Source organism: Apodemus sylvaticus, chromosome 7 (assembly GCF_947179515.1).
Source record: "Apodemus sylvaticus chromosome 7, mApoSyl1.1, whole genome shotgun sequence".
Taxonomy (NCBI): Eukaryota; Metazoa; Chordata; class Mammalia; order Rodentia; family Muridae; genus Apodemus; species Apodemus sylvaticus.
The window spans coordinates 76,986,378-77,047,325 of record NC_067478.1 but is presented as its reverse complement, the minus strand read 5'-3'; the positions used below and the strand labels follow the sequence as shown (position 1 = coordinate 77,047,325).

At 41.0% G+C, this 60,948-nt stretch overlaps 1 protein-coding gene across 3 annotated transcripts; it reads right to left on the bottom strand.

The window, feature by feature from the left end:
* Nucleotides 1–299: 299 nt before the first annotated feature.
* Nucleotides 300–58,408, bottom strand: Zc3h12c (zinc finger CCCH-type containing 12C). Of its 3 annotated transcripts, none has more exons than XM_052188341.1 (6): nucleotides 58,182–58,408; nucleotides 28,374–29,119; nucleotides 12,742–12,881; nucleotides 5,914–6,148; nucleotides 2,454–2,560; nucleotides 300–1,907 (listed from the first exon to the last, which is right to left on the bottom strand). In XM_052188341.1, exons 2-6 carry the CDS (start codon nucleotides 29,045–29,047, stop codon nucleotides 511–513), a joined length of 2,553 nt encoding a protein of 850 aa, XP_052044301.1. In that variant the 5' UTR covers nucleotides 29,048–29,119; nucleotides 58,182–58,408; the 3' UTR covers nucleotides 300–510. The 3 variants fall into 3 exon arrangements, with proteins under 3 accessions (XP_052044301.1, XP_052044300.1, XP_052044303.1); XM_052188340.1 differs by lacking the exon at nucleotides 58,182–58,408 and adding an exon at nucleotides 54,306–54,657; XM_052188343.1 differs by lacking the exon at nucleotides 58,182–58,408 and adding an exon at nucleotides 53,841–53,921.
* Nucleotides 58,409–60,948: the final 2,540 nt, after the last annotated feature.

Here is a 60,948-nt window from a genome sequence, read left to right as displayed (position 1 = left end):
AGCACAAAGAAGCCCACTTTCCCCAAATAAAAACAACTTAAAAAGCTGTGGAGGATTCTAGTTAAGCCTGGCTTGAGGGAATGGTTTGTCACATCTAGTCCACTACCTCCACATTCTGAAGGTCCTGCAATCGCTTGCAGTTGACAAACACCAAGTTAATAAGACAGGAAACAAGGATAAAAAGTGCTGCATATAAACCCCTGATGCACCAAAGAGGAATATCAAATATCACAGATACATCTATTAAATCAAACTGGAAAAATTTCCAGCCAAGTGTATAGCTTTAAAAACGAAATGTTAAAAAAAAAAAAAAGTTTGAATGTAAAGCAATCCCGTGATAGGTCCACCAGGTGGGGTTCCATACAGATTCCATGATACAGTATTTCACATAAATGGATACTATATAACCTCCCTGCTGAGAAGGAGATCACATGTGCTATTGTAGCAAACCTCCCTCAGCAACTGAGCTGAACAAAACACTACTCAACACCACAAAGATGCATCATCCTTTCAATAGCCCAGCTGCGATTTCTCCACTAAGATGGCTGCAGCGAGCTGCTGGGCATCCGTCATGTGAGGATTCCTTTTCATGACGAGCCTCACAAGGTCAGGGGGGAAGATGTTGCACAAATTGATATAAATCTTCTCTCGGTTGTCCTGGTACCTCGGAGGATCATGTGGCATTCCACAGTAGGGGATTCTCCAGGTAGGTTCCTGCTGCTCGGGCAGGCTCTGGAAGGTGATCGGCTCATAGCACGGGGGTGTGGAGTTATCTGGTAAGGAGTAAGTCTGCCGATAGCCATATGCATCCACCCCATAGCTTGGCCTATCCCAGCTTCCAAGGCCTTCCTGGCGAGAATAAGGCTTTCTTTGTCTTGAAGGAGAACTATCATAGAGTCGAGAGTCAGAGATGCTGTCTATTCTGGTGGCCACTAAGGACCTTCCTAGGTGTGGTGCCTTAGAGTGTGCCGTGCTTGGTGGAGAGGGGTACTCACCAGGGCAGCTGGAGCGGGCCCCCACGGCAGGGTGCTGCAGATGCATAGCCAAGTGTGGAAGAGGACGCTTGTGATGGAACTTTGGTTCTTCATGACTGTAACTCTGAACTCTGGTTAAGGGATCGTGGAAATTCTGCAGGAAGGGCTGGGAGTTAAGGCGGCCGTGAGGGTGCATGTGCTGACACTTGAGACTCTCTTCCAGCTGTGGGTCAGGAGAGCTGACATAGGAGCGGTCATTGTACCCCACATAGGAGTCGCTGCTCCCACAGCTCATGCTCCCTTCACTGCTGCAGTCTGAAGCTACAGAGTTTACTCTATAATCAGTGTCTAATGAGAAACGCCTTTCAGGACTTCGGGGGCCTGAGATACTCAGATTAGAATATGCATTCAACATGGAATAATATCCAACGTCCACAGGGGAGTCACATTTTGGATACTGTTCATAAGGCATTGGCGCGCCATGATTTTTGGTTGCCATCATCATTGGAGGGTACTGTCCCTGTGGTCTTTGATCCTGAGGTGGGAAATGAACTCCAGATGGAAGGCCATTGCTTAAAGATGTAGTGCTTTGGGGTTTTGCAGTAGAAGTGGCTGGGATACTAACTAAGGAAGGTACAGACCTGGTTTCCAACTTGTTTTTGGTGGGAAGCGTCTCCTCTATGTCTTGGTAGGCGTGAGTCCTTATGCTTGGGTCTGACTGCCTCTTTGGAGCACCTCGTTTAACATCTGAAGTGCTGTCAGCCTTGGTGCTGCAAGGAACACTGTTGCTTTTTACCAGTCCCCCTTCATTTGTAGTTTTGGCTGCTGTGTTTCTAGACATGGCACGAAGTTCATCAGCCACTGACCGCTGAGGCTGACTCCCTCTCTCTGGGTGGTAATATTTGCACTTGTGTCCGTACGTACACTTCTTTCCTATGAAGATAAAATCAGTTAGGCAAAAAAGCACACCATGAGATCCTGCCTAGTCAGCAAAGCAGATCTATCTGAGCTGTGTACCAAAGGCAGAAATGGGAGCTGGGCTGTGCCTTAGTGTGCTCCTCGCTCTTGGGTCTTCTTGCTTACTAGGAGGAGCACTGAGGAAGCTCTCGGCTGGGCTGACCTCTCAGATCATACCTGCCTCTTCTCTTCCAGGGCTTAACGCCTGGGTGGGAAAGTCTGCTATGAAGAGCAACTGTCCTGCTGTAACACAACAAAGCCACACTTATCTGATTCATGCCTTCATATAAGAATTCCTAACTTTCATTCCCATAAAAAGTAACTTCAAACAGAATTAGCACTATTTTCACTCTGAGAAATCTTATATTGAACTCAAATAGGTAAAAAACAATTATTTAAGGCTAGCATACGTCCTTAAATTTACTTATCAAAAGAAGCACACTGTACAGCATATGAAGTTCTCAGTGTTTATCAATGACTGGACTCTAGAGGCACAAGTCAAGTCTCCATAAGGACAGTTACCATAGGGGCAGGGCTGCTTTTTGTGCTCAGGAACAATGGGTTTCTTCCTCAGAAAATTATCCAGACTTGGGCCATGTCTGCCAAGAGGGTCATCTGGGGGCATGAATCTGTCATGGAGATAACGAAAAAGAATGACACACAAAAAGAAGGTTAATTTATTCTTAAGGATGTAGATACTCATTTATTTTATTTTCTTTTGAAATTTTATTCCATGTGATTTGACTAATATTTATAATATTAGAAAAACCCAAACCTTAAACCATGTTCTCCTACAATGTTCAGTCTTCACCTCATCTTGTATCTGTTTTAATTTAAATAACTTATGTGACAGCATGTCCTACCATTTTTCTGTCTTCCTCTCAGTTTTGGGATGCTTGTATAGATTAGCGTACTGATTACCAGGGCATCTTAAGAGAGCTCTGTCAACAGAAGTCGGCAAGGGAATGCAGGGCAAGTGGAGCTGGGAGGGACAGCAATGAGGACAGACACCACTATGTACCAGATGTGTCTCACACACCACTGCATTTCCAAGTACACGCTCCATTTATAGACCAATAAATAATTCTAATTCAGGTTCAGATGAATTAAGTTACTTTGTATCTACCATTCAACTCTGAAGTCAAGATTCAATTGTACATGACTCTGAAGTCTGCTTGCTTCCCATTGTAGCAATGGCTTCTCAGCAGAGTCAGAAAAAAGCTTTGGAGGTAGAGCCGGCCTGTGATCCCAGCTGCCCGAGCCAGGGGAGGAGGGCAGGGCTCTTAGACTTGGCAGAGGAGAGGAGGTTAAGGCAGGAGAATTGCACATCCAGGCTTCCTAGACTACTGAATGAGTTCAAGGCCAGTCTGAATGAGTTAATAGACTCTGTCTCAAAAAGACTAAGAAACAAAAACATTGCAGCTGTAATTGAGTGTGGCAGCACACTTGTCTAGCGTGCACATGTGAGGTCTTAACTTCCATCTCTACTAAGAAGCAACTAAGGATATAGGCATATCATTGGACTATCAAATGGAGGGGAGAAGAGTTCATACATCATGCACAGGAGTAAATTTGAATACTTGTTATATCTTAGTTCTCACTTGAAATAAGCCCATGTTTACCTGCAAAATGAGAATGCGAGCAATATGAAAACTCAGAGAGGAACAATCAAAATGGCTGAAGAAAGCACTTAATAAATATTGTTACTATGACAAAAAAAAATTCAGTAAAAGAAAAAACTAGCATTAGAGCTGTAAGCCAGGGGGACAGCACATGTAAGCTGAGGTTACATAAAATACTCCATGTTTCCTCATGTTCCCATGACTCTCTTTCCCTTTGAGAGTCTCACTATGTAGCCCAGGTGGTCTGGAACTTGTGACTCTCCTGCCTCAGCCTATTCAGGGCTGAGAGCACAGGTGTGTGCCAACTCTCAGTTTGCACATTTCTCGGGAGTCTTCATAACAGAGCGAGCAGTGGTAAGCGGAGCAGCACTGCAGCGTGGTGGGCCTCTACACTGGGCTGAGTCAGTCGCCTTAGGATGCCTGTAACTCTAAATGTAGAAATTAGCTTATTTGGTTTTGTTTTTTCCTCATTTATATATTCTAAGAAATAACTCTAAGGCTGAGAGTGTGAAGATATTTTTGACGCTTTTGCTAAATTATCCAACAGGTTTTCATGCATTTAAATGTTTAAGCTTACTTATCTTTCTGTGTATGGTGTTGGCCTGCAGGTGTCTTACTTTCTGTGTATGGTGTTGGCCTGCAGGTATCTGACCTTTCTGTGTATGGTGTTGGCCTGCAGGTGTCTTACTTTCTGTGTATGGTGTTGGCCTGCAGGTATCTGACCTTTCTGTGTATGGTGTTGGCCTGCAGATGTCTTACTTTCTGTGTGTGCTGTTGGCCTGCAGGTATCTGACCTTTCTGTGTATGGTGTTGGCCTACAGGTATCTGACCTTTCTGTGTATGGTGTTGGCCTGCATGTGTGTCTTACTTTTGTGTATGGTGTTGGCCTGCAGGTGTCTTACTTTCTGTGTATGGTGTTGGCCTGCAGGTGTCTGACCTGTGTTTAGTGTTGGCCTGCAGGTGTCTGACCTTTCTGTGTGTACTGTTGGACTGCAGGTGTGTCTTACTTTCTGTGTATGGTGTTGGCCTGCAGGTGTCTGACCTTTCTGTGTGTGCTGTTGGCCTGCAGGTGTGTCTTACTTTCTGTGTATGGTGTTGGCCTGCAGGTGTCTGACCTTTCTGTGTATGGTGTTGGCCTGCAGGTGTGTCTTACTTTCTGTGTATGGTGTTGGCCTGCAGGTGTGTCTTACTTTCTGTGTATGGTGTTGGCCTGCAGGTGTCTGACCTTTCTGTGTGTGCTGTTGGCCTGCAGGTGTGTCTTACTTTCTGTGTATGGTGTTGGCCTGCAGGTGTCTGACCTTTCTGTGTATGGTGTTGGCCTGCAGGTGTCTTAGGTGTCTTACTTTCTGTGTATGGTGTTGGCCTACAGGTGTCTGACCTGTGTATGGTGTCGACCTGCAGGTGTCTGATCTTTCTGTGTATGGTGTTGGCCTGCAGGTGTGTCTTACTTTCTGTGTATGGTGTTGGCCTGCAGGTGTTTTATCTTCTGTGTATGGTATTGGTTACTTTCTGTGTATGGTGTTGGCCTGCAGGTGTCTGACCTTTCTGTGTATGGTATTGGCCTGCAGGTGTCTTACTTTCTGTGTATGGTGTTGGCCTGCAGGTGTCTTACTTTCTGTGTATGGTGTTGGCCTGCAGGTGTGTCTTACTTTCTGTGTATGGTGTTGGCCTGCAGGTGTCTCGCAGCATGTGTATGAGTGCTCAAAGAGGTCAGAGGAAGTGTTGGATCCCCTGGAATTGGAGTTACAGATGGTTGTGGACTGCCATGTGTGTGCTGAGAATTCAACCTAGGTCCTCAAGAAAAGTGAACAGTTCTTAACTGCTAAGTCATCTCTCCAGCCCTAGTTTTGGTGTATCGTTAATAGAACAATTGTTTGTATTTCTGTGAATTAATCAGATGAAAAAAATAAACTCATGTTGGGTTTAAATTAACAATAGGTGAATGTCTTCAACATGTTTGTAAGTATATTTACTTCTTGTAACGTGTGCCTGTTTATGTCAGTGGCCCTTTTACTAACTTGAAGTCTGCAATCATGACCACAGTCTTCCTTCGTAAAAGACCTTTTAAATGTGTGTGTCTAGTAAACTATCATGCTTTAAGTGGACTTGACAGGCATTTTGGGGGGATCAGAGGATAGATGTTTCTGTCAGACAGGTCCTTGAGACACAGTACAGAGTCTAAGAAGCCTCAGGGCAGGGCACAGAGCACACACTGGTCCGTCTATAGTACAAGTATTCAGGTTTTGGCTCCCATCAGGATTAGTAGGAAACTGGTGGTCAAAAGACACCTGTCTCAGATCCAGTCAGTGGCCAAATGGGAAGGATATTCCTGCATCTGCTGGGGACAGTCGGCTACTTACTTGTCATTGACAAAAGAATACATCAATAGCCGTTCATCTATGAATTTCTTCCATTCTGGTTTTTCATTTGCCAAATCTCTGTAGTTATCATTGGACACAATTATACCATCAGACTCAAAAGCCAGCTTCACGATGAACCTGTCGTCATAGCACACCACTCGCCTGCCTTGGACACGCCGTGATGGTGTGAATACCAGGATTTTTTCCTTCTCTAGTTTACGTAAAATTTCCTGATCTGCAATAAGAAAAGGGTGGAATTTCAGGAGTAAATACATAATTAGATACATGATGACTTTCATATGAGAGGTTTTCTTTTCAATTAAATATTTATTTTATGTATATGAATGTTTTTCTTGATGTATGACTGTGCACTGTGTGTGTCTGGATTCCACAGAGGTCACAAGAGGTTGTTAGATCCAATGGAACTGTGTTAGACATGGTTCTAAGTACCATCTAGGTGCTGGGAATCAATCCCAAGTTCTTTGCAAGAACAAGTGCTCTTAAGTACTGATCTATCTCTCTAGTTTCCTGCTGAGGGCTTTTTTAAAAATAGGAACTGAAGTGTATAGATTATGACTTTCAGTTGTCAGATGTAGCATAATCTGTAACTCTCAACAATAAAATTTTTTTGGGGGGGATATTTTCTTTATGTAGCTGGAGCCACTGTACTTCTCGCTTGGCGGTTTAGTCCCTGGGAGCTCTGCAGGGTCTGGTTGGTTGATATTGTTGTTCTTCCTAGTCTATTATTGAAATTTTATAAGAGCTTTAGTGCTAAAGCTACAAGCACTTGGGTGACAACGCAGCCTCTCAAGCACTGCGCCAAATGGACAGTCGCACTAAGCTTATCTAGTCCAGTTTTGAGCACGGACACATTCCTCTCATCTGTGGGTGGGTTTTGTAGGTTTTTTCCTAAGATGGTGAGAGAATCTGACATGTAGTAATGAAGGAAGCAAAGGAAACACTTCAGAGTGCAGGTTCACAGGAAGGAAGGCAGTGGGTCAGAAGTGCTGCTATAGTCATGGTCGCCACATATTCTGCATCCTGTCCTCTGAAATGGGGTATTAATTGCCAATTAATAATTTTCAAAAAACCCACATCTTCAGCAGTTAGTTACTGTTGAAAGCCTGTTACCTTGTGGTATTTGTGAGTGTTGAGTGGCTACTAAAGTTAAGGAGAGATTAGTGGAGAAGTGTGGATGTCAGAATAAGGAAATCATTCATAAAACTCAAGTTCTGTTACTGTCCACAGCAAAATCTCACTGAACCTGCCTCTCTGTTTCTGAAATGCAGTGGGTAGGCTGTAAGCAGTAAATGAGTTAACACATGCAAAGATGGTGGGAAGCTCTACCCCTCCCCACCGCACCCCAGAGACTATGTTCTTCAACCTAACTTGAATGTATTTCAATCATATGTTATTGCTGATCTCTTTAAAATTCACAGAAAGCCTTAAAGCCCAGATTCAATAATAGAACCCAACATATTATAATTACTCTATGTGTTATCTTGAACAACATTTGGAGGGCAGCACGGTACCCTGCCCCATGGTCTTTCCATCAGCGCCCAGCCCATGGAGCACATTAAAGATCCTTGGTGAATGTCTATGGGCGGGATGAATAAAGGGAACACTAAAGGATGCATACTCTGATGTGATCCCTGGGTCATGCTCCCGAGTGACTCATGGCCCTTTATTACCTACAAGATGTTTACTGATGGATGGATGGTGCCTGGAGCCTCTCTGATGGGTGGATGGTGTGTCTGGAGCCTCTCTGATGGGTGGATGGTGTGTCTGGAGCCTCACTGATGGGTGGATGGTGTGTCTGGAGCCTCACTGATGGGTGGATGGATGGTGTGTCTGGAGCCTCACTGATGGGTGGATGGATGGTGTGTCTGGAGCCTCTCTGATGGGTGGATGGTGTGTCTGGAGCCTCTCTGATGGGTGGATGGATGTTGTGTCTGGAGCCTCACTGATGGGTGGATGGATGGTGTGTCTGGAGCCTCTCTGATGGGTGGATGGATGGTGTGTCTGGAGCCTCTCTGATGGGTGGATGGATGGTGTGTCTGGAGCCTCACTGATGGGTGGATGGTGTGTCTGGAGCCTCTCTGATGGGTGGATGGTGTGTCTGGAGCCTCACTGATGGGTGGATGGATGGTGTGTCTGGAGCCTCTCTGATGGGTGGATGGATGGTGTGTCTGGAGCCTCACTGATGGGTGGATGGTGTGTCTGGAGCCTCTCTGATGGGTGGATGGTGTGTCTGGAGCCTCTCTGATGGGTGGATGGTGTGTCTGGAGCCTCACTGATGAGTGGATGGTGCCTGGAGCCTCACTGATGGGTGGATGGTGTGTCTGGAGCCTCTCTGATGGGTGGATGGTGTGTCTGGAGCCTCACTGATGGGTGGATGGTGTGTCTGGAGCCTCACTGATGGGTGGATGGATGGTGTGTCTGGAGCCTCACTGATGGGTGGATGGATGGTGTGTCTGGAGCCTCTCTGATGGGTGGATGGTGTGTCTGGAGCCTCTCTGATGGGTGGATGGATGTTGTGTCTGGAGCCTCACTGATGGGTGGATGGATGGTGTGTCTGGAGCCTCTCTGATGGGTGGATGGATGGTGTGTCTGGAGCCTCTCTGATGGGTGGATGGATGGTGTGTCTGGAGCCTCACTGATGGGTGGATGGTGTGTCTGGAGCCTCTCTGATGGGTGGATGGTGTGTCTGGAGCCTCACTGATGGGTGGATGGATGGTGTGTCTGGAGCCTCTCTGATGGGTGGATGGATGGTGTGTCTGGAGCCTCACTGATGGGTGGATGGTGTGTCTGGAGCCTCTCTGATGGGTGGATGGTGTGTCTGGAGCCTCTCTGATGGGTGGATGGTGTGTCTGGAGCCTCACTGATGAGTGGATGGTGCCTGGAGCCTCACTGATGGGTGGATGGTGTGTCTGGAGCCTCTCTGATGGGTGGATGGTGTGTCTGGAGCCTCTCTGATGGGTGGATGGTGTGTCTGGAGCCTCACTGATGGGTGGATGGTGTGCCTGGAGCCTCACTGATGGGCGGATGGTGTGTCTGGAGCCTCACTGATGGGTGGATGGATGGTGTGTCTGGAGCCTCACTGATGGGTGGATGGTGTGTCTGGAGCCTCTCTGATGGGTGGATGGTGTGTCTGGAGCCTCTCTGATGGGTGGATGTTGTGTCTGGAGCCTCTCTGATGGGTGGATGGATGGTGTGTCTGGAGCCTCACTGATGGGTGGATGGTGTGTCTGGAGCCTCTCTGATGGGTGGATGTTGTGTCTGGAGCCTCACTGAAGAACTCTGCAGAGTAACTGCAAGCAGCCTGACAGTCACCACCATTGCTTTATTCCCATTTATGAAACAGGTTGAGAAAAACAGCTAATTCCATTTTGAAAAAATACAGGTTTTATAGATAGCTAGTTAAGTTAACACAGTTAGTGCATGTTAAGTATTTGTTAAGTGGATATTAGATTAGCAAAAGTGGGAGTCTGACTCCATGACTGAAAATGGCAATATATGACTTACTTATTTACACCTAGTGAAAGAGAACTGAACTATTCCATTCACCAGAGATTATGTGGCTGAGGGTTTAGTCAAGAAAAGTATTACTTTGGGAAGGGAGCCCTTAAAAGCCTCTATCATTCCATCATTTTACAATGTAAGCTGTATCCTGAAGTCATCCAGGGGCCTGGCATGCTGGGATTTCTGCCCTGGACTCAGTCATGCCCTACTGGTTTGTTATTTTTCCCTTCTTGATCTTGGATGTACAGGAAGGTCACGTGTGTACACCGCAGCATCACTTCCCTTTCCTCTGTTTTCCAGACATGGTCTTGCTGAGGACCAGGTAACATGACATGCTGTCTCAGCCTCCCAAAGTCTGGAACTGCAGACTTGTGTCCCCAGACCCAGTTGTGGCCTGTCCATTTTAATTTAATTCATCATACCCTATCTACTGTTTATCAAAGTTTTTTAAGGTATTTATGAAAAAATTTAAAAAGAAATATAAAGAAATAGGGAGAAATGAACATCCCATATAAAACATAAAAACACAACTTAGAGGGTATTTAACATTTTCCATATTTCCTTTAAGTCATTTTCTGTGAATTTTTCTACTGTTGATACATGTATACACACACATACACACATTCTATAAATTTATACACATACATACATAATAAAAGTCATGAGTTTTAATATAATACTATATTCTCTAAAAAAAAAAAATTATGTCTATGGGCTGGGGATATGGTTAAGTGGGTAAAGTTCTTGGTGTACAAACATGAGGACCTGAGTTCAAATCTCCAGAAATTAATATCCCTGGAACCCAGGTCCCAGTGCTGGGGAAATACAGACAGATAGAACGCAGTAGCTCACTGCCAGCCAATCTAGCCTCTAGACAATATATAAGGCAGAAAACAATAGAGGACACCCAGTGTTGACCCCTGGTCACTGGATGTGCATGCAGGGGTGGAAACACTTACACAGACACATACACTCACACACAGACATAATGTTGCCTAAACACTGGATCACTGAAAAATGTTCTAATTTATTGAACTATTCTTCTAGTGAGTATACAATTGTTTTTTTCTTTTTTCTTTTCTATTGAAAATAGTTGTACACTGAAATTTTGGTTCTAGACTTTCACTTACATCCCTTGCTTATTTTCTTGGGATTCATTCCTTAAGGAGAACTTGAAAATTTAAAAGCATAGTAATTCCTCCCCCTTATTCATTGGGAAGAACTACAAGATAGCCCATCACAGCTACAAGTGGAGACACAGGCAGTACGGAATATATATGTGCGTGTGTGTGTGTGTGTGTGTGTGTGTGTGTGTGTGTATAGAGGCAGGCGGATTTCGTGAGTTCAAGGCCAGCCTGGTCTACAGAGTGAGTTCCAGGACAGCCAGGGCTACACAGAGAAACCATGTCTCAAAAAAATAAAATAAAATAGAATAGAATAAAATAAAATAAAATAAAATAAAAAGGTTGAAACTGAAATTCTGCTTTAATTACATCAATATTTCCTTCATATTACTTTAAAATTTCTGAATTTAGAAAGGCTGTTCCCTCCCTCCAACTCCAATATAACTTTTGATGATTTAATTCTGACAACTAACTCTTAAAGTATGTAAAAATTATTGTGATATAGGGCATAAGATAAGAATCTAAGCAAGTGTTTTTTTTTCTAGAGTGATTTCAACATTTTGGTCCTCTGGGCTGGATCACACAGGTATTCCACTCTGTAGCTTACCTAGCTACTTGGAGCCTGTACAAAGTGAGGACATGACCACTCCAATGCACGGCTGAAGGGAAGATTACACTTGTAAATATGAGGGACAGTAGAGCAAGAGGCATCTGGAAAAGTCCAGAGCGGGGAGGAAAAGGAGTAGGCTGAACAGGGCCATGTTGGGGGGTGAGAGGGTGAGCGAGGAAGAGAAAAAGAGACCACAAAACAGAGAGGGCAAAGAGGGATGACCACGAGAGCTCACGGTGGCAGCTGTATGGTTCCGTAGGTATGAGGGGCTGGGGGAAGGAAAGCCTATGAGCTGGAAAAGTTTAGAGTAGGGGTGAGGTGAGAAGAACTGAGAGGAGTGGCAGGAACTCTGTGTGTGTGTGTGTGTGTGTGTGTGTGTGTGTGTGTGTGTGTGTGTGTGCAGCATGTGCTTTTGGTATGCTAATAAATACCACACACAGCCATTTGTCCCCAGTTCCTTTTGGACCTGACAGATCCCACGGTTTAGCCTCAAGCAATACTTGCCTACTCACCAAATCCTATTTAAACAATGTCTTAATGGTATTAGATAAAAAAAATAATCTTTCTCAATGGAAGCATGGTGGTCTGCAGTCTGTCTCAGTTTCCTTCATTCCCTCCATCCCTCCTTCCCTCTCTAAAAGGTTCTGTAGTTCTGTTCGCATAGATCCTTCATTCTTCTGTTGATACTGGAGGGAAGAGGAGGATTGGATGCTGCCTGTGAGTCTCTATAACTGAATCAAATGTTCAATAACCGTTAACAGTTAAGAAGGGCATGTTTGTTCCAAACTCATTCATTTAAAAGTGACAAAATAATTCAATGTATGTATATGTATATATGTATATATATATATGTGTGTGTGTGTGTGTGTATGTATATGTATGTATGTATGTATATATAAAACTAGAATCTGGTAATTTCTTCCTTTTTGGCTGGATCACATATCCCAGGATCCTAATAGGCCTTTTATGTGCTGTGGCCATTAGATCTTGATAGCTGCCTAGGCTAATTTCATAGAGTAAGACAAAAGTGGTTTCTGAGACCTTCAGTACATTTTTCCAAATACTATAGAGCAAATGTCAAAGCTAGACTAAATCTACTAAGTACACCTTAGAAAGTCAGAATTATGTAAAATTTGATGTTAAAGTTTCCATATAAATGAAAATATCCAGCATACAGCTGTGGTGGTTTAAATGAGAGTGACCCCTATAAGCTCATATGTCTGAATTACTTTCCTCAGTTGGTGGAACTGTGTGGGAAGGATTAGGAGGTGTGGCTTTGCTGAAGGAAGTGCCACTGGAAGAGGGCCTTGAGGTTTCAACGCCTCATGCCATCATGCCTGCTGAGCTCTCAGCTGTTCCTGCTGCTACCCTCTTCCCAGCCTTATGTGTTACCATAGCAACAGAAACGTATCTAATACATATAGCATTTAATTAATACATTATCTTCAAACTGGCAAAGAATATTGCAACTAAGACAGTGGCAGTCACATAGATTGGGTAAACAGAAACAAATCAAGCATCCCTAGAGTGCCAAGCACCTGCAGGGCACCAGCAGCTGTGTGAGGAGCTCACCTGTGATAAGGGCGTCAGGTCGGGACTGCTCTTTTCTCCAAGCAGGAACAAAGACCGTGATATCTTTGTGGCCTCTTTCCAAAAACCAATCCACTGCCAATTTTATTCCTCGACATGAGAATACTTCTTTGTTTCCATGGCTGAAAAATTTATAGTTTAGAATACTTAAGCACAATGAAACCTACATTCAAGTTTATAAACAGAAATAGTTACATAATTATAATAGTAAGAAAGTTGAAATTTAATTAACTTCAATTAACTTAATTAAAAATCAGAATCTATGTGGAAAAAAGAAAGTGGAAATACTGTGGACAATAAAGAAAGGTGGGGTTTAAATGTTAACTACAAAGGTTAACTAATCTAAAAGATGCAACTTTCTTTTTGTTGGTGATAGGGTAAATAGAAAGTGTTGAACAGGAAAGTTTTCACTAAAAGTAGAGAACCGTCACACACAGACACATAAATATACACTGACACACACACACACACACACACACACTCACATGCTCAAGCACTACATGCCCTACCCTGAGCTCTGCTCCACACACTGTGCTGGACAAGGAGCATGCTGACTGCAGGGCACTCAGACTGGACCAGCGCTGTCAGCCCACCCACTGTTAGCGTTTACCAGGGGCCAGCTCGTCTTATACCCTTCATCCCAGCAATTAACAAGACACATTCTAATATTTTTAAAGGAAAAGCTTCCTGCTTTGGATGCACTCTATTTGCTGCCTTTTATAGTACGAACAGTGAAGGTTTCATTTCTTATATATATTTTTCTTGGAACAAAGGAAGGCAGAATAAAATAGGGAAATGCTTTGCTAACTTTAAGCATATATTAGCTATTAGGCATGTTAATACACTGTCCTAGCTAGAAGCACTAGAACCTTCTAATGTATGAAAATCAGCTTAGAATAAATTAGAAATAAAATCCACTTGCTTTGAAGACGAAGGCTATGTTGAAGTACAACTGTAGACTGCACATTGTCCACAGCCCCTGTTAATAGTCCAGGACGAGCCTAGAGGAGACACATGTACTGAAATGTTTAGAGGATGAAGTAAAGCCGAGTCTGAGGCCACATTTTCTAGGTAACTAGTACAACAGCACCGTGTACAATGTGATGTTAGGTTTCATGGGAAATACTGACTGAAGTTTCATCATTCTTCTAAAAAATAATCTAGAAAAATCCCGTTATCTCTGGAGAGAATAAATACAGCAAGTATTGCTAAATCCACCCACTTGCTATACCTTACCTACACTGTTACCTTGATTGAATGGTTTGAGATCTACTGTATTATGCTTTGCCTATAATCTGTATTATCTGGCAATCTGAGAATCAACAACGTAATCGCCCCATGAAGTTCTTAAGGCCGGCCTGCCTAAGCTTTTTCTTTCTGGTGCTTCATTTGGCAACAATTGTCACTCACTCAAGAAAGTAAAATTACTAATAAAGAACTTAATAAAATGCATATAGGTGGTAGTTTTTTTACTGTCATAGGACACAAATGCTAAAGGTGCCAGGAGACTAGCCCCAAACACAGCTGGACTGATAAAGACTATCTGTCTCATTATCTTCTGCTCCCCATCCACAAGTTTCTTAGGGAGAAACAGACAAGAGGATGACGGTTAGCCAAATCAAGGGTGGGCAGTTATGGAGTCTGCACTTCTGAGCATGAACCCACGTCTATGCCTAATCTTCTTCTCTGAGAAAAAAATCATTCTTCACTTGTTTATGTAATTACATGAAGTTGTCTGCTACTTGCACTTGAACACAATATCCTTAACCTCTCTAGGCATACTATAAACCAAAGAAAGTTGGCGTCACACTATTACTTCTAGGAGAAAGTATAACTTGTAGGCAAAACATTATTAGGGACTTAAAAGCTATTGCAAAGAAGAACATACATAGGAAACTTCAGTCATTATGGATTCTGTCTCTAGATTAGTAAGACAGAACAATACAGGATTACTAGAAGAAATGAGCAAATCCACATTCATATTAATTGACACTTAAAGACGGAAGAAAGGAACATTCATCTGAATCCTGATCTGACGGGACACATATAATCTTGTAATGGTTGAAAGAGGACATCTTTCCAAGAGCACACAGGAGCTACATCAACAGTCACTTTACCAAAGAAGCAACACAAATGACCAATACACATGAAATGCTCAATAGCAAAAATGTAAATTAAAGCCAAAATGAGACACCACTTCATACCCATTGGATGGGTAAAAATAAAATCTGCAAACACCAGATGTTGCCAAGAATGTGTGAAAATAGGAACTCATACATTACAGGTGGGAATGTAAATTGATGTAACTATTTGGGAGAACAATTTGGCAATAGTATAAAGTTGAAATCGTACTTTCTTTAAAACATAGTAATTCTATATCCAGGTACACTAAAACCCTACAGTAACCTAAAACTGAATATAATGCAGTTGGCCATTGGCTTCTATCCTCTGATCAGTCTTTACAAGGGGTATAAAAAATAAAAGGCAGCCGGGCAGTGGTGGCTCACGCCTTTAATCCCAGCACTTGGGAGCAGAGGCAGGCAGGTTTCTGAGTTAGAGGCCAGCCTGGTCTACAGAGTGAGTTCCAGGACAGCCAGGGCTATACAGAGAAACCCTGACTTGAAAAACAAAAAAACAAAAAAACCAACCAAACAAAAAAAAGGCAAATGGGATTGTGCAGGTTAAGTCCCTGAATGTCCAAGATCTTCTGATCTAATCAGGTCAAAATGAATGTCGTTAGTGGAGTGTTGAGATGCAACATGGCACCTAAACCCCCCTCCATCCTAAGAATTAGGGACCACTGTAGAATATGGGGAGAAAAGACTGAAATAGCTAGAGGGCTGGGGAGGACCAAACAAAACGGTGTCTTCTGACCATGACAGGATTCATGGACTCATTGCAGCAGCGCAGTGTTTGTCTTCACAAGAGCGAGCCAGTCAACATTCTAGCAAGGAGGAAAGGAAAGGGCTCCTGAGTTTCCACCCCTGAGCAGCTGATGGTTCCTTTTTTTTCCCTTTTCTTGAGACAGGGTTTCTCTGTGTGGCCCTGGCTGTCCTGGAACTCACTCTGTAGACCAGGCTGACCTCGAACTCAGAAATCCACCTGCCTCTGCCTCCCAAGTGCTGGGATTATAGGTGTGCGCTACCACTGCCCGGCTGTTGATGGTTTCTTGAGGGGAGGAAGAGTCAGTTTCCTTTAAGTGTGGCTCTGGTAGGTCAACCATGCTCCAGTGGATGGTTCCACACTCCTCGGTATATGAGAAGCACAAACTGGACTCACTGGGTCATCAGAAACAAAACAAAACAAAACAAAACAAAAGAACAAGAAACTGGGAGGAGGAAGAAGATGGGGCTGGGCCTCAGAGGAGGGAACAGGGAAAGCCCTGAGTGAGGGAATATGTGCTGCTGACACGGCACAGATGTCAAGGACCTGTGGGATGTAGCTCAGACCCATGGGAAATGGTTGTTGTTGGTGGTGTATCTGAGTATTTGATACTAACAGTGTGTGCAGAAAATGTCTACAATAGCTCCCTTACCCCATATTTACAGCCTGAAGACTGATCCTCTACAGAGACTGCTCCTACTGAGGTAAGCTAAACCTGTCTCCCTGATCCAGCTGTATGCCATGAACTCGGCCTCCTTGTTTATCTGTATGTATTAACTGCACCTCCTTATTGCCTCGCTGTTCAACTCTAGAACAATCATGCTGTGCTCTGGGCTAATATACTTTCTCCATCAGAGAGCCTAGGCTACCCAAATCTAGTTTTTTTGTGTCTGTCTTTTCTTCAGTCTCTTGTAGCCTCTGATTAAGTCCATCCCTGGAGCAGTGCTTGATATGGCAAAAATATATTGTATGAAACTAAACAAAGAATTAAGAAAAATGTAATATTAAAGGCGAATGATCACTAAAGAGTCCACAATGCCTTTAGGTAGAAGCCTCCATCAGCATCCAAGTCTTAGAATCATCTAGTAACAGACAGCCACCAGGCGGCTCCAAATTGCAGATGGAACTCGGAGATGAGGAGAGTGTTGGGAGATGAACTGAGTTTCTTTACTGAGACATGTGGCAAGATATGACAACTCACAGGTAATAGAAAGATCAGCTGAAGGGTTGCTGATGGAGAATAAAATAGAGTAATTCTGACAAAACATTACAAAAAGCAGGATCTAAGCGTGTACTGTAGCCACAGATACAAATCAACTGCTTGCTGATTTCTAAAAAAAGCACTACATTTCTAACTCTACATGCAAAGAACAGAAAATTTACTATAGCTTTACTAAGCATTTATGAACTCAATGTGTGCAGTGTCTTCCCACTCAATTACAAAAAGCTGATCCTATATTTATAATTTAAATATTCTTTATATATCAATTTCCTTTTATTTTAATGCCTCAGTACTAAGTATGGTTGACATTTCTTATGATGTGACCCTTATATTACGTGAATATTTTGGAAGATTTGTAATTATCTTGGATTAAGTAGGACCATGAACTAAGAGTACCTCTCCCCAACTATTTTGGTTTAGTGGGATTGGATTTTCATGGAAAATTCCAAACCCCCACTGCAAATACTGAGTTTCTGTGGTGCAAAATGGGCAAGAGCTTAAGGTCTCACTGGACTTACACTTGGTGGCTCGTATGAAAGCCCAGATGTCACTCTTACAAACAGAAGGCTCGTTTATTGTTCTGTTTGGAGCTTTAGACTTAAGAGAACCCTACTTTGCAGTGGCCAGAGCTCATTTGAAATAAACAAAAGTAATATATTTATAGAGATTCTTAGATAAACTCCATCCAAAATGAAAATAATTGTTTGAATCTCTGGAAATTATTGTACTTCTCAGAGAAAAGAAAGAATGATCTAGAGACTGGGTAAGGCAAGCAGGAAGACGTTCAGGTTTCTGGCCTGCTTGCCTGTTGATTCTCCTGATTCTACCCCTTAGTCTCTCTGTTTGCCTCCTAATAAGCCCTAAAAAGAGTGGGGGGGGGGATAGACAGACACCCAGGAACAAAGCTTTTTCTAGGGCCACTATCAAGAAGAGACTTTTATATAAAAAGTCAATAGGCCAAGACGGCTTGAAGCCGGGGTACTGATAAAAGGAATGCCAGGAGGACACAGGGTGCAGCTCAACCCTGAGGCCCGGCTGCCTTCAGATGACTCACCCTTTAGGAAGGCAGAGCGCATCTGGTAAATGAACAAAGCAACAACATAGGTAGAGTGGCGGACCCTCAGAGTTGGAAAGGAAACCACCTCATGCCTGCTTGTGCTTTCTGCCTTCATCTGTCTCTGTGAATACTGAAGGCAGAAGCACTGCAATAAGAGAAATAACTGGTCACCTTCTCGACAGCCTTCTGTCCGTCCTTTCTTCTGACGTCCCTAACTAACTAAATCCTGTGCAGAACTACTTACGTTCCTCTCTTGCCTCTCAAGGCCATTACCCCATGGGAAACAGGCCCACTGTGTCAAGCAAGAGCATCCACATTCTGAGGAAAAGTCAGCTGAGTTGCTGAAAATGTGCTCATTTCACTGACGGTTTTCCATGCCCCGGGACCAACCGAGACCAACGTGGGACCACTGCTTTCCTATCTTAATGGGAACAGCACTATCACATGGAAGAAATCCCTCATTTATGAACGTCAATGAGACTTCCTAAACAAATATACTAGAATATATTTATAGACCTTGTAGAGGAAAGAAAGTGAGATACATTTGCAGATATAGGATATAAGCTATAACTGGACCCCTGACTGTTGGGTGGATTAATTTGAGTCTTATTATTTTACAAGGGCTACCAAATTGGTTTTAGATATACATACATAATTCTCTTTGCCTAGTAAATTTAAAAGCAGCAGGACATACGATGGATATAAATTACCTTGACTAATAAATGTATTCTTTATAAGACTTTCACTATTTTAACTACTCTGCAAGATCACTTTTTTTGTAGATATAAAAGTGATTATCTGTAATTGGTTCATATTTACCACTGTGGATTATCTGAAAAACATAAACAATTTATTTTTCTGTCTTCAACATAGATGCAATTTCATGAGAAGTCAAAATTTATTATTTATAATATTTTATATCATAGTTACCATTGGAGAGTTGGAGAGTTAGTGTACTTGCTTATTAATGGCATTAAACTACTTATGAGAGTTAACAGATTATTAAGGTACATTTTAAAAAATATATAGAGGAAGATTCAGGAAACCACTTATTTAATTATAATTTGCGTAATTCAGAAAAGGGAAATGACAGACCAACCACTATCTGCCTTATCCAGAGAATGCAAATCCCTATATTCTATCATTATAACATTAACTAGGCTAGTCCAAGGGAAAGAAAGCTTATTTTAGAGCCATAGTTCTCAACTTCCAATGGAAGATGCAAGCAGTAATGAAGAAGAACCTAAAATAGGATAAAGTCATCTACCTACAGAGGAGGCTACTGCTTCTTAAGAATTTATATGGCACTCACAGACAAGAGAGGACCACGTGTTGCTTCCCAATTATAGGTGACTTTATTACATAAAATTATATAAATATATTTACTGAATAAATATACTAACTACATGATCAAGAAAAGTTATTCTTAAAAGTCCTTTGCATAACATCTACAACCCTAATTGTAAGAACTATACCCAGAATGGCATGTTTTAAAATTTAAAATAGAAAGGGATTTTCAAGAGTAATATAATAAAAATAACAATAGTCTCTGGAATTAAACATGTCTGTTTTTAAGCCACTTTTCTATATGATGTTGGGCAAATTGTTATCTTGAACTTCAGTTTCCATATTTCAAACCTTATGCGACTGTGAGACTCAACAGGAGGTGAGAACCTGAGGAGCCGGCCTGAGTGTCCAGCAAACACTAGCTCCTCAGTTTCTCATGAGCTTGGAGCCCTCAGGTTTAGAAAAGACACTTGGTTTAGAACGGAAAAACAAAACTTTAATAATTTCAATTTCACCATGCAATATAAAAATTCTTAGATATGATGGTCTGAGGACGACAATAAACGGTTTTAATTTCAAAAGAAACAAAAAAGGATCAAGGTAATCAGAGGGCTCAAGAAAACAACCACTTTTCTATAATCCTCTATTTCTTTTATTTAATTAAAAAACTTGACCTATACATTTACTATATTCTAAAATGTGCCTTTATATGAAAGTCTCCCTGGGATGATTACTTATGAGTATACACAATGCCACCAACTTTAATGGGCCTTCATAGCAGCCAGCCGTGTGACAGCGACACAGCAGCACTGGTCAGCGGGCTTGAGATTGGAGGACAGAGGACGGAAAGCACAGGTAACGGCTGAAAGCCATAGTCGCCGGTACTGGAGTTCACCATGGTTACATCTGTCACAGAGAATCAAGAGCTCACAGAATCCTCCCAGAAGAGTACCAATATACAAATATTAAATATTTGATGAACACTGTATTATTTAGATAAAGCCTAGGTGTTCTCCAAATATGTGAATTCATCTTACTGATTTCTTCAATTTTAGACCTTATGCAGGACTTATCTTAGACATATAATTTAATTTTAAAGAATCCTAAAAAATGTCTTTAAAACCTTCACTGAGGCCATCTTTTAATGTTTAATAATATTTTTAAAGAAAATATATTTCATTTACATAGTGCTTTGGTAGTGTGAATTACTAGTACCTTCAACACAGAGTTAAAGAACAATTTATTCTCTATTTTTGTAGTCCAGTTAACTTTCACATTGCACTTGAGAACTATCATGTTGTAGACATGAAAGTGGCTGAAGATGTTTTCCCATAAGACCAAAGGTTCGTAAGTTTTCTTACCCAGACACGCCTGCTCTCTGCTGCTCTGACAGGCAGCTCCTCAGCTTCACTCTCTCTGACCTCCTTTCCCACGGCAGCAAGTCACTGAGACACACAGCCTAGTTTTCTGGCTGCTATCACAGTAAACCCATGCTGCTATAGGTCATTCAAATCAAGGTTTACACTTTGCACTCCAGACAGAAACTACACATCAGGGTACAGAGGCTCTTTTGGAGAAGAGCATTTTTGCATTGGGCCATAAAGTCCCACATACGTGCCCCAGGTCGAACAGAATTCCACTTTGCTTCCAAGCATGTTTTGCAAGATTATACTGCTTCCAGGGAAAAGAAAAATTTGAAAAGTCACTAATTTAGGAAAAAAAAATTCAACCAAAATTGATTATGAATCCAGCAAGACAGGTAGTACTGAGACCTGAAGAATGGAAGAGGAAAAGAAGGAGGAGGAGGAGGAGGAGGAGGAGGAGGAGGAGGAGGAGGAGGAGGAGGAGGAGGAGGAGGAGGAGGAGGAGGAGGAGGAGGCTGCGGCGGCTGCAGCAACTCTTTATTTTACAGGGTCCATATCTGAGGTGAGATTAACATGCAAGTACACATCTCACTAATCTAGATCTGAGTGGGCCATGGGATTAAAGATGACAAAGAAAACATCAGCTAAGAAAAAATAAACATGTAAATTAGTAAAAGCAGAAAAAGTGTACTTTAACCACATTTTGACAATAATGCTGGTTAAGTGAAGATCTTTGGCTAACTTTACTAGCTTGCTATGCTTTAAATAACACATGTAAGGCAAGAGTGCCACTACTCTCTTATAGTGTATGATTATCAATGCCAAGTAGAATTATGTACTTAAAGGGACAGACATATTATCGAGCATAATTAGGCTCTGTCTCTATCAGACTCTCTACACTGCTACAAATAAACAACAAAAACACATCCCACTTTATAAAAACAGAAAGAGAAATGGGGGCACTGTCAACTAACTGTAAGTAATGCCAGTGATATACTTGAGGGAAATTATGCTGCCCTTGAACTCATGCTGAAAGCTGGATTTACAAGCATTAAACTGAGATCCTGTCCAATAGAAATATAAGAAGCACATATGTAATTTTAAGTAACCTGGCATACCATATTACAAAAAGTAAAATCACTTGAAATCAATTAAATTATGTATTTCAGTTACCATAATTATATCAATATGTAATCAATATAAATCAATGAAAAAATTACATATTATTTGTAATGAGCTTTGGAAATCTGTGTGTGTTTTACACTTTGAATGCTCAATTCCAACTAGACATATTTTGAGTTCAATAGCCATAAGCTGCTAGTGCTACTATAGTGAGTCAGGAAGGTCTACTATACATGATTTTGATAAAGTTATGTTGAGGGAGCCAAAACATATCTGAATGAATTCTGGCCAGTTATAGTTTTTCCTGCAATCTAATCAAAGCATCACAATTTTAATATTGTCTTAGTATTTAAGACAATACTATACTTAAATAGTAACCAGGCAACAGGAGAAGAAACTAACCCACCACTGAAGGTAAATTTTAGATTGGCAAGATAGTGTTCACTATGGAAATTTAAGAGTTCCCAAGCTTTTATGAGAAAATTTAATTTTAAAACCTATTCTACATGCCAGCTTTGTACTAATAGCAGTTGCTTTTCCAGCAGAAGTCTTTGGGGGAGACAGAATATAAACTGCTAAGCAAATAGTTGGATTTATTTTTGTTTTGTGACATTTTATTGGCATGTGAAAATATTGATTTTATCAGTGCATCTTCCTCTCCAGTTGTCTACAGTTCTGGACATATTTTTATCTCCAGTCTTAGTTCTCAAATACATTCTCTACATTTCCTTATAGAATCATTGTTCCCAAAGGCAAATGACTACTTCACTCTTCCCTTGGTCAGATTCACTCTGTGGTTCTTCAGCGCTAACAGAATACGAGGCAGAGTCTATTGGCAAGAGAAGTTTATGCTGGAGTATTAGGCACCAAAATACTGATTCTGATACTTGGCATAAACATGTACTAAGAAATTCTGGTCCACTTATCCGTCAGGAGATTTATCCCAACCCAGAAACCAGAGTTTGCTGAGGAAGAGAGACTTGCACTGACAGAGTGAGGCGCAATAGTTTGGTCACATTAAGCAGAGGACAGGTGTCCCAGCTTTCTTTCCAACACGGGACAGGAAGATGTGTGCGCCGATGTTCTGTGGCAGCACTGACAGGCTCTCGGCTTCCTTTCTTACTTGTCATCCTATTGTCTATGAAATCTGAAGGGGGCCTAAGCAGTGGAGACCTACGTCACCTGGGTGTCGCCTGGGTGTCACATGACGGCACAGAGAAGCCTGCTAAAGGAACACAGCCCTTTCTAGCAGCAGCAGCTCCTGCTCCTAACAGCTAACGATGTGACAAGCCATCTAAACCTGAAAAAAAATTAAAATGCCGAATTTGTCTAAGGAAACACACTAGTTTAAACTAATGGGTATATATGGAGAGAAAGCAATTTTATATTCTACTGCTGAGCTATCCCAAATTCAATGGAATCACAAACTTTGAAGAAATAGGAATCACAACAACAAGAATTCTAGCAATTATAATAGATATTATATTTTGTTTCCATGTCTGTAAGTGATGTGTAAACTTCATGACCATAAAATATTACTATTAAGGAAAAAGATCTATTTGCTGAATAATATATGGAATAACTTTGCTGATTAAAAAAAAATTGATTAGCTACAGATATTTGTCAGAGCTTCTCAGACTAGCTTCACTAAATACAAATCCTATTCTGTTCCATACCCAGACAGCAAGTGCTTCTTTAGCTCCCATACTTTATAGTTCACCCTTCTAGTTTTGCATACCATGTCTTGAAGACCCTACACCTAGTTGGTAGTGATGTAGCTCTCTACAATGCGGTGGGCTAAGCTGAGTACTCGTCTTTCAGTTTGTGACAAACGGTATTCAATTCCTATCATTGTAGAGCATTCACAACAACAACAACAACCAAAAGCTTCAACACCACCAAAAGAAACCCATTAACTGAGATAAAAGAGGAAGCATGTTCCCTAAAAGCAACAGAAAAGCTCCAAAACTTTGGGACCCATGTTTTATATATATATATTTATATGTTATATGATATATATACACACATACATATATACATATATATATAACAAGTATATACATATTACATACACACACATATATATTTACATTTATTCTGGAGACTCCTTTATGACACTGTGGAAACTACCATTGAATGGATGGTGATCAAAATCAACACAATTATTAAAACATATCATTTATAGCTCATAAAAACAGCATGAACCATTAAGTTCCAATGGTTATGACCTGCAAAAAGAGCATACCACAGATGGCATGTCAACATGGATGGGGTCACATCCCTACTAGAAGAGCTATAGGCTATATAGCAAGGTTTCTGAGGGAGGGACAAACAGTTTTCTTCAGGAACAAGTTCCCTTATAGTTTAACTAAATGGTCATCCCTAAACCCATGAACATAGGGTAACAATATTTAGACTCAGTAGACTGTGCATGCATGTGTGTACATACATACATAAGTATATCTAAAACAATAGTAATCATAGAATAATAAAATATGAATTTGAGAGGGGGATGTCACTGGAGAAAATGGAAGTAGGTGGAGGGGAGACGAATGGAAAAAATTATAAAATGTTAGTGTACAAAATTCCCCAAAAATGCTTCATGAATAAAAATAAATAAAATGAATAAAAACTAAGTTTAAGCGCCCCCCCCCCCCTCAGTATTTCAAATTGAACCTAGGGCCTCATTCATGGGATTCAAGTACTCTACCACTGAGCTATGGCCCCATTTGAACTGTTACTATATTCTTGATTGAGAAGAGATTAGCTCTTTAAGTTAAGGGTACATGTAATTTACTGTCTATTACACACCAAACATTGGTAATAATTATCTCTCATCCTAATAAACAGTATTGGAAAATAAGACCTCTTCTTCTGACTGAAGGAGCTGAGGGACTTTGCAGCCCCATGGGGAAGCAACAGTGTCAACAGGCCAAACCCCCTAGAACCCCTGGGGACCTGACCACTAACCAAAGAATACACAAGGAGGGACCCATGGAGCTGGTCACATGTGTGGCAGAGGATGGCCTTGTTGGGCATCAGTGGGAGGAGAAGCCCTTGGGCCTGAGGGTGTTGGATGCCCCAGTATAGGGGAATGCCAGGGTGGGAGGACAGGAGTGTGGGGGGGAGCACCCTCATAGAGGCAGGGGGAGGGGGAGGGGATAGGGACTTTCCAAAGGGGAGACCTGGAAAGGGGAAAACATTTGAAATGTAAATAAAGAAAATATCCAATAAATAAACAAAATAAAAAAAAAAGACCTCCTCCTCCAAGACTCTGGAGATAGAGCCTGAAGGCTTCAAACACGGGCGGACAAGTGAGAAGAGCATTACAGAGAGAATTAGGTGCCATCAAAGCCCACAGAGAAAGAAGCTGGGAGGTTCAGGGGTAGTTGTCCTACCACGCATCAGGTCATGTTTAAGCCTCAGCACATTCTGTGTTTTAATAAAGATGGTATTGCTGTTCTACTTTAAATCTGCATGTAAACATGGCTGGGTATCAAGACTGTGGTCAGCATTTAACTGACAATGAAGTATACTTTCTTACAGAGTCTGTCAGGAGATAAGAAAGATAACAGAATAAGATTTTATTCTAAACTAGTTCCATATTTACTTATCACATATAATCTATTACATGGGTGAATATATTATATGCAAAGTAGGTTTGCTAAGCTTTAGCATGAGTATTTAATTAATTTTAAAAGTGAAGGTATATAATATTTAATGGAGGCAACCTCCATTTTGTACAGAGAATTTGGGGCCCTGAAGTAAATAGGTGTTTATAAATGATTTTGTAACTGCAGGTATAACTTATAAATGGCACAATGTTTAAGTTTCCTATAAATTTTCATGAGTTCTGACACTTTCAAAATTATAGACATGGTGAAATGTTTTATTGTGAATGGAAGAATACTGCTATAATAAAAGTTTTTTGTCAACTTGTTCTCTCCTAAAATGCCTTTAGCACTTCAGTTTAGGTGTCAGATTACAAACACATGATGAAGAAAAACGATGGGTGTGCAAGACCTTTTTATATTATAGCAAAGGCTAGAGGATGGAGCCTGAATTAGGAGTAGGCAGAGGTGTGTATAGTTACATAGAAGCAGTTGTTTGAAATGGTGTAATTACTCCATGTGTCATGCATTAAAGCTTTCTGTAGGTAATTTTCACTATGTCATATTAAAACTCAACAAAATCTTCCCCACCTCTTCCTCCTTGCCTATCTCTTCCCCTGTTACCTTCTGGAGCAGTAGTTCTCAACCTTCCTGTCACTGAGACCTTTTAATACAGTTTCTCATGTTGTGGTGATCCCTAACCATGAAGTTATTTCATTACTACTTGGTAACTGGAATTTTTGCTACTGTTACGAATCATAATGTAAATATCTAATATGCAGGATACTTGATATGAGACCCCTGTAAAAAGCTCACTTGATCTTTCAAGGGGTTGTGACCCACAGGCTGAGAAGCAGTGCTCTAGCAGTCTAGATCAATTTCTTAATGTTTAGTATCTGGGCTTCTGGCTGCAATACTGCACGGCATTTTTGATGACAACTTCCTGGATGTAATGTCTTGTCTTGTACCATGCAGGATATCCTCTGTTGAAAGCCTTCCCCTTCCAGCACCACGGGTATCTTGAATGTTAGTGTCTTTCGTGGCCCTAACCATGGGTCACGCCTTCCTTCTCTGCACTGATCTCTACATATCAAAACTCTTAATGATGGTTCTCAACAATGAATACCCATCAAAATAATGGCACCAAAAGTATAGGGTAATGGGCTTTCCCTTCGCTTGACTGAATCACCAGGCTCTTTAGGTGTGGAACACTAGCAGCTCTACTTTTAAAGACCTCTGCTAATTCTGGCAGTGTCACCATGAGAACAGGGGTTTCCCGAGATGTACAACTGTCTTTACCACTTTCCTCATTGCAAGTTCATGGCTCTCGGAACTATGTATTATCACCATGGTAATTATTTAGTACTTTGGGGTTATTGTAAGAAAACTAGCATTCTGCCATCAATTTTGGAAAAGATAAAAAAATCAGAGGAGTTTTTACTGAAAGACTTCTCAAAGCCACGTGCATGCTTCATATCTCTATGGTACATGCCAAGGTTCTTGTCACCATTAGAATGCATTGTTTGCATTAAAATTATCTCCTACCTACTTGCTACACATCATTGACGAGTTGGTGTAAAACAATCTTCTATTTTATTTATTTATATTTTATTTAATCTTTAACTCCAGATTTTATCCCCCTCCCTGCCCACCCTCTGACTGTTCCCCACCCCATACCTCCTCCCAGCCCCCGTCTTCAGTTATCTTTGGACTGCAAAGCATTTAAAGCTTTGTTGAAGTGTTGGGGATTAACTTATGAAATTATACATACTAGGCAAGTGAACTACCACTGAACTATATTCCCAACCCTGTTAAAGCCTTGTAAGATACAGCTAGAACCTTTGCCATATTTCCTCTTCTACTCTATGATGAAGGATGTATCTTTTGAGATCAGACATATTTGGTTTTGAATAATATTTAGCCATGGTAAGTATTTTAGATCCTATTTATTATAAGCTCAATACGCTGATAAGTGAAAGAAAGATCCTGATGCCTCTATCATACCTTATGTGGCCATATGAGCACTTAATTATAACAATTTGAAACAGAGATACACTATACCACATTCAAAAACTCATTATCGGGCTGGAGAGATGGCTCAGAGGCTAAGAGCACTGACTGCTCTTTCTGAGGTCCTGAGTTCAAATCCCAGCAACCACATGGTGGCTCACAACCATCTGTAATGAGATCTGACGCCCTCTTCTGGAGTGTCTGAGGACAGCTACAGTGTATTTACATATAATAAATAAATAAATCTTGAAAAAAAAAACCTCATTATCACAAGAATAATGCCAAATGTCTTAATAGTAACTTTAAAACCGGATCATATGTTAGAATGCTATTTTAAATACTGAGCCATGTAAAATAACATGTAGTTGTTTTCATTGTACTGCCACTGAAATCACTGCTAGAAAATAAACATTTCAACAACTTCTCTTAGCTAGGTGTCTCCAAAAAATGCTTTGCTATACAATGGATGCAGCATTAAGCTCCTGAATATCTCATGTCCGTTTGTGTGCTTTCATTCTCAGATAACACCATGGGCAGTTAACTAGACTGACTGAATTCAGAATCACTTTAAAGTTTAGGGCATCAAATTCACTGGAATACAATGTTTCCCTTTCCCTTTATCCTAAAGAATCATGTTTGAATTCATTCTTGAATAGAGCATGGAGCTGAAAAGTACACCTACGAGTTGTTCTCAAACCAACGCACAGAATCTTATCTTCTAGAAGAACTGAATTTTCCTAAGTTATTTTCATATAAAAATAGACTATTCAACTAAAATTCTAAAATTGGTGAATGGCATCATATGTGAGTCTTTTCAAACCCACAATCTAAGCTGGTAACATATACTAATTTTTAAGCCATCACAATTTAGTCAGAGGGTGAAAAGAAAGAGATCTGAAAAGAATGTCTACCCAGGGATAGAAAACAAATGTTTTCTAAAAGCTGATGTAGTTTAGTAATATTGATTTTAATGACTATGAAAAAGAAAACATTTAACAACTGGAAATAACTTTCAAAGATTTAGGAATATTTTCAAGAAAGACTTTTTTAAAACTTACCTCATTGCCACATTACTGCCATCAATAACTACTGGTCTCAGATTTTCACCATCATCTATTACAATCTCTTGCATTGGAGACTCCGACCTCTGAGAGTCCAGGGATGACGTTTCTCGCACTACGCTGTTACTAGCACTAAGGGTCTGATCAGCTTCACTTTTATTTCCAAGTTTGACAAGCTCTCCCAATATATCATTGATTAAAGCATCCGTACCAAGTTTGTTTAGCACAAGCTGGACCTGTTCTTCAGAATAACCTAACTTAAGTGCAAACTCCAGTTTTGTTTGGTATTCTCGAACCACATCAGGGGGTTTCTTTACTTCCTTGGATGGAGTCTGGGACTCTTCTGGTTTAAAGTCTTGCAAAATGTCACTGTGCAGGTGAGGCTCTAAGCAGGGAGAGCGACATAACTGTCTGTGAGTCTTAGCTGATAAGCATGGCTCTACCGAAAGGCTACTCAGTCGTTCTGACTCATGGTCAGAACTGGTGCTTTCCTCAGAGTCGCTGGAGCTCACGTTCTCTTCAGACACCCCCTTTCCTTCCTTCCCTGCACTGACTGTATCCATCGCTGCTTTCTCTGCCGCAGGCCAAGGCACAGCCGCACTGACCTGCGGGTCAGCGCTCTCCATGTACAGGTGCCCAAGGTCATGCCTCAGGTGGTCCTTCAGGCCCATGAGGCTGTTCCGTGCACCTGACTCCACTTTGCTGCTTTTCCTGTATTCTTGAATGCAAAGCACCCCGTATTCCTAGAAAAAACGTAAAATAAGTTAACATATCATATTCATTGTTTGAATCTTTCCTCAGTGAGTAGCTCAGAAGGGCCAAACTACTGAATGGCTACTTTGTATTTTGTCTGTAGCCTTTCATCACTCCCAGTCAACTTGCCAAGACTCAAGACTCCTTCCCATCAATCCCGCCCAGGCAACAAAGTAAACAGAAGCCAAACTGGGTTTTTTACAAGATTTGTTTTCTCTTGTTCATTCTCTCATTCTCTCTCTCTCTCTCTCTCTCTCTCTCTCTCTCTCTCTCTCTCTCTCTCTCCCTCTCTCCCTCCCTCCCTCCCTCCCTCCCTCCCTCCCCTTCCTTCTCACCCCCTGCTTCCATGTAGATAGGTAGGTGTGTAACAAAGAATAAGGTCGTGATACATGGAGTAGGAAGGAAGAGAGGGGAAGAGGACATGACAGAAATATACTCATATGTGAAAGCCTCAAAAACTTAATTTACATAGGTAAATGAAGGGGGACATATTCTAAAATAGTCAGTGAGGAATCGAATATCAACAAAGCTAATTACATCCTTGAGCTTTTTGCCTATGATTTTAGCAGCTGGGCCACTGACACATGAAGATGGTATCTTTGAGATTAACTTCAGCTACGTAATGAGTTCCAATCCAGCCTGGGTTAGAGATTCTGTCTCAAGAAGAAGAAAAATGGCTACTTATCCTCCATTTTGAGATGAATATAATTTTTCATTAATAATTATGACTTTTTGAATACTGAACATTGTAACAGAAGATACTTTTAAATATTATGATCTTTTAATAATTGCAGAGATACATAGATTTTATTCTACACAAAATTTGAAGCAAACAGGCATATTATTCTATCAGTTTTTTGGGGTTTTTTTTGATAGAAATTATTTTTGTATTGCATCAGACTAATACGTGTTTATGGTCATACCACCCTGAACTGACCTTGTCTGATCTCAGATTAACAGTATACCTGCATTTTGTTAAAAACTCATCTTTTCTTTGTTTTCCCTGTAGGAATATTTTTACTGTTTATTTTTTTTCTGCTGTTATACTACTTTTCCTTAAGACCTACTGGGAATAATTTAATTCTCTAATAGGAATAGGTCAGAAAAGTAAGGCTATTTTCTCTTTCTACATCACTTTGAGGACTAAACAAACAGTATGAGCTATTAAAGCAATTCTGGTGTTCTGCTGTTAATTGGCAAGTCAAGGGTAGCTAAACCTAAGGCTGTCATAAAACACCTATTTGGGTAATCTAAAAAAGAAAATTGGAGAAATATTTTAAACTGATGCTCTTAAACAAAATATACAAACCAGAAGAAACCAATTATATAAACATTAAAAGAAAATGATGATTTTGAAATTTAAAATTTTATCTAATAAACCCACTACAGGAGCAAATATTTCTCCACAGTGTCATAAATTTCATTAACTATGATAAAAACTGGAGATCCTGCAATCTTTAAATATACAAAATTTCAATATTTTCTTGGGATAGAAGTCCTACACATTTCTATAGGACTTTCTTCAGGATTTGCCCTTTAAGAATAACTTGAATGTTCTACTAATACAACTGCTCTACTAATACAACACTCACTTAAGAAATGCTCAGCTTCCTAGTTCCTGGAAACCTCACTGATAAAGAGCATCTGCTTCATTATGAAGCTGTGTCCACTTCGACTTTTCCTATTAACATGGATATGCATGGCCCAATTACTTAGGATTAAGGAAGGGATTCTGAGAGTGAATCTGTACAGCCCATGATTTATTAACTGCAGTAATGTACTAACACCATAATGCAAGTAACAAATCACAACAGCATCCTAATAATGGGATACAGTTAAAAGAAAATCTACACCATGGCCTTAGTAGAGCTCTCTCCAAAAGTATCTTAAACAAGAAAAATCTATTGGAAGCTGGGCTGCCTGGCAACCAGAAGCCGGTTGCTAAGCTGCACTCCTTTAACATGCCATCATGAATGCTAGCACAGTGAAAGAATAATTTGGTATGAACAAAAGCCTATAAAAGAGCCTGGGACTTAAGTGCGTCTGGTTTACCCTCAGAGAACAATGCAGCTGCCAAACCAATCTGGATGCTCCGACATCATTGTTCTGTAAACCCCACAATCTGTTCTGACTGCAGGAAGTACATTTAATGGGAAATATTTTTGATCTCCCCTGAAAAGTTTGGGTTTTGCATAAGTGCTGTTGTAAGATAATTCAAGATAATGACTTGCTGACCAAATTGTTGAGCTCAACTAGGGAATATTATTTTAATATTGAGCAGTTTTGTTGTGTTTGAGCTAGGGGATCTGTATCAGACATGATAAATACCTCTGGAAAATGCAGACAGTGAGAAACATTAGAAGGAAATTTTCTGATCGAAAGATATCTAGATTTCCTTAATTTTCACTTTTCAAAGTGGGAAACCCAGATACTGCAAAGTTTTGAAACAAAAAGCCTGACCAGTTTAAAACTAAATTTCAATCAAACCCTCTATTTCCCCTTCAGTCTAGTAATTGGAAAGTACCAGTAGTAGTTCCCAGATCTGTTTTTCTATGTACTTTACCACATGGCTATAGTATAAGGCTGGGAGAAATAGATGTTTGGTTGTTTTTATAACATTAAACCATTTAATAGTTCTTTATAGTAATATAGTTAGCAAACACTAATACTTTCAATTTCATTTGTACATACTACTTAGATAACATTTCACAATATTTTTTTCAATAATAGTCAAAAATGCTTTTCAATGTTAAAACTAAATGCAAGCATGGTCTAGGTTTTAAATTAACATCTGTAATAACTTGATTTGTATTGACTGAAATGGTAAACATTTGGATTTTAAAACTTTTATTTGTAGAATGCTTCTGATCAAGCTGTAGCTAGTAAAAAGTTGCCTGACTTTGACACTATCTTAAAGTTATTCAGTAAAAGTTTTGATATAAGCCTTAATATTTAAAGAGATACAAATAGCAGTAGTAGGACACACAGAGCTTAAAGAAGTTAACATCCAAAGCTGTGTAGAGTCAAGAGTGCCAAAGTGTTTATGTCTGCTTAGCATTTTAACAATGACTGCTAAGTTTTCAAAAGAATTCATAGAATGTATTACTTATCATATGTAACACAATAATATCTTTCAATTTCATGAGTGGTTTAGATTTTTAAGTTTTGCATTATTTAGTCAAGCCTAGTCTTATGTAAGTATAAAACTCAAAATCAACTAGTATGGTAATTTTCCTCTGTTCATGCAGAAGCAGAGTCAAAGCATCACTACAGAGAAGAGCAGCTTATACTTCTAGAGTCACTGGAAAACTCTGAGAAGAAACTGTAATCTTTGTATCACAGAAACATTCTATGTAGTGACTTGTACATTATACAGAATATAATAAAAACGATCTGTTCTTGAACACAAAAAATACTAGGCAAAAATACAATAAAGGCATATACAGTTTTAAAAATCCACAGACTACCTCTAGATATATCAAAAATTCACTCTTTTTCTTGATAAAGACTATCTAAAAATTAAGTAATAGTATTTGTTGAAAAAGAACGAATTATGTTGATTTTGTAGATGATGATGAAGAGTTACTTATTCAGTTCAGTTGTCAAAAAAATAACTCTCTAGGGGCTAAATGCAGGTTTAGGACATGAAGGGTACTGATCTGAAATTTACTGCATCTACTGGAATACCTCTATTTAGTGAAAAGATTGTTTGATAGTTCTCAATAGGCAACTTGGAAAACAACTCACCTTGAACTGGATAAAGCTTGTTTATAGCATTCTAAAGAGAATTATAGTGACTAGGAATATTAGACCATAAACCTGCAACATCAAATTATTTGTTTGTAAAGTCACAATGCATGAAAGTAGGTTCTGGTTGCTATCCAAATGGTTATACTATGAGAACAATGAGAATAAAATAATGAATATGTAATAAATACCTACTGCTGTGGTCTTTGTGTATTTAATTACCATTGTATTTGAGTGAGCACTGTTGTCTGCATCCCTCTAGCTAACAAAGGAAGGATGTTCCTTTGAACAGATTGGTTAATGTTCTGGGGCAACAGATGTCTACTGGAACTGCAGGAGACCAGCAACTGGTGGCCTGCCTATCTACTGAAAACTTTCAATAGACTTATGCATATGTTCACACAATAGGGCATGTGGTAGAAACGAAAACCTCCCTTTAACCCTTTATGTTCTTTCTTTCCCCCCAACTGACAGACGAAAGTCTTTGTCTACTTCTCAGTTCCCCATTACAGAACTCTTGAAACTAACTGGAATGGCATCTTCAAACTAATATCTGAAATTAACACAAGGGGGAAAGGAGAAAGGAAATAAATTTGACACGAATACTGACATTGTTGACAAGGCACCTGAGTGCTTAATCATCATCTTTAAAAGCAGCTGTTGGAAACAGCGATCAGTCTCAATCTGTCTCTGCAAACTAGACTCTTCACTCGACAGGAACAACCCACTGACCTGACCAGCATTTCACAGGGATGCTGTGAGAAACAAAAGCATTTGACAAGAGAAACCCTAAATTTATTGTTTAGCAGGATATTAGAACTTGAGTACAGCTTGTCTTAAGTTCCCAATGATTGAGTGACAAGCACTCACTAAGCTAAAAGTAAATAGATGCAAAAACATAAAAACATAAAACTCTGCTACACAGTTACATTCGTACAGAAAGAACCAGATTCTCTTACCACACTGGCACTAACAGGTTCCTTTTCTTTTGTGGTACCTCCTATCCTTCACAGAACTGAGATTACAGCAAAGTTTAACTTCTAAAAGCACTAAGTAGGCCAGATACTTACGTTAGCTGGAAAATACAAAGACATTGGTTTCTGTGGCAGCTCCAGCAGTAACAACAATTTTAGCTGCAGACTTCCAGGCAGGCAAGAAGAACAATGAGTGGTTGAACAGATGGAATGGCAATGTCTTTGCTTAACCTATTACTGAGTGGAGCAACAGCCAATCACAGGCCAGAAAGCTCACAATTAGTTAGTCAGGCAGATGCATGACAACCTCAGCACCCTGCGTCAGGTTCGTAGGTTTCTAAGATAAGCAAGTTGATGTCATTCTTGGGTCTGCCCCGGGCAGCATGTGTGTTAAACGAGGGGTGTGCAGCAACAATAGGCCATACAAAGCTGCCTTGGAGGCAGCTGCTCTGTGAGAGCAGTCATTAGCGAGCAGGCTGCCAACAAGGAACACCTGGCCTGGGCAGACTTCAGCCTTTCCTCTGTTTTTAATGCACGAAAACAAAGAAAGCAATTATATTTTAAAGTAGTAAAAGTTGCATGTTTCCAAAAAAGTTGAGGCTATATATTAGTCTATTAGTGTTTCATTTTTCTTTGAGAGAGAAAGAAAATGAGGTGTGTCAAAGTAGCAGTTAACTATTGCAGCAATCTTCTTTAATAGATCAATTACTGATGAATGAGGCAGAAGTTATGGTTAATCTGTTTCTCTGGCTACAGTGGAAAACCTGTACTTTCAAGTATTTGTTAGCTGGGCGGTAGTGGTGTAGTGGTGCTCCCCTTTAATCTCAGCACTTGGGAGGCAGAGGCAGGTGGATCTCTGAGTTCAAGGCCAGCCTGCTCTACAGAGTTGAGTTCTAGGGCAGTCAGGGCTATACCTGAAACCCTGTCTTGAACAAAACAACAACAACAAAAAGTATCTGTTAGTGTGTTACAAGATAATAAAACTTAAAGAGAGCTGGTGAAAATGGCAAAATAAAAGGCATATGAGTTTACAAATAGAATTAATTTTAAAAGTTCTCTAGAAGTATAGAAAAATAAAATACTAATTTGGTTTAAGTTTGTGAAAACAAGTAACATAAATGTGTACATTAAACAACACTAACTTCAACCTAAAATCATTAGACCAGACCAGCTGAACTATGTAATACAGCAATGTAAAACTCTCTTATTATAGATATGGTTAGCCATCTAAGTAAGTAAAAACAAAACCTTTCATAACATACTTGCTAAAACTGTATTTCATAAAATTTGAAAGTTGTAATACTCAAATTTAAGTCTGGAATATGTTAATACTAAAAAGAAATACTGGGATAATTTTGAAGGACATCTGGCGTATACTAAATAAGTACACTCGATTTACTTCCATGTTCCACATGACAGCATTTATAATCCTACCGACTTATTGCTTCTGAGTGTTCCATAAGTTATTTCTTGAGTGAGTTAGGATTATGAAAACATTCAATCCAAATGTCAACACCATAAGACATTGTAGTATTTCCTTACTGAAAAAAAAAATCTACAGCTGCTCCCCTTACTTGTGTGATGCAGACTACCCACGTGTAGTATAGAAGCAGCACATACACATGTATGTACTTTACACATGCACACATACAGCTGTACACTGTTCCCCACACACTCCCTTTTCACTGAAATGCAAATAAAATTCTAGTATAGGCTAAGAACTACTAATTTATGCAGAGCCCAGACTTTAAAGATATAAAATTAAAATACCCAAAACAACCTAAGTCAGCTTCTCTTCACACACAGTGGGACCATTTGTGAAAGCCTAGGACACAGAAGTTCTCTCTGGGGCTTCTACCCTTGTCCTCTTCATGTTTGCTCAAACACAAATCAGATTTTTCTGTTTACAAAATGAAAAAATTATTTCATACACTTAAAATTTTCAGCTATCTCACTAAAAACATTCACCATGCTGACTAAAATCTTGGTATCTATTTCCAGAATTAAAAGATATAGTATGATATTATAGGTCATCATGTCTATGGATGTTTTCCCTCAATAGAATTTAATATTTACTGAAGTTGTGTGTGTGTGTGTGTGTGTGTGTGTGTCTGTGCTAGTGTGGTCAGGGGGATAACTTTCTTAAGTTGGTTCTTTCTCTCCTTCCATCATGTTGTTGGGTTTGGCAAGCTCCTTTTCCTGCTAAGCCATCCTGTCAGCCCAGTGACAATATTGTTGAATAAAACACAACTGCTAGATTTTGGACGCTATGTTAATTTCTGAAGTGACAGCTACTATTTTTCTGCCAAGCACTGTAGTAATGTAGCAGAAGCAGTTAGACCTCTGGTCTGAATTTATTAGCTCACAGAAAATCAAGATAAAGTGTCTTTATCATCACAGTTTATTGAAAATTACTAGGTCAAGTACATAGAATGCAAAGCCTCACTTTGGGGTAAACATGTGTACCACAGAAATGAGGAAAATTAGGATTCAGCTCGACCTCCTTCCATTCCCAGAGCTCTTTTAAAAGGTGGGAAAAAAGGCATCGACTCTGAAAGCAACAAGGTCTAAATCAGCTAACTATGATGAAGATAGCGCACATCCATGCAAAGTAGTCACAGCTCCAACCAAAGCCCAAGTAGGACACAGGTGAGAACAGTGTTAAAGTGAAGGCCTTTTCCTTTTGTTTGTATGGAATTACCTAGCATGAATGGAGTTACTAGTTTATAGCTTTAATGCTAGAGGGGAAGAATCACAAAGAAGGAAAATTACCCCCGAGCTCAGCAGGAAGCCTAAGTGAGCTACACAGGATTAAGCTTTTTTTTTTTCCCTCAAACAGCAAATAAAAGCAGTGATCTGAAAAAACTAATCAGATCCTGCTGCGATATTTATATCCTCTTGGTTGCCAGTATTGGATAATGTTAAGCACATTAAAACATCTGCAGGTGAAAAGGGCCGGCTCTGGCATTTTTAGTGATATAGGCCTGCCTAGTCCACTTCCCATTGCAGGACAAATAATCCCAGCTGACCCTCATGAGCTCTGTTTGGGTCATTACAAAAGACTTATAGGACAGAAACAAAACAAAGTAACACAAAGAAACAGAGCCAGCACAGCTTTGGTGTTCCCTACAATTTGTCAATGCAAAGGGTGAATCTATCATTTGGAAATCAGGCCTTGTAGTGTTCTGAGGCAGTAAAGTGACACAAATGTGCCTTGAGGCTGTGTTTGGAAGCAAGTCTCTTGGCCAGAGGTGACTCAGACTGACTGTTATCTTTCCCCTAATATGTTACCTTCCTCTTTATGATATGAGCACTCTTGATTCCAACAGTAGTATCATCTTCCTACTGTTGGAATCAAGAGTGCTCATATCATACTACTATTCTATGAAAATCCCCCAGTTGTGCCCAAAAGTCATGAGATAAAATTTTAGCCAAAATTCGTTATTTCTCAGGGTATAAAAAGATGAACTAACCAGCCAAATAAAAGATAACATATACATAGTTTAAGAACCATGAACTGGACACTAAAGCCATATCTGAGCTTTTCAGTTAGGAAGGCATGAGATCTTCCATACATGAAACTATTTTTCTGAGTGTTATCTGAAACCTTGAAGCACAACATTGAGAACACTGACTATATGAACTAAATAAAAACTACTACATAGTATCAGTTCAAAGATAGTCAAGAGTCATATCACTTTTTTTTTCTTTTTCTTTTTGATTTGGTTTTTTCGAGACAGGGTTTCTCTGTATAGCCCTGGCTGTCCTGGAACTCACTCTGTAGACCAGGCTGGCCTTGAACTCAGAAATCCGCCTGCCTCTGCCTCTCAGAGTGCTGGGATTACAGGCGTGTGCCACCATTGCCTGGCTTCGATATCACTTTTTTTTTTTTAAGTTTTGTTTTTTTGTTATCACATTTATTTACTTCTGGGAGAGGGGCATACACATGCCACCACACACACACACACACACACACACACACACACACACACACGCGGATGTCAGAGGACAATTTGCAAGGATTTGTTCTCGCCTTCCGCCGGGTGGGTCCTGGGGATCGAACTCAGGTTCCTGTTCTAGGCAGCAAGCCCTTTTACCTGCTGAGCCAACTCGAGGGCCCGGTATCACTTTTTATATGGTGATTCTAGAATGTTCTGAAGAAATATACCTTCTCCTAAGTTCCTTTGCCTAGAGAAGACCAGGAAGAGGAGGCAGAGCATGAAAACTTCAGCATTAGCTTATGTTTGGATCTGGCCCTGCATATAATCCAACCAAAAATATAATGAAGTATATTCTGTATTAAACATCAACTGTGAGAAGAAATATTAGCTGTAATCAGAACCTTCCAGTAAGGTAAATCATCAAATATAAATAATTTTGTATTAAATAAAGTTTATAATCTAACAATATCCATATTGGCTGTCCATCAACACACTAAGAGGCCAGATGTAGTGACACCTGCCCACTGTCTCAGCACTCAGGATGTGCAGGTGGGAGAATCCCAAACTGGAGGCCAGCTGGACCTACAAATTCTGCACCTCACATAGCAAAGTAAGCAAACAACAGAATCAACACTAATACATTACAATTCAGATGGAAACAAAACCAATGGAAACAGCCCACTGGAACACAGTGCAGAGCTCAGATTCCAAACATATCCTCTGCTCCCACTTCTTCAGTGAATTAGTTGGCAGTTCTCACTGTTAAGTTAAACATGGTTGGCGGATAGGGAAGTAGGTTAAATAATTAAGACACATCTTCCTTTCGAGCCAAAATAAAAAAAATAAAAAATAAAAAATACAGTGCCATTTTATAATAAAAGCATCTTTCCCAATCCATACCAAGAATGAAATATCAAAAATCTTTCGTATAAGACTTATTTGCTCCTAAAAGTACCCCAATATACTAAAAGTAAAAGTAGAAAGAACGAAGGGGGTAAGAAATAAGGTACAGGGGCTTACAACTGTTATCCTACCACTTAGAAGGGAAAATGCTGAGCTCAAGGCTGAGCTAACCTGGACTTCAGAATGAGATGGTGTTTCAAAAAGCAAGCACACAACACAATAAGAAATAACTGGTGTGTATTTTTAAAAATGTTTAACACAGGAAAAACAAAGTTTTAAAGAAAAATAAATTTTATAAAAAGCTTACACTGGCTAATGTTATATCAACCTGACACAGGCTATACTAGTTTGTGAGAGAGGAACCTCTTTTGAGAAACGCCTCCATAAGAACAGGCTGTAGGCAAGCCTGCACAACATTTTCTTAATTAATGGTTGATGCGTACAATGTGGGAGGAGCCCAGGTCATTGTGGGTGGTGGCATCCCCAAACTAGTGGTTCGTGATTCTGTAAGAAAGCAGGCTGAGCAAGTCAAGTCAGTAAGCGGCACCCTCCACGGCCTCTGCCTCAGCTCCTGCCTCCAGTTTCCTTCCTGGTTTGAATTCCTACTTTGGCTTCCCTCAGTGGTCCTTGGCTTGTATCACATAAACCAACAAACCCCTCCCTCCTCAGGTTGCTTTGGTCATGCTGTTTCATCACAGCAATAGTAACCCTGACTAAGACAAGGATCAAAACAAGAACTCAATGTTTAAACCTTCTGGAAGGCCAAACACCAGGGCAGAACTCCGGGTGTGGCCTGTCAGGTTTCTGGAATGCTTTCAAATTCCTGAGGCAGTCTTACAAATACATTTTTGGGACACATGCTCACCCTTTCACCCAAAATGTGTGGCTAGAGGTATGTGGGACAGTTCTTTTAGAGTTACATGGAGTGGGCTGATGGTTATGTGATAAGGTAATAGTAACAGAAGCAGAAGGGAAAAAAGTGGTAGGTATAACATTAAATCAAAGATAGCCCACGTTTCAGGTTATTTTTCATGTTTATAAAACAAAAATACACATGCAAAAATGTGCAACCTTGGAAAACACAACAGTTTGTATTCACATCTGAACTGTGTGGTAGTTCTCACCTGAGTTAGGAACCCTTCCCTGCTGTAATTGGTGCATTCTAGAAACAATTCACCTTCTGTGCATTTTTCAGCTGTTTCATTAAGTTCTAGTTAATTAAATCCTGGTTATTTTCTCTTCTCAACTTTGTTCTCCTCCTGGATATAAAAAACTTCCAGGCAGGCAAAGAATACCCTCCCCTCGGGCTTAGAAGACTTGTTTCTTAATTTATCTCCTTAATTACCCCCAGGTGTCTTCCTGACAAAGTCATCCCCAATGACATCATTCTCAGGCTAAACAGATAAACCTTCTGGAAGGCCAAAGACCGGGACAGAAGTTGCTAACTGTCTTTGTTTTCAAGACTCTGTCTATGATTTGGGCTTCCTCTGGCCCTATAACCAATCATACTTCTTATTTCACTCTAGTAAAGAGACAGCAAAAACAAAGATGCAGAAGTTAAGAGATCTACCTGAGGTGCTCTCATCCTGATCACACCTGTCAATCATCCTAAGTCAAATTCCAGGCTGCTTTGCCATAAGGTCTTCTTAATGTTTAAGGATCCCCAGCTCCTCTGGGCTTCTATGGCATGAGTAGCCTAAACCGCACTATCTATGAACCAGGTGAGCTTCTTGAGACCAGAATTATTTTCTCTTCAGCTACTTCTTTGTAGCTGAACAAGTATGCTTCTTTGTAGCATGCAACAGTGTGCTTAAACCTGAACATCCTTTAGTAAAAATGCAATCATAAAAAATAGGTCCTTACCAATTTGAATACAAAAATGCTACCGTGTTAAAAGAGTTTATCTTTATGTAACAGCGACGCATTTCAAAGTAGAGTGTCTAGTGTGGCTAACACTCAAGGAAGCCCAAGACTCCAGGCTCCGCATGCTCCTTTGGATTCATAGTTATGCAGCCCCAGTGGGGTAGTGCTTGCTGCCTGTCTTTCTCCTGGAGTGCACCATACTTGATCTGTAAGTCTAGGAGGAGGTCTTGTAAAGGCAAGTGCAGCTTCTTAAGCTACACACAGGTCGGTTATGCTTTTGTGTCAATTAATTCCACGTGGCAAACTAATTAAAGCTGTTTGGTAAAGCAGGCTACAAAGAATAATCCTAACTATATCATAATTAAAGATGTTTCCATCATTAGATCAGTCTTTGAGATCTAATAAATGATGTCTACACAGCTATCACACTGTCTGAAAATCCACTATGGTATTAGAAAGTATCTTCACAGACAATGGGAGAGGACTCATGTGAGAGGAAATGGTTCAGCATTCTCTGTTTGTGGAAACTTGATATGACAAAGCTACAATGAGTCATAAGAATCCATTGTAATTCTGCTCCTTCCTGAAAATTCTTCTAACCTATAAATGTTTAATGCCAGTTTTACTCTGAACCAGTCCAATGTCTTGCACTGGGACATTGAAAGTCTCTCACATCATAGGGTGTACAGAGGGTCAGGCAGAGGAGGTGACAAGGAACTGAACTATGGCCAGAGAAACCAGAGTGTTAAAGGGCAATGCTTCTCAACACTTGGCACTGCTTTGAATCAAACAAAAACCTTCAAGATTCTGATTATCAAGTCCACATTTTAACATACTCATAGTGGTCTTGAGTCCTCAGGTTGTAGGTCATAGGAAGAATTTGGCTTTTACTCTGAGGGGAATTCTACAGGAAGGTTTTAGCGGGGTTTTGATAGCTATGGTCCCAGTTCCATATAAATGTAGGCTTACCTCTTTACTCCATGCTCCATCGATCCTTCTCTATTCCTGTACCTAGCCATCAATGAACAACTGTAGGTTATAATAAGCTGTGTACACTACATGTACAAGTCCTTTGCTGTTTTACTTTCACTGTTTCCACATTCATAGCCTGGCCATGCTTTCAAGGACATGCTTCCAGATATGTGTTAGCTGTCTTGACAAAGTTTTCAGCAAAAATGCTATCGAGAACTTGCTGGGGACCCTGCAGCAGCACTTCTGTGAGGAGCCCCCACTGCAGATACTGAGTCTCAAGATGCTGAGCAGTGCAGTTCACACCACTGAGTCCGCTGAAGCCCCCCCTTAGTCTTTCAATAGAGCCCTTTATGGGTCATATATTTCTCAAGAAACTTAAAATACTTTGCTTTTTGGTTTTATTGCTGTGAATACTGAAATATAAGGGAATATTTCTTTCACTCATATTTTCTGACTAGCTATTGTTAATGTCTTAGAAAATACTTGTTAGACGTGAAACTTTAGTGAACTATAACTCAACTTGTCAGTGTTTATTAGACTCTTGAGTGTTTGTGTGTGTATATATATATACACACACACATACATATGTGTGTGTACACATATATTACAATGTAAAAGAATCAAAGTGACTCATCCCAACCAACTTCTATACCTGCACCATAACTTTTAACTTGTCATATTGTATATAAAAGAACAATGTGTGAGTATGTGTGTGCATGAGACTGTGTGCACATACATGAGTATCAGCTGACCCTGATATACTGTAACCTAAATGCTTAGGACTGAGTTTTTAAATGCTTTGTATGATATGAAAATACGATCACAAATATGCATAATAATCAGTCCATAAGTATTAATTATACTTTCATATCATATGTGTGCATACTATGTATTTCTTTGCAAAAATCAGTTATAGAGATATATTTAGAAGAAAACCAGGAATGTTGGTTGTAGTAAAATGATCTATTTGGCAGTTCAGATAGGCCATGAGCTCCACAACCCTAGACTACATAGTGAGCTCCTACCTCAGCACCAAACATGATCCTATATGTTCTTAGTTAACTCGAATATGCATATGCCTACTAGGTTATCTAATATATAAACATGAGGGAAGGCTTGCCATTACTGTAACTTATGCATTTGCCACACATGGGCCTCAGGGTTTGCTGACTTAAAAGAGATGTGGTTATTTCATTCAACAGTATCATCTCAATGCCACAGAAGCAGATGGAGTCACTTGTTGCTATTTAGGCGCCTCTATTTCTAGAGATGATTCACTGGTTTTGTCTCTAAGTACTTACTGTAAGTCCTAGGGTACAGTTAACTGCAGCCTAATGAGAAGAGGATGAGCAAGGCTAGAATAAAGCATACATTGATAGGTTAGAGTATAAGAAAGAGCACCATGCTGCCTGGAACTGACCTTGTACCTAGAGAAGCTGCCCATCCTCTCTCTCAGTCTTCAGCATGATCTCTAGAACAGGGCTGTTACAAGGACCAGTGGGATTAATACACAGAGTGACTTGTAACCGTCCCTGCCACACAGGAAAGGCGGAAGCATATCCTTAAAAATGTTTGTAGGGGAAACTACAGTACAAAAAGTAGAACGCTTGATTTACAATATGTATTTTATATTCTCAGTAGAATAATTATAAAGGCTCTCTCTAGTAACCTAAACAAAAGAACAGCACGCAGGCAACGGCTCTCACAGGGTCCCATGCACCACTTGTTTAACGAACCAAGGACTCACAGCTCACACTATCCACTTACATCACATGGGTATAACTAAAGTTTTCTTCCTATTAATACAGAGACCTTCAGGAAAAGCCTATTATCGTACCTTACAAGCTGTTTTTCCATTTAGAGCCACAAAATTAAATAAATGCCTTCAGACTCCACATGCCCTATTATATTCCTTTGTTCGCAATATTATCCTATTAACCTGTAAAACAACAACAACACAATCTAGAGCAATGTTTCTCAAGGGAAAAAGAGGTAACATTTAGTTCAGAAAAGCCAAAGACACACACAGTATATTGTTTTGGAAGAGAAAACAAGATTACGATGCCAGAAAAAAGACTCTAGCTAGTAATGTTAATTAGAAAAATGTTAGTAACTGGTGAAAAAATATGCATGAAAATTGTTGGCAACCAACAATTTAGAAGAAATACATTGATTTGCTGTTGGGCAGGAATATGAGAGGCAGTAAAAGGGACCAGGTGTGGGGGGTGCAATCCTTAATCCCAGCTCTAGGGAGAGAGAGGCAGGTGAATCTTTGTGAGTTTGAGGCCAGCTGGTGTACACTGTGAGTTCTAGGACAGCCAAAGGTCATAGGAAGACCCTGTCAGGGGCAGGGAAACTGGTGGAGAGAAGAAATGAAATTAAATTACAAGACAATAAACAAGTGCTTCCTTTAGACAGCGGCATTTCTTTCAGTTTAATGACTTAGTTGGGAGATGTTAAGTTTCCTGCCTAAGAACAGCCATCCCTTCCTACAATCATTTCTACCCTTGATGTCTCCTGAAGCAATACCCTGCTGTTTTGCCATACTCTTCAGTTAGCTTGCTTCTTGGGACTACAAATTAACTATTGAAAATTAAAGCCATAATAGTTCCCCCAGACATTACTACTGGATAAAATCATGTATTTAAAAATATCCATCCCTAAAGGATCATTTTGACTTGCAAGAAATCAAACAATGACTTAAAAGTGTATCTTGCTGATAGTCATTTAACTGAAATTCAGGACATATAAATTATGTTACCTAGTTAATTAAACTTTATTGCAAGTCTGACAAGTAATAGTTTTAAAGTAATACTTTGATAAAAAGTGAGAAAATAACAAGGGGCAAAATTAGCAATCCAAAGCTGATGGGGGTTTAAGCCAGTATCCAACAGATTCATCAATTCACTAATTTGCATGCCTGTCACAAGAGACATGCTAAGTGACTGAGACAGGTTACAAAGGTGAATATAGCTGCTATATCTCTCAAAAGACTTTTTTATTCTGTGTGTGTATGTGTGTGTGTGTGTGTGAAGAGAATTAGTTTATCTCAGTCTCTTTTGGAAGAAATTTGAACTCATTAGGTAAAAAATTAAAGGGTATTTCTTTTTCAAATATGAGTACACTGTAGCTGTCTTCAGACCCACCAGAAGAGTGTATCAGATGCCATTACAGATGGTTGTGAGCAACCATATGGTTGCTGGGAATTGAACTCAGGACCTCTGGAAGAGCAGTCAGCGCACTTAACTGCTGAGCCCCTGCTAACCCACCCCATTTCTTTCTCTTAGGAAAACTTTTTAAGTTTGGGTTCAGTAAACAATGGCTAAGGCTGTGGGGGAAGCAATGATTTAGTAAATGAGTGTGTCCATATGCATTTTTAAAGTAACTGTGCATTTCACTTTGTGCATACGCAAATACTGCTGAGAGACCTGGTCTCCCAGGAGTGCTGACTCGACTCACCTGGGAGCACAAGTAGGACAACTTCTGCTCTGAGGGCTCCTCCCTGAGCCCTCAGGATACAGAAACCCAGGAGCAGCCTGGAACAGGACCCCTCCAGTTTCACTCTGTGCCCGGAGCTGATCTGGTGCCACAGAGCTCCATACCCAAATACCACCAGGAGAGAGCTGGTCTCCCAGGAGTGCAGACATACCTACGTGCTCAAATTTCTGGCCCAAGAGGGACCACCCAGAGCCATCAGGACACAGGAGTCAAGGAAAGTCGGGGAGGGGGATCCTTTTGGTCTCTGTCTGCACCCTGGAGTGCCACAGCTCTCCATACCGAAATTCTTCCCTTCCTGGAAAGAACTGGTCTCTCAGGAGTACTGACACACAGGCATGCAGGAGGGAAAAGCCACAGTCAGAGACAGCAAGACCAGTTAACACCAGAGATAATCAGATGGTAAAAGGTAAGGGAAGAACATAAGCAACAGAAACCAAGGTTGCTTGGCATCATCAGAACCCAGTTCTCCCACCACATTGAGCCCTAGAGACCCCAACACAGAAAAGCAACACTCTGATTTATAAGTCACATCTCATAATGATAATAGGACTTTAAGAAGGACAAAAATAACTCCCTTAAAGAAATATAGGAGAACACAGGTAAAAAGGTAGAAGCCCTTAAAGAGAAAACACAAAAATCCCTTAAAGAATTACAGGAATACACAACCAAACAGGTGAAGAAATTGAACAAAACCATCCATGATCTAAAAATGGAAATAGAAACAAGAAATCACAAATGGAGACAACCCTGGAGATAGAAAACCTAGGAAAGAGATCAGGAGTCATATATGCAAGCATCACCAACAAAATACAAGAGATAGAAGAGAGAATCTCAGGTGCAGAAGATACCATAGAAAATATTGACTCAACAGTCAAAGAAAATGCAAAATGCAAAAAGCTCCTAATCCAAAACATCCAGGAAATCCAGGACAAAAATGAGAAGACCAAACCTAAAGATAATAGGTATAGAAGAGATTCCCAACTTAAAGGGCCAGTAAATATCTTCAACAAAATTATAGAAGAAAATTTCCCTAACCTAAAGAAAAAGATGCCCATAAACACACAAGAAGCCTGCAGAACTCCAAATACATTGGACCAGAAAAGAAATTCCTCCTGTCTCATAATCAAAATACCAAATGTATAAAACAAAGAAAGAATATTAAATGCAGTAAGGGATGAAGGTCAAGTAACATATAAAGGTAGACCTATCAGAATTACACCAGACTTCTCACCAGAGATTATGAAAGCTAGAAGATCCTGGGCAGATGTCATACAGACCCTAAAAGAACATAAATGCCAACCCAGGCTACTATACCCAGCAAAACTTGTTGTAAAAACAAATTTACACAACATCTTTCCACAAATCCAGCTCTACAAAGGATAATAGATGGAAAACACTAACACAAGGAGGGAAACTATACCCTAGAAAAAGCAAGAAAACAATCTTCTTTCAACAAACACAAAAGAAGATAGTCACACAAACATAAAAATAACATCAAAAATAACAGGAAGTAATAATCACGATTCCTCAATATCTCTTAACATCAATGGACTCAATTCTCCAATCAAAAGACATAGACTAACAGACTGGATATGTAAACACGACCCAGAAATTTGCTGCATACCAGAAATGCACCTCAGTGTCAAAGACAGATACTACCTCAGAGTAAAGGGCTGGGAAAACAATTTTCTAAGCAAATGGTCCCAAGAAACAAGCTGGAGTAGCCATTCTAATATCAAATAAAATCAACTTTCAAACAAAAGTTATCAAAAAAAAAAAAAAGATAAAGAAGGACACGTCATACTCATCAAAGGAAAAATCTATCAAGATGAACTCTCAATTAGAGCATGGAATAGCCACAATACAACTCATAGATCACATGAAGTTCAAAAGGGAGGAAGACCAAAGAGTGGATGCTTCAGTCCTACTCAGAAGGGGGAATAAAAGAATCAAGGGAAGTAGAGGGTGGGAGGGACTTGGGAGGAAATGAGGGGGAGAGGAAAAAGAGGGGAAGAATCAGGTATGGGAAGAGATGGAGGAGATGTACAGAGGTTCAGCAAATTGAACAGAGGTGTGTAGCAATGGAAGATGGGGAGCTGTGGGTAGCAACCAGAAAGTCCCAGATGCCAGAAAAGCAAGAGCTTCCAAACTCCATGGGGCTGACATTAGTTGAAATACCCCACAAAGGGGAGGGAGAATCTGTTGAGACCATATCCAGAGGTTAGGCATGTCCCCCCCACCCCGCCTGACCCTACCTCCATTGAGGGATGGGGCCACCCACCCATCTCCAAAGTTTTAACACTGAATTGCTCCTGTCTAAAGAAAATACAGGGACAAAGAGTGGAGCAGAGACTGAAGGAAAGGCCATACAGAGACTGCCCCAACTGGGGATCCATCCCACATGCAGACACCAAACCCAGACACTATTGTGGAAGCCAAGAAGTGTTTGCTGACAGGAGCCTGATATAGCTGTCTCCTGAGAGGCTCTGCCAGAGCCTGACCAATAGAGATGCGAATGCTCACAGCCAGCCATCAGATTGAGCACAGGAACCCCAACGGAGGACTTAGGGAAGGTCTGAAGGAGCTGAAGGGGCCATATCTGGCATCAGTGGGAAGGGAGACCCTTGGTTTTGTGAAGGCTTGATAACCCAGTATAGATGAAAGCTAGGGTGGTGAGGCAGGAGTGGATAGGTGGGTGGGGGAGTACCCTCATAGAAGCAGGGTAAGGGGGGATGGGATAGGGGTTTGCAGAGGGGAAACCAGGAAAGGGGATAACATTTGGAATGTAAATAAATAAAATTTCTAATTAAAAAAAAAGAGATCACAAATGTAACATGCTGAGTAAGGGGCTATTACATACTGAACACATAGTTACTTATATAACATTCTAATCACCGTATCAAGTGATTCATCAAGTATGTTTTTATGGCATGCAATTTCTTACTTGGGGCATTATGTTAACAGTCAAAAGTGTTGCATTTTGGAGCATTTCTGATTTCAAATCAAGGAGTGCCCATATCACCATATTATGGATAACGAGAAGTTGTTCCTAATAACTATAACAGCTAAGGACTTCTGTGACACAGTGTGTGCTGTCTGTCCTTCCCAACAGTCATATTGCACAGTCATATCCTAACAGCTGTCACTACCACTTTATAGACCAGACAACTGAGACTTAAGGAAATGAAAATGAAACGCAGCCCAAATCACATACATGACATGCAGCAGCAGCTCAACGGGACCGCAGTCTGGGTCTTCTGACTGAAACCTGCTTCTGAGCACTATGTCCACTCAAGGCTAGCAAGTCAACCAGAGTGTGTGCACAAACACTGGGTGCATGGAGACAGGCAATCATAGGCTACTTATAGGGTGCTAACCAGTGTACCTTCTCCAGAGGTCGGCTGCTGTGATCACATGTCAGCCAGTGTGTTTAAAATATGGGCTGGAGAGATGCTTCAGCAGTTAAAAGACCCGAGTTCAGTTTCCCACACTCAGTTCAGGGGACTTACAAATATCTCTGACTCCAGCTCTAGGACATCTGACATTTCTTCTGGTCTCTGGAGAGACCTGTACTCTTGTGTGCATAAACTCACAAAAATGCACATGATTAAAAATAGACAAAAGTAAAACCAAAATTCATAATGAAGGCACCCTGGGCACAGAGCTCTATACAGAGACATTTGTTCCTCAATTGTTTATTATGGGGAAAATTTTTTTATCGAAATCTATGTGAGCAGAATTGTATCAATTTCTTTCTGGCTTTCATAGTTAGTAGCATGTAGTTTTTCATAATAAGCCCAAGTAATCTCTTTTTATATTTGTGATAGCGATTTTAATGTTTCTCTTTCATTTCTAAGCTTATTTGAGTTATTTTTAAAAGTCAAATTATAATATTTGAATATGCTCAATGTCACCAGGCAGTATAAAGATTCCCTTAAAGGGCTGTGAAGAGCAGGAACTATAATGTTCATACATTTTTGAAGGACGTGCTTATAATGACTAAAGGGACCTTTAAAGTAAAAACAAGGAATCTAACATTTTATCTTTAGATGAGAATTATAGATGTTTTCATTATTATTTTATACCCTTTTTTATGTTTTACAAATGTGATAAAATATGCCAAAATATCACACTGCAGTTTTAATTTTAAAAGATAGGCTGAAGTAGTAAAAAGTAATTGAGATAGCATTTAGAAAATATCCCAGTTTACTGAATGAGTCCTTCATATGGACTTGGACTGACATTAAACTCATGACTTTTGTGCTACTCCAGGCACTTATTTTGTATTAGCAAAACCATGAATATTTCATCTATAAAACCATTTATTGTACATTTCAAGTTGTTTATAGCTGTACTAGTCATCTTAAAATTATAACTAAAATCCCAGAAAGGAATGCCTAAGATCAATTCAATCAGGCCAAAGAAAATGACACAAATATTTAAGAAACGTAAGTTTCAATAAGATGGCATCAATTATATGAGCAAACCATAAGTATATGAAACAATTAAAATAAATTATGAAGTAAAAGCCAAGATTTGAAATAGAGTAAATCTCAGACGAGTATAAAATAAAGCCCACATAATTTTGAATAGGAAATGAGTACAGATGACTAAGAATAAAAGCTAATTTTATCTTCATTCTAAAAGACATAAAGTAATAGATTTAAAGGATTTTTGAAAAACCTAAAAATATAAGCTTGCAAATTCGTAACAACAAAAGCTTGACTTTACAGAAGTTTTACATCTGGCAAGTTCAGTTCTTCCCAATACAACTAAAAGTCAGGGGTTAAATAAAAAGCAAAAGAAAAAAACCTCCTGTCCAATCAAACCAATGACACTGTTAAGTGTGTTTTAATGCCTTATATTTAACTCTGTGTGTGTGTGTGTGTGTGTGCATGCGCACATGTAGGTGCATTTGTAGTGCTTGTGGAAGTCAGAGGACAACCTATGAGAGATAGTATTCTACCTCCACTGTGTAGGTTCTTGATTTCCGGCGTCACTCTTGTAAGCAAGCGCCTTTGCACACTGAGTGGTCTTACTGGCCCTCATTTATTATTTTGTCCCAGTAAAAGCAACTCTACAAAGTAGGTAGAGTTTGATGGGTAGGAACAGAAGTAAAGTTAAGATTCTTACTTAGGATGAGACCCAGAAACAACAGGGCTAGGGCAGGCTGATATCAGAGACCACACATGCCTTTTCCGTACAATACAAACATTCATTCTTTAACCTATATATCTTAACATCCTCTACCAGATGTGTCCAAACTTCTGACACATTAACACACATTATTTGCAGAGCTTGAAAACTACACAATGGAATTACCAAAACAAATGAACAAAACCCTTCATGTTTGAAGCAAGTCTACAGTGTGGTGTTGGGCTCCATTCTTAGCCATCCTGGGTCTCATGTGGGGAGCAGGCTGGGCAGACCCACCGGGTCACTGACTTCTTAGGTACAAGGCTGGCTTGCTACCATCTAGTTTCACAATGCAGACCTGGTATCATCTGTAAGTTAGAGAAAGTGAGTGACAGTGTCACTAAGGAGTAGCTACTGACAAAAAACCTGTCACTGACTTGAGTCAACATAAAGACTCGGGTATTTACCACATCTTACACAAATGGCGCTCTGCAGAGCTATGCAAGTCTCAGTCACCTGGACCATCGATTTATATGTGCACACTACAGTGCTCACGGGAGGTGGCAGAACAGCCTGTGAGAGATTCTCTCCTTCCACCTTGTTGGTCCCATCAATTAAATCCAGGTCTTAAGGCTTGGCAGCAATCTTACCAGCCCAACTGTCAAAGATTCTTAAAGTTAATCTTTAATTAAAGGATGATGAAATCAACCTTCTTACCTGTTTGTTTGTTTTTGTTTGTTTTTTGAGACAGGGTTTCTTGGTACAGCTCTGGCTGTCCTGGAAATCACTCAATAGACCATGTTGGCCTCAAACTCAGAAATGCACCTGCCTCTGCCTCCTGGGTGCTGGAATTAAAGGTGAGTACCACCCCTGCCTTTGTTTAATGGGTTTATGTATCAATTCAACTTGTGGTAAAACATGCATTCTTTTCTATCACTATGTTTAGAAATACATTCTTCAACCACAGACACAAAACGAGTTTTTACTAAGATATTCAATAAAAGTATTATGATTAGGAAACACAAATGCCTGAGAGCAGGAGCATGATTACATAAAATAAAAATTTAAAAATAGAAAATATTTGAAGTGTAGTCAATACCATATGTAAATCCTTGATGCACATTATTCTAGGAATCAGAGGAGGGATTCAACTCTTTAACCGATATAGCTACATCTTTGGGAAAGTGGTCTGCCTTCCTAAAGGCGGACTGCCAAGAAGGATGAGGCCACTGTGCTGTTCCCCCTTAACAGTACCAGGCAGACCCATGGTAAAGTCATGAGGACGTCAATACTGCACCACAGGGATACAGCATGGCTACCTTTGAAACCCTCACCTACTACTGTTACTGGAGAGGAACTGCTGCAGGCCTAGGATGCTGAGTAGTGCTTAAAACACTCTAAGCTTCGCTGGAATATTTGCTACAGTGCAGGTCAAACTCCAGGCTCTCGATAGTTAAAAACTAAACCTGGAATCTTCCTTCAAGAAATGTTAATTATTCACTCGTTTATTACTTTTCTTCCTAATACAAACAATACCATATGACTGCCACATGCCGCAGACACTGGCTCACCCTCTCTGCTTTCCAGCCAGAGTTCCAGGACTCGCTCTCCCTCAGTGCTATCTACTTGAACCTAATTTTGAAGCCTTATACAAAATCTTTTTCACATCTTTACTCACAGTGCTTAAGAGATGTCCATTAAGCATTATGTTCTATCTGTTACTAAGAAGTCCTCCAGAGGTTAGGGTCCTTACTCCACACCTAAATAATTATTTAACAATGAAACAGAAGTATACCAACTTTAAATGAGCAATAACTGGCAGATCAGTTTATACTTGTGCATTCTAACATTAAAAATATTTTTAAAACAATTCAGTCAACATCTTCAAATCAGAATGCAAAAGAATTGCAACTCTTCTACACTTAAAAAGCAAATCACCAAGTATATATTGACAGCAAAGCTTTTAGACATATGCAGTAGTTAAATGCAAGAACCATGGGACTTTGCTAGTATAACAAGGTAATTCAATTCTGACTAGAAAAAATGTTTTAAAAATAATTTTATATTAACCACTTGGGGTTCAATTTGGCAGTTGTAACCCATTAAGACGTCTCCAGAGAGACCCTATATATAAAACAGGATATTTTTATTGTGATCATTTAGAAAGATGGTAAAAGGAAGTGAGTGATAAAAGCCCCACCCCCAGCACACAAACATTCCAAGTTTCTATTTTCCATTATACCAAAACAGTTCCATTAGACTTTCACTATTAAATAAAAGTTAAAATATATTAATCTCTTTGTTGTTATTCACTTGGGTTATGGGATCCAAATCAGTGTTCAAAACCCTAGCTGCAGCAGGTTCCAAATTCAACCCCAAATATCAAAGGGAAAAGAAAATGCTCATTTATTTTTTTATAATGTTTCCTCTTTTGTTCTGTTGCTTATTTGGAGACAAGGATGCAAACATTATAGCACTGACTAACCTAGAACTTGCTATAGAGACCAAGCTAGCCTAGAACTCAAGAGATCTGCCTGCTTCTGCCTCCCAAATGTTAGGATTAAAGGTGTGTTTATTCTTAATGGTCAGATACCAGAAGAATTGCAACTTACCATGAAAGTAAAAGCAATTCTTCAAGAAAAATATTCAAGTATTTCAAGTCATGAATTCGGATTCAACCAAACAGGTCATTTTGATGTCTTTGCAGTGCCTTCAAGTAGATAGATTTATGTCACTAAAGTGCAAGAACAGGAGGAAATGTCTGGAAAATGCATGGGTTTGGGCTTGGGTCCTCTCAGAAGTCAGAGACTACCAAGATTTAAGAAACTGTAGGCAAAAATCAATTAATTACACATGTAAGAGACTAAATAAACTTAGGCTATACCCTGTACCTATGCTTTTGTTTGATACATCTTCCTATCCTGTCCTGGCTGGCCTCAAACTTAGGATCCTGTTGCACTAGCGGAGTCCTGGGATCACAGGTATGTATCCCACCGCTTCTAGCTGTAGTCTTTTTAAATGGGTCTTGGAAAGTCACAAAAAAAAAAAAAGTGGGGTATGTCTCCTGGTTTCTTTTTGTATTTGAAGTAGAGACGAAAATCTCAATAAGGAAATGAGTGAAGAACTGTACAACTTTCTCAGATTTCTAAATATACAACGTTTAGGCCCAATTAGCTCTCCATCTATTCTAAGGCGGTTAAAAAAAATCTGAATCAATAAGCGTCTGCTGGAGTTGGAGATACTCCAAGACAGTCCTGCAACCAATAGGAGAACTTTCCCTAAATGTGGATTACGGCTTCATCTCTTTATCACAAAACTGAGAACACAAACCCCGAGTGTTAACGGATACCCAAAGCAGCAGGAGACCCAGTTAGAGTAATCAGTGCTTGGAAGCAACCGCTGCTTGTAAGGATTTTAAGGGACAATAAAGGATAAAACAGTGTACGGAGGAAAAGCGGGATTCATTTCTCCAAGTTAAGTAACATCTTGTAGATCACAGGGAGTTAAAAAATGAGCCCAGCTGAAATGGGCGCGGGCTTTGGTCAGGAGGCTGAGGACAGGGGATCAGGCGAAGGGTGAAAGGTTGGTTTCCCTAGGACTCGCCAGAGGACGGGTGGAGAGATGGCTAGTGAAAGCGAATGGCGGGGGCTGGATGGAGATGCCCGGTGATGCCTCACCCCAAGAGCGCGCGAGGGTCCGAGCGGCAGGATCACAGCCGTGGGTCCGTTTCCCTCGGCCGCGCCCGGGCCCGCCTCCATGTTCGCTGGCCACGGCCCTCGGGCGGGCGGGAGCTACTGGACTGGCGTTCTAGGCCGCCGGGCCCGGCCTCCCCTTGTCGAATTCCCCACGGGGCTGGCGCCGCCCGCGGGCAGGATGCGCTCGGCTTTCCCGCTCAGCGTTCCCGGGCGGCGGGCGCTGCGCCACTCGACCTCGGGGGTCGGAGCCGCCTGGGCCTGGAGTTCCCTGAGCGCGGCCGCTCGGGCTCCGGCGGATCCTGAGCTCGGCTCTCGGGCGCGGCCTCCCCTGCCCCGCGGGCCTCCCGCGCAGCTCGCTCGGAAGCACGCCGCACTCAGGGCGCCGAGGAAAGGCTAGCGCGACCACCCCGGCCCTACTCACACCCCGCGGGCCTCCGTGCCACCCACCTGCAGTGTCTTCTCCGCAGCCATCACGGCATGCTCTGGAAGCCGGGCGGGCCCCGGCCCCCCTCCGCCAGGCGGCCGCCTCTTGCCTCAGCGCCGGGCCGCCGCGGCCGCCTCTAGGGCTCGGGCCGAGCGGGACGCTCCCCCATGCCGCCGGCCCGCCCGCACGCCCGGCGGACCGCACGCCAGGGCCGCGGCTCTCAGGCACCCCCGGGCTCCGCCGCCACGCTCCTCGCTCGCCCGCTCGCCCGCCTGCCTGCCCGCCCCGAGCCCCTGCAGCCACTGCGTGCCGCGTTCCTCCCCTCCGCTCTCTTGACTTCCTTCGCTGCCACTGGAGCGGAGCTTGGCAAACCAGCACCTGCTGCTGGAGAACGCCGAGAACTGAAACAGGAAACCCTAAGCCAGGGGGAGAAACCCGGGAGGCGTGGGGAGGGGTGAGGGGGGAGCTGCTGGGACCTGTCGGGCTCTACCCGAGCCTCCTCCCTGCCCTTGCATTCCCCTCCTGGCCCAACCCTAGGGTCCCTAGTCCTCTCCCCAACAACAACTCCGGTCCCCAGCCTTGCCCCCGACGGCGCCTCTTGTGCTGGCCACAGCATCTCCACCTTGCACCAGCCCAGATCATGCCCTGGGCAGTCAATGAAATCGACATGTTGCTTTCTCCCAGCATATTACTTGTTTGTTGACTTATTATTAATACCTTGAAATGTGGGTGGGTGGGGGTAAACAAAACACCACACCCTGCGTAATAAAGACCACTAAGGGGATTTAAACAAATGAAGCTGTAGGGAATTCACCCTTCAGGAAGGGCTTCCTTCAGCCAGGAAACCGGCTTTGCTGGAAATGGCAATCAACGTTGGAACTGAAGTTAAAGCCAAGATGAACGCAGATCACCTTAGGTTGCAAACGGGCAACCCTGTGCACCGAGGTGGACACCTGTGAATAGCCCTGGGCGCTGAGCGTTCCCGTTTCAGAGAAGTGAACTACACCTAGAGCAATCTAGATCAGCTTCTCAGAAATGCTCCCACCTCTTACTCACCTGCTTATGGAAATGTTAAAATCAAAGTCCTACTTCTTGCCCTTGCAGGCTGCATCTAATTCTGAAATGGGAGGGACACTATGCCACCCATCAGCAGTTTACTTATCTCATGAAATCGCCACCATAGCCAGGTGAGCTAGCTATTAGGGTCCAGTTTATCGTCAGACGAACGAAATTCTAAAATTTTATACAACTTAGAAGAAAGATGTGTTTGTTTCAGGGTGGCCTATGATGCCTTTGGTTACACGTTTCACCTTTATTAGAATTGTTTCTTGCCCCCCTGAATTGTTTTCAATGGGACGTAGGTCATTTAAGTCTGGATCCCTGGCTGCTCCATGCTCTAGTATTCATAATGTTTCTTGAAGCTCAAACTGTATAGTTTAATGTTTCTTTTCGTTTTACAAAACCGAAACCCACCTTCGGGGCTCTGTTGAGCAGCACATCTATCCCGGTTGCACCTGCTTTGCACTTTAAGTACCGAGGAGGTCCCAGCTGAAAACCTCCTTCACATGATGCCCACGGGCACTCTCAGCCTAAGAAAGCAGAGCGTCTTACTTAGCCTATTCTCTACTTTTGGCAGACTGATTTGGGGACCTACTCAGTAAGATTGCAAACAGGAGGTTGGCATCTGTGGGCCACAGTTTTAGTATCACATTGGAGACCCCAGGAAGACTAGCAATCTGCTCTCTGCAGCAGGTCAGATTTTTTTTGGCAAGAAGGATAGAATACTCTGGGAAAGCCGTCCTTGTACACTCTGCCAAACCTACAGGCCTCTGGAGCAGGACTGAGAGAGTGGCAGGGACTTAGAAAGAATTTGGCTGGCAGACAACAGTAAGTAGCAGCCTTACTTACAACATGACTTTAGTGGCACCAGGAGGTTTCTCCATTCTATAATGTACTGCCCGCACAGCCTTCCTGCAATTGACTCAGCCAAATGCCAATGAATGTGGATTAAGCGTAGCTGAAGATCAGAGCCATTGCCTTATATACTTTGCTGATAAGAGGAGTATCAGTTGTAAAAGCTACTATTTACTGGATGATTACAAAATTCCAAATACTAGTCTTTTTATGTGCTTTCTTGTTTAATGCCCACAAAACCCATGTAGAGGATCTCCTTTTGCAGATGAGAGAGCCAACTAAGACCAGAATAATAGTCAGCAGATAACCAAGAGGGCAGGAACTACAGTTTAGGCAGTTTGACTCCAGAATTAGGAGCTGTTATATAAATAAGATGTAATAACTTCCCTTTTCCACATTGTTATTTAGCTGGGGAGAGAAGAACACCCAAAGAAAACCCTGAGCTTTGAAAAGGGAAATCTGAGGCAGATTGTGATGGTGGGTGAGTAGTATTCGAAGGCGTATGGAGATAACAGAGATCGTATTCAAGGACATCATTGATGAACAGCCAGGGGCATCTGGGAAACAAAGATTCAAAGAAAAGGCTGGAGAGAAAAAGAAGGGCAGAATCATAGACTCTGTGGAAACAGAAAGGGGGAGGAGGGGGGATGGATTGGAGAGAGAAAAGGAGAGGGGTACAGATGGATATTTGGCCACTAACCAATGGAGAATGTGACAGATTTCAGAAGATGATCTAGAAAACCTCATATTTCAGGTAGACAAGAGTATATTCGGTGGATGGTGAGAAGGGAATGGGAAGCAAATGCTGAGGTTCATCGTTCACATGGTAGAGCAAACCTGAACTAATGATGTAATGACACACGGTGAGAGAGGAAAGGAAGATTCACGTTATTGTTGAGTGCAAGCCCAAGAGGCCTCCTGTATATCTGGGTGTACATTCAGTGGAGAAATGGAGTTGGGGGGGGTGAGGGTGGGAGTGGGGGGCAAGCAGTCAGTCACATGAGTGCAGTGTGAAACCTGAAGGAAAGGCACAGGGTGGGAGGGAAGGAATGACTTCTAAACTCCCGAATTATTCTGTTTTAAATGTGCAGTTGAGAGAAACCCAGGTTCTGCATGGAGGAAAGTCATAGTGCTATCTGTGGGAGAAAGTTTAACAGATGCATCTACTAATGAAAGAATAACATGGCCTCCATTACAAAGTAATCATTTTTTGTAAAAATGGTGTTGAAAGACAATTTCTAATAAAGATAAAACGTTTTCTGTGGCTCTGCGTTAAATGGGCTTTCTGAGGTCCCATTTACACCCTCCCTTACCCCAAGCTATACTTCCCGGGAAGGAGGGGGAAGGACACGGGGATTTTCACGGGTACAGAGAAAGGCCGAATACTGAAATGAAACATCACTTAATCTGAACTGGTCCTTTTGGTGAGATTGGAGGCCAAATCCTGCTTGTCTAGTCCCTGGGTGTCCAGCAAGTCCGGCACCTTCCTGCTATCAGTTCTGGGGAGTGAATCTGTATTTTAGTTATGAGTTCAAGTCTGGACCTGGAATTGCAACACAGAATTGAAATAGATCTCTGGACAGCCTTATGAGTTTGTAAAGATCCCTTTGGGAAGAACGGATAGGAAGGATGGTTGGGAGAGCCTTACTCCTTCCTAAAGTGTGCTCTCAGAGAGATCAGCACACTCATAGATTGGTGCTTGAATCATAAAAGGCACAATTTTAGACGCCTGGCCCACCCCACCTTGGCTTGCCTTCATCAAGAATTTCCATTTGCCCTCTACCTTACATAACAGCACCAGAGGCTTCAAACAGTTTCACAGTGAGAACCGTCTCACTCCTGGCAAGTGCTTCTGCGTGTACGTGGAGGTTTCCTAGTGGGGTCCGTGGGGCTTTTCTTATGGACCATTTATGGACCTGTAGCTACACTTGGAGTTGCAGGAGTTGTCTCAGTCACGCTTCCACCATTTCTGTCAAAATTCTTACCTTAGCTGAACCGAGGTCAGTAGTTGCTCCACTGTACCTTCCTCTTCAGCTCTTGAGCCAACAATCCGTTCCTCTAGCTGTTGGGCTTCAGTCGCAGCCTTTATATCCTTTAGGAAATTCTGTAATTCCAACAACCTGTAAATAAAACCTAGCTTCATTCACTCTCACTACTCCACGAAAACTATTTCCTAAGCATGTGCCCTGTGTGAGACACACAGGGGTACACAGCATACTCTTGGCCAGTGAGTCTCGGGGCGTGGCTACAGCTGCTTATTAATACTGCACTGGAAGGAAACTAGAAGACATGAGATACGTGCTCTGACCAACCCCAGGACTTCATTTTTCTGATGGGTAACCACAAGATTCCATAGCAGCTGTTTGACTGTTTCCTCCAGCATTTGAGAGAAGGCATCACGGAAAGCCACCAAGGATCCACAGGAGCAAAGTTTTCTGTATGCTGGTGCCAAAGCCATGGGCAGGCTTTCTAGCTGAGCCTAGAATGGCAGCATCATTTTTACAAATTTGGCAAACACAGGGGATCTGAGAACAGTGGCAGTATCTCTGCTATCTCATGGAGGAAAGATTACAATGCTACCGCAGTTTACACTGCCCAAAAGTTTTAGAGGTTTTTCTCTCCAGATGGGATTTCAGGTGAATGGAAATGTCTTCATCACCTCTACAGTCACCTGTGATCTGAGAAGGAAACCCCCATTTAGAATTGTAAATATGCAAAATCAGGCTGGCTGAAAATGGCATCAAAGGGGCATATTGGAAGATCGTTACCTAGCATTATTTGCAAATATTAAAACAAAACCGAACAAATAAACCAAAATAAAATAGAGGTGGCTTAACTACACCCCAATCGGAGACTATTTAAATTAGCATACTCATGGGTCCCATACGTAGCTGTTCAAGAGTAGAGCTGCTTTACATCTACGGAGTAAACTTCAAGATGTGTCGCTTACTGAAAAGGGAAGGTAGAATGCTTAGCTTTTGTGTCGGAGGGAAAATCTATGATTACCTAAGCATACGCTAGCTCTGACGAACACACAACAGGCTGGGGACACTGCTTAGTATAGCAGAAGGACTTAAGAACTGGAAGGAAAGGGTAGAAGAGAGATTTTGTTGTTCTGTGTACTTACAGTTTTCAAATGTTAAGTTGTATGCATCAATTCACCATTCAAAAACGCTATTTAAAAGGCGATTTTTATTGATAATGTATCTTTTGGTTGATATATTTCTGCTGAATTCCATAGTCAGGTGTTTTTAAAGTAACAGAAATAATTCCGATTTTACACATGGTTGGTGGGAACGAAAATTAGAGCAGCCACTATGGAAATCAAGGTTCCTCAAAAAATTAAAAGTAGAACTACTAAATGACAAAGCTATTTCACCACCCAAAGAAATGAAATAGGCACACTATAGAAATACTAATATACCTGCAGAATTAGCCTAGGTGCCAATCAATAGATGAAATGGATAAAAAAAAATATGGTGTGTACACAATGGAGTATTAATTCGCTCACAGTGAAGATCGAAATCATGTTATTTGTAGAGAATAAAGGGAATGTGAGATCATTATGCTAAGAAAAACAAGCCAGACTTAGACAAATATTACATTTTTCTCTTATATGCTGAAACAAGTTTGAGACAGTGGAAAGGGGGCGAGAGATTCAAGAAGGAGGAAAACCATTTGGGGAGAAGAACACTGGGGGGGAACAGGCAAGGGGTTAACAAGAGAGAAAATCGTTAAGATCAAAGCACATTATATGCCTGTATGAATATACCATAATGAAACCACTTAGTTAATACAATTAATATAGATTAATCAAAAAAGAAACTGTTCTTGGTGACAAGGATGAGGAAGTGAAGGAAACCCTGTGAGTTGCACGTGTGGAGTTTGGGGCTTCCCAACAAGGGAAAGATTTCCATGATCATGTGGAAGGGGAGATCCCAAGATTGCTTAAAGATTCCCAGACAGAATTAATGGATTAGTCACAGTGCTTACAACTTAGTTGCTAAAACTCTAACCTCAGATTCTATGAGGTTTTTTGAAAGGAACTACTGTAATTGAGGGACACATTTGGGGGATGTTCTCATAGCCAGAGACTGGAAGGAAGTGCTTGTAGATGAGCTGGGGACCTCATGGCAGGTCAGGTACAAACAGACTGAGCATGTGTGGTTTTCATAATGCTCATTGCCTAGAATTCTATTTGCTCACACCTGTGTCTTTCTATATCACAATGTAAGCCCCACTACTCTGTCTTGCTCCCAAAGGTCTTCACTTCTTTGTCATAGTAGGAATGCGACAATGGAGTTGGCTGTTGATAGTTGGACACTCCAACATTCCAATCTGTGGCTATTTATTTCTCTTTGATCTGTTAGAAGGTAGTGAAGGCATGCCCATAGGAACTAGGACTCAGAATTGTAGCCTTTAAAAGAGAGGTCAAGGTAAAAAAAAAAAATTCAAATCTCAAAGCAAATGGGAAATCAGAAAGCTCGTCAAGTGTGGGAAAAAAGGAGGAGTTAACTACTGAAATATCAGGGACAGTACAGGCAGAATAAGAAAGAGGAGGAGGGAAAGGAGGAGAGAGAGGAGGAAGAAGAAAAAGAGGAAGAGGTGTATGGGGCAGTGGGGAAGAAAAATGAAAAGGATGCCAATCAGCCAGCAAATAAATGAGAAGAAACTGCCTTATAAACAAGCAACCACTGTGCAGCAAGAAATGAGAAGGCAGCCTTGCAGTAAGGCTGCCTCGTCAGGAAGGGC

Bases quoted from the DNA above. Each gene is read 5' to 3' on its own strand.
- Zc3h12c (XM_052188343.1), bottom strand. From the start codon at position 53,921: ATGGAGGCGGGCCCGGGCGCGGCCGAGGGAAACGGACCCACGGCTGTG. The intron at 2,561-5,913 runs GTAAGTAGCCGA...TCTCCATGACAG, and splicing joins TATTCTTTTGTCAATGACAA to ATTCATGCCCCCAGATGACC. The intron at 1,908-2,453 runs GTAACTGTCCTT...TTATCTTCATAG, and splicing joins AAAGCAGCCCTGCCCCTATG to GAAAGAAGTGTACGTACGGA.